This window comes from Rutilus rutilus (assembly GCF_951802725.1).
Source record: "Rutilus rutilus genome assembly, chromosome: 23".
NCBI classification, from domain to species: Eukaryota; Metazoa; Chordata; class Actinopteri; order Cypriniformes; family Leuciscidae; genus Rutilus; species Rutilus rutilus.
Genome location: NC_140233.1, coordinates 29912861 through 29981581, shown reverse-complemented (window position 1 = coordinate 29981581; position 68721 = coordinate 29912861). Strand labels below are relative to the sequence as shown.

At 40.8% G+C, this 68721-nt stretch overlaps 1 protein-coding gene across 1 annotated transcript; it reads left to right on the top strand.

Moving 5' to 3' along the window:
• The first annotated feature begins 8943 nt into the window (after positions 1–8943).
• On the top strand, positions 8944–48699 carry LOC311282745 (protein NLRC3-like). Its single transcript, XM_084396763.1, has 8 exons — positions 8944–9037; positions 18715–18953; positions 19290–19392; positions 19509–21338; positions 22040–22213; positions 29610–29783; positions 46179–46225; positions 47823–48699. Exons 3-8 carry the CDS (start codon positions 19346–19348, stop codon positions 48350–48352), a joined length of 2802 nt encoding a protein of 933 aa, XP_084252889.1. The 5' UTR covers positions 8944–9037; positions 18715–18953; positions 19290–19345; the 3' UTR covers positions 48353–48699.
• Positions 48700–68721: the final 20022 nt, after the last annotated feature.

The window sequence follows — 68721 nt, the reverse complement described above, 5'->3', positions numbered from 1 at the left end:
GTCCAGTAAGGCCTTGGTGTCATGTGAGTGTTGCCCACCTCAGTCTTACCAAGAGGAGTGTAGATGATGAGGTCTTCTTGGTGGAGATCCCACCCGATAGTAGCCTACTAGTTACTACCGGGCGTGGTCTTTTACTGGGCAGGAATGGATGAAGTGGCCCGCTTTGCCGCAGTATAAGCAAAGTCCTTGGGACCTCCGCCTTTCTCTCTCCTCTTGGGAAAGCCGAGCTCTGCCCACCTGCATGGGTTCGTGATCTGAAACGGGGCTGACCGTGTCCGCGCTGCTGAATTGGCAGTCCTCCACGCCGCCAAAATGATGACTCCAATGGAAGCGACTCCTCTTGCTCAACTGAGCATCGACCCTCAGTGCCAACTCAATTAGTCCATTCAAGCTTGGAGGAAGATCCAGCATGTAAATCTCTTTCTGGACACGATCAGCCAACCCATGCAGGAATCTGTCCCACTGCGCCTCCTCGTTCCATCGGCACTCTGCGGCCAGGGTGCGGAATTGGATTGAGTATTCCGACACCGAGCAATCTCCCTACCCGCCACCGCACGATCGAAAAGTCTCCTCATCTCCTCCGAGAGTGCCTGGAACGAGGCGCAGCATGGGTCTTGGTTCTCCCACACCGCCGTTCCCCAAAGAGCCGCCTTGCCCGAAAGCAGCGTGAGGACAAACGCCACCTTAGACTGTTCCTGGCTGAATGTTTGTGGCTGTAACGAGAAATGCATAGAGCATCGGGTAAGAAAAGCTCTGCAAAACTCAGGCTCACCTGAATATCCCTCAGGTGTGGGTAGGCGTGGCTCACGATGAGTCTGCGACTCTGGTGGAATGGGCTGAACGGGCGGTGTTGGCGGTGCAGTGGGAGCCCTTAGATGTTGTAGCTGTTGGGTGAGCTCAGACACCTGCGTCACAAGCGCTTGGACCGCCCGACCTGTATTGGAGATGCTCTCCTCCTGTTGGTCCATTCTCGCGAAGCTGCAAGAGGCGAACTCGTCCCATGCAATCGAACTTGCTGCATCTATGATGTGGTCAGAGCGTTCTGTAACAATCACGAGGCTGGATGCAAGTTCAAGTAAAACGCTTTATTAGGCAAAAGGGAATTGATGCAGGTCAGGCGGACAAAAACACAGATGGAAGGTGACGCAGGGACCTTGGTAGGCAACTTGGTGGTGGTGCTCGGTGATCCAGTGCAGTCAATCCTCTGTGGCAGTGCACGGTGATTCAGTGCAGAAGTGCGGGAATCCAGACAGACGTCAGTCACGAAGACACAAATAAAATCCACAACCCAACGAACAGCACGGGAACAGGAACAGGATCACACACCGGGGAAACACCACAATGCTCTGACAACATGAGACACCAGTTACTGAACATATAAAGGCACAAACAAGTGGGTACAGCTGATGCTGTAATCAGCAGTGATCAGAGACCACGCCCACAGACACACACACACAGCATGTAGGACGAGAGAGAGACGGTGGATTCATGAATCATGACAGAAACAATATGTATTGTGAAAAGCGCTACACAAATACATGGGAATTGAATTGCTGTGGTGTTTGTTACCACGACAACCGTCTGCGCATCCGCTTTGAACACACTTCTTGTGCTTGTAGCAAATGAAAATGATCATGCTTCTGAAGCTGTAACTAAATACTGACCAACAGTGTGTATTATATTTATATTTTTATAATGGCGCTCACTCGTTTCTGTAAAGGACCCCATTGAATGCGCTGCCCATAATGCACTTTTCGTTGAAATAATCAGTTAGCTTAGTGTGCAAATTTTGAATTTAATTTTCATATTTTTTTTTTTCATTTTAAATTAAATTTGTAGTTAAAATAGATACAAATAAATCTTTTTTAAAATTTTGAATTGTGTGTCCAACCTACGCTAATACTGTTGTAACCCTTTTAAACGTGAGTAGCCTACCGTAACTGCACTGGGGTGAAAATTATGATATGGCAAGTGAACCACACCAAGAGTGTCAACAAGAGAGAAAGGAACCTCAATGATGGGGCCCCCATGTCATTAAATCCACCCCTGGAGCAAACGCATGAAAGCAGGAAAACTCAACAAAGATACTTTAATGAACACAGAGAAGAGAATCAGAAATATACACTGAGGATAACACACTAATCACATTTACTAACAACGAGAACCGACAAAGGACTGACCAGAACACAGAGTATACACATGAGGGAACTTAACGGGAAACAGGTGAACATGATCAGTAACTAAGGAAACTAACTAGGGCACAATGAAGACTAAACTGAAAGGGTATAACAAGGCAGAACCCTGACATACAGTTTGTTGTTTCAACTCAGAAACATATGTTGAAAAAACAGATGAATTACTAACAGGCACTGTTCAATTGTCCTGATAAGCAGTTTTGAATAAAGTCGAAGAAAGTTGTAGCATTATATTTTTAATTATGATGATGTTTTTTTTTTTTTTTTCATTTAATAATAATACTAATAACAAATCTGAATCAGCATCCTGGGTAAAACTTCATAATAACTGCATGCTATTAATCATTAGTTAAGCATTACTAAACAGTTAATTCATCATTTATAAAGCATTAATAGACATTAATAAGCAGTTTATAAATACAGATATAAATTCTTTATTCTTGATTTATAAGCATATATGTAATGTGTTTAATAATTGTATTTTCATACTTTATTAATGATCAATTTATCATTTCTAAATGAAGTATAGCATTATTTACAAAGCAGTTACATTATTTACAAAGTAGGTGTTGTCACTGATTAATAAGATCACTTAGAAAGTGTAAGTAAATGTAGTAGATTCAGGTAGTTATAAAGCAGTTAGTAGTGGTCAGTTAACTATTTTTTGTGAGCTCATCTAAAGTAAGGACTAGTTATGCCTTGTAAAGCGTTTATAAAGGAGATTTAAAGACTCAGTTATCTTCTAAACAGAAAAAGTAAACAAACAAAACAGTGATAAAAAAAACATAAAAATATGTTTTTTGAATGTGTTCTCCTTTATAAATGCTTTACAAAGTATAACTAGTCCTCACTTTAGATGAGCTCACAAAAATAGTTAACTGACCACTAGTAAATGCTTTATAACTACCTGAATTAATCATGAATTACAGTAGAAATACATGTTAATAAACCATTTACAGTATTAACACACTAAGTAACTATTACTGTCTGAAAAATATGTATTTAAACAGTTTATTAATCATTTACTTACACTTTCTAAGTGATCTTATGAACCACTGACAACTCCTAAATAACTGCTTTGTAAATAATGCTATACTTCATTTATAAATGATAAATTGATCATTAATAAAGTATGAAAATACAATTATTAAACACATTATAGATATGCTTATAAATCAAGAATAAAGCATTTATAGCTGTATTTATAAACTGCTTATTAATGTCTATTAATGCTTTATAAATGACGAATTAACTGTTTACTAATGCTTAACTAATGATTAATAGCGTGCAGTTATTATAAAGTGTTACCGCATATACCGTGTTACACTTCACAGGGCATAATTATCACAGTAATTGTTTAGTGTTGTACTTATTAAATGTAATTAAGTGTAAATAATTGCAGAAATATGAAAGCTGAAGGAACGTTATATCTTTCATATCTTGTACAGATAATATAATATATAAAATAAAATATAAATGTCACAGATAATAGAAGAGCCACTGCATATTTTTTTATTTATTTGTTTGGTAAGACTTTACAATAAGGTTTCATTTGTTAACATTAGTTAATGTATTAACTAACCATAAGCAATTCATTTGTTATTGTATTTGTTAATCTTTGTTAAGGTTATTTAATAAAAAAATACAGTTTTTCATTGTTTTTTCATGTTAGTTCACACTGCATTAACTAATATTAACAAATACAACATTTGATTATAATAATGTATTTGTACATGTTGAAATTAACATTAACAAATATTAATAAATGCTGTCAAAGTGCAGTTCATTATTAGTTCATGTTAACTAATGTAGTTAACTAACGAAACCTTATTGTAAAGTGTTACCATTTATTTATTTGTCTTCAAGTGCTTTGCATTTAAGAAATGTTGGACTGCTCCCCTTCTTAAGTGTTATGGCATGCGGTAGAGGAAAGTGTTTTGGAAATGTCTGTGAAATAATGGAAACCACAGACACGCTACGATGAGGAAAAGCCCAGAGAAAAGGAGATTTTCTGCCTGCTGTACACAAAATACACACACATTCCCCATTCATAATAGACACTCAAACACACATAGCCAGAGGCAAATGGAATAAACAGATGTTTCGCCCACTAAAGTTTGTTTTGCTTCTCCATGGAGACTGAGAGGTCATGCTTGATGTCTATTTTGAATTTCCCTTTTGGTCTGAAAGTGGAAATCCTTACACAAATTATCTGAAGGCTGCATAACTTCATTTGTGATGTAGCCAATAAGTCCTATATTCATTTTGGATTAGTATATATGTTTAAAAACTATTGCATGTATTTAATATTGCCTTATTACCTCACCACAAACTCTCAACTGACCTGGGCCTTGCGGTCTAAAAAATCTTGGTAGAGTTTTGTGACTAACCGACAGAGGTGACGCCGGGAGATGTGGATGCCCAGGCGGAATCTGATGGAACGAGAGACCAGGTGACACCAATGAACCAGGAGACCAAGGTGGAACCGTGGTGACGAGCGGCTGAGGAGGAGCCAGTGGTGCCGGGGGACTGAGGCGACGATGGCGTGTGTGAAGACAGAGGCAGAGCCAGAGGGAAGGAGGAGCCTGACGGAGCTATAGGTATGGAGAATGGGGCGCAGCCGAAGGTCCGGAAGTCTGTGGCGACGGTAGAGTGATGACTGACCGAGAAGGAGCCAGTGGGATGAGGGAGCCCATTGGACCAGGAAGGACGATGATCCTAGGTAGAGCCGAGGGGGTGAGGATCCAGGGCAGAGCGGACTGGTCGACGGGCCAAGGTGGAGCTGAGGACACGGAGGGACGAGGCAGAGCCAGGAAATCAGAGCCAGGAATGCTGGCTCAGTTGCAGGCATTGGCTCTTGCATGATGTCCGTGGTGGGGTATAAGCTGGGTCTCTCAGTCTGGTTTCTTATCCGCAATGGTCATAGCCTCTGGATCTGGAGTGCTGATTGATGTTAAGTGGAGCTGGACGCTAGGAACGGAATCCTCTTCAACTTTGCCCACTGCAAAAGAGGATCCATCAACCCACAGGGCGAAGTTGATATATTCCACCAGGGTCCAACAGGAATCCCTCTTAAGAATTACAATCTGAATCTCATCGTCCAGTCTGCTCCGGAACCCCTCCATGAGTGTCAGGTCATCGCAGTTGGCGTGATTGTTAACGCTGACAAACTCCTCCACATAATCCTCCAGGTTACATCCGCCCTGAAACAAATAATAACAGCCCCTTTGGCCCTCTGCATTGGGGCAACGTTAAAGGAAGCGATATCCAAATCTTTTAGGTCCAGTATTCTGTAAAGTTAAATGAGGATGAAGATAGGCGAAGTAGTTCAAAATAGCAGCTAAGTAAAATAGCAGATCTCCAAAAGGGTTTAAACACAATGAAACAGTGCTCATGGCACAAACAATACTGGACAATGAACTGAATGAAGGGACTTTAAATACACAAGAATAATGAACTCAAATATGAACAGGTGTGCTAACTAATCAATAGCCAAAGTAACCAACAAAGAGCGGGAAAATGAAACAAAGGAAACAGCTAAAAAAAGAGAAACAATCTAAGAGTCCATGAAAATGAAAGTAAAACACACTAATCATGAAATATATACGAATCATCAAATCATTGTGAAAATTCCTGTTTTTGCTATTTTAAGTTATTCAATATTGAGTTCTTTTTTATCAACAAGTTGTCTGAAAAAAAGCTTTTTTAAATAACATAAATATCTATATCATGAATAATTTAATATAGACAATACAGTACTAAATCTGCACCTATAAGGATGGTCTCACGTCTAGGTTTTGTTCAGTTTCATCATCTTGTTCTGTTTAGTTTGTAGTCATGGTTTTCTTTGTCATAGTATTTGCCTGTGTTTTTGTTCATTCATTTCGGAGTTGTGAGATCCAGGCGATCAGCACTCTTGTACCCTGCCGAGAACAGCCTTACCTTGGCTAGTCCTTCTGACATTTGCCGCTGGATCTGATGTCTCTATAATGGTTTATATGATATATAATTTGTCTTGTGTATATTTAATGGGCAATCTTTGGTCTCATGGATCTAAAATTTGTTCCCTGGGCATATCGTTTTGGCTGAGGGCAAAGTTAAGTTTCATAACTTTATATTCCTATAAACACCGTTGAGCGCTGACTTTGTACGTTTGACTAAATCGTTTGCTTGTCCTTATTTCCTATTGTATAAGCTTCTTATACTTTATATGGTCACACTGTATATTAGTCAAATTTCCACTATTAACTAACTATTAACTATGACTTTTGCCTCAATAAACTCCTAATTACTGCTTATCAATAGTTAGTATGGTAGTTGTTTAGTTTATGTATTGGGTAGGATTGGGATGTAGAATATGGTCATGCAGAATAAGGCCATATGTGTTTTATATGTACTAATAAACAGCCAATATGCTAGTAGGCCTAATAAAAGCTTTTACTTATACTTTTATAATGGCTATTATTGTGCAATAAACCGACACTACAGGGGGTAAGTTAACCCAGAAATTAAAATTCTGTCATTAATTACTCACCCTCATGTTGTTCCAAACCCATAAGACCTTCGTTCATCTACGGAATACAAATTAAGATATTTTTGATGAAATCTGAGAGCTTTCTGACATTCCATAGACAACAATGCAACGACCACTTTCAAGGCCCAGAAAGGTTGAAAAGACTTTGTTAAAATAGTCCACGTGACTCCAGTGGTTCAACTTATGTCTCTGATAATGAAAACATTTGAAAGGATTGTGAAGGATGCGCTTCTGACCACGGTACAGGCTAATCTAGATCCGCTTCAGTTTGCCTACAGGTCAGGCAGGGGTGTTGATGCGATATGTACCCTATTAAACATGATTTTGGCACACCTTGAGGGCGCAAAAACTTTTGCAAATTCGATTTTCATTAATTTTTCATCAGCCTTTAATTGTATCCAACCTCATATCCTAGCAGAAAGGTTAAAGAGTGTTCATAATATTGATTTTGGATTGATATGTTGGCTGATGGATTTTTTAACCAATAGGTCTCAACGTGTGAAGGTAAATGTTTTTTTATCTGATGTACTTTTTTCTTCTACTGGGTCACCGCAAAGATATGTTCTTTCACCTCTTTTATTTATGCTTTATACCAATGAGTGTCGGACGCAACTAGCGAGGCGTCATATCATTAAGTTTGCAGATGATTCAGTGATTGTTTCTGTCACAAAGAGAGTCTTAGATCCAAATGCAAGCAAACAGTTTGACAAGCAGGTTGAACTGATGGAAACACTCAAAACACCACGATTGGCAGGCTGGCGACCTGGAAGCAGACATACAGGAGAGGATGAGTGTTATAAATAGTCCTTGAGCGGATGTCAAACGGTACTGGAAGAAGAGGAGTCCAACGATCTCCAGAAGTCTGGGAACACAGACGAGATCGATCCTATCCCATTATTTCCTAGCTGCGGTAATAATTCCATCAGGAAACTCAGACACCGGAACTGGATAAGAGAGCATACACAAGAGTGACAAGAGAAACGAACCGACAACATACAATAATCACTCCCGCTAGATATAGGCAGCTAACAAACAGAATGAACTAGCTGCAGCTGCGGACTGATTAAGTAATCAGCTGGTTACTAAGCAACAAACAAGCACCACACCTCCAGAGCCCACACCCACAACCAGATACACAAAACCAGACACTGTGACAGTTTCCCTCCTTAATAATGAGGATCCTGATCATGGTTCTGCATTGACAGATTTTATTGATTAGTGTAAATTGTCCTTTTTGGATATCAATGTATTTAAAACTAAAGAGATGATTGTAGATTTTAGGAAGAATCGTACAGTCATCTCTCCTGTGGTTTTTAATGATCATGCTTGTTTTATTCTTGTTTAATTGAGTCTGTTATTACTTTTTCATTTGTGTGTTGGTATGGATCACTTAATCTTAAAAACAGAAATAGATTACAGGGAATTGTTAAAGTGTGTGGTAAGATTGTTGGCACCACCCTGAATGATTTGAATAGTTTGTACAAAGCCAGGACTCTGAGGAAGGCCGAGTTAATGATGAGAGATTCCAGCCATCCTTTGCAGAATCTTTTTAAGTTGTTGCATTCTGACGTAGAAGTCATAAGTCGCCTGGAAAAATAACAAAGTGCAGCAAACGATAAAACTATTTGCGCTACAATCTAGTGTGTTTATGATTATTACTGTTACTATAATAAATGATAATAATATGATAACAAATAGTACCAGTTTCCATCATCAAGCAACATAATAAACTGACTTTGCACAGCTGAAATAACAAGCGCCGTTTCTAATGTTTCTTGATCTAGTAAAGAAACAGTTTTGTAGCATTTCTTCAGTTTCAGGTCAGGAACAGAGCACTGACTCACTACTGACAGCTAGTGGTTAGTTTTAGTACTCGCATATACAAATACACTATCACTACAATTACAGCTAATTATGTAAACTTATAGATTAGCTAACCACTCATCAAGCACTGTAAGAATACAAGATGTAATGCATCTTATTACAGTCTCAAGCATTATCTACATTGCAATCACAGTAATAATCAACAGATTACATTTCCTTTTTTTTCTTTTATGAGAAATCAAATACTTGTAATAACGAATTTTAATCACAATTATAAGTATTATTATTAATTGAGTGTGATCACTCTCTTGTCATTATTTGCCTTTAGCTGCAGGAACCTCCTACTTCTGGTTGTAAATGAAAGTGGATGTCGGGTGTTTTGGGATATTCAGTTTTAGTGACGGTTAACTTCCTGTTGCCAGCTGCCGATTCGTCGCTGACTCCGAGGCTTTAAACCTCTTCACACTGAATATTTAAACAGCTGGTAAGATGCCTAAGTGATTTAGGTTTTTACTTCTCTTTACATGGGATAGATCTTTATTTCAGCTGTTTAATGTGCAGACTTACTTCACTAAAATGTCACAGAAATGCTGATTATTACAGTCAAAGTAAATCAATTTTAATATTTACACTGAAAGATTTTTTTATATTATAATATTTGTTAAAATAATTTAGTTTTTATGTATAATTGTATAATATTATAGATAGTCATGCATACTTTTGATCATTTATCCTTCTTTTTTTTGCCACATAGTAAGCTATTGTTTTCAACCTGTGGTTAAAAAAGAAGAAGTGCAGATAAGGACACCAGAAGCCTGAGAGTTACAAAGAGCCGCACCCGATTTTACGTTAAAACAAGGCAGATATCCTGATGTTTCTAGATGTGCTAGTGCTCTTTTTACATTACAAAAACCAGTGTATCACATTTACCACACTTTCAGGCTTATTAAAGGCACTGCATTTCTACACATGTACTACAGTGTTTCAAACAGAGGAACACAAACAACTGAGAAGTAATAGAGAGATCATAGATAAAGAATATATGAAAGAATATATGAAGATCACCATAGCATAACTGAGAGCAGTATTTATAACTCAAACTCTACAATTTCTTTGCAATTGCACAAGCAAATTTATATTCACATAATAAGATGCAAAAATTCAAAACACAACGGGCCGAGGGTCTGCGTACGGTTTGAATTTGTTTTTCAATTTGAAATGAAATAAGAAAACTGTGCCTGTGAAAAGAAAGAAAGAAAGAACTAAAGAAAGAAAGAACGAAAGAAAGAACAAGAATTCAGTTTGATTTTTCAATTTTAGGTTCATGGGTAGAAAATGCTTGAGCTTGAATAATCGAACACGTGGACGGTAATGAAATGCTGCTTTCCACGGATCAGTCAACCTGAGATCAGTCTGTGCCGTCATCAGTTCTTCAGTTCCGTGCAACAAAATCCGCTGTGGATTCTTGAACCGTTTATTGCAGCTGCCTACAGTATAACAGGACACAAGCAGCACCTAGATAGAGCTTTCTTCTGTGTAGGCTACCTACAGGCGCCAGACAAATGGCTATTATTTGCTTATTTCAGGTATTAATGTACCTTGCATCTGGACCAATAATTACCCCTTACTCTACTGTCCAACTATCAAAATCTGTCTGACACACTGGACAGTGTAAAGCATATGCATTTACATTGTAGTGAAGTGCAGATCAATATTTAATATCGATTTAAGTGTAGTACACAGCAGTCATAACTTTTTATTTTAGACAATACGCTGAGTTTTGGACAAGGGATGAATTTTATAATATATTATTCACATTAATTCGTATCAATGCAAATTTACTTTATCGTTAAATGTCTTATGATGTGGTTAATGATGTAGTAACGGAATTTGAAGTTCAGGGAACAACGAGGCGAGAACCAGCAGGCCCTCACGGACGACTGACGCATTATGCAAACATAATAACAACTTAAAATGGCACAGGCCTGGTCTTCTCTCGTCCTTCTCTGTTGTCAGTCGTCGTTTTATCCTTCCAGAGCTCCTCCGTGAGGCTCACTCAGCGCTGTCCTGCCACAGATGTATTGATGAAATGAGAACTGCCAAAAACATATACAGTATGTATGTATAATAGTATAGGACTGGCTGAGAATTGATTCTCATTATCAGAGACTGTCAATCTAATTTTTTTATTTGCAATAGGCCTATCTTACATAAAAAAGAGAGCATACACAGGGCAGGCGTAAGCTAGCCTACACAATATTTGTGGCTAAGGAAAAATGTATTTCTTTTTCAAATCAGAAGCTTTTGGAATCAGAGCTCGATGAGGACCTCTGCTGGTGAAAGCGCAGTGTCGCAAAATGTTTCACAACCGACCAACGCGTTAATCTTAGAAGCAAAAATGAATGTATGTATAAATTAATGAATGAATGGATAGATGAATAAATTAATGAATCAATATATTAAATAGCCTACATGACAACGATCTGTTCCATTGCATACTCCTAGTAACTCAAAACAATAAAGATAACATTTTGTATTGTGGATGTGGACATTCTTCCTGTTTGTAAACATATAAAACTCATGAATAGAGGAAGTAATAAATGCAGGTGCATGCACACACACACACACACACACACACACACACACACACACACACACACACACACACACACACACACACACACACACACACACACACACACACACACACACAGTTTCACATGATTAAAGTAAATCTGTAGTCTACAGCCCAATGTACTGTAGCCCGAATGGGCAAGGCTTATTGAGGCTTTGTGCTTAATGAACATTGTAAGAAGTGTTCTTTAGAATTACTGGTGCTTAAAGTGGGAAACCCTTTAGAAAATGTTGAAGATTTTATTATTTAGAAAATAAGTAATTTAACTGTTTTTTTGTACACTATTATTTCCTTGTCTGTGGGTGACTTTTGCTTGACTTTGGAACCTGAGAGCTGTGTTGTCACAGCAGAAAATTCTATTTCAGTAAAGTCACATGGTACAAACTATTTCTCAGAATACCTATAGAATGTATTCCCATGTTTGGGAGAAGGATGTAGGTATATACGTTTGCTGGAGGGCCTTTCTGGAGGGTCTTTCTGCAGAGGGGCACTCGGCTTTGTTTGTTAATAAAGTCTAATTTTTTCTGATGTCAAATATCTTTGAAGTCATTCCCCTGAAAAGAATTAAACCACAACAAATACTGTTCCTTCATTAATGAATAACTACAAAGGAACATGAGTAACGCACAATTAACATTCTAATAACTACTATTAACTAAGAAGAACCTCTGATTAACACATTAGTAAGTAATAGCACTCAGTTGAATGAGGTAGTTCACTATTAGCTAATCAATAACTACTATTTTTTTCATACCTCATTAATGAAGGAACAGTATTCTAAAGTGTTACCCTTAAAATGTTTCAAAGTGTTTGAACGCAATACACCTTAACAACCCATGAGGGCACTCCCTGTGTCGCGCATTTTTAGACCTTTGAATCAAAGTACGAAGCAGTCAAGTGGGTGTGTTGTGATACGAAGCTTCGGACGTCATTGGTCACGTGATTGTGATTGAACGAATCAAGCATCGATACAAAGCTTCACTAAAAATTGTTTCCTTTTTTGGACACATGGTTAACAATTAAACTATTCATTACACCTAGTCAAAGTTTAGGGGTAATGTTAAAGGAACACGCCGACTTTTTGGGACTTTAGCTTTTTCACCGTATCCCCCAGAGTTAGATAAGTCCATACATACCATTTTCATCTCCGTGCGTGCCGTAACTCTGTCTGACGCACCCACCGCTAGCCTAGCTTACCACAAAGACTGGAGGTAAACGGCTCCAGCTAGCATACTGCTTAGAGCCCTGCACGGGGCAAAACATCAAGCCCTAACCGAGACCTGGCCTGTGGTGTTCAAGCCCTAATCCGGCCCCAGCCCGAAAACGTCTGCAATTTTTCAGCCCGAACCCGACCCGAGACCAACATCAATATCACTTAAAGCTCTCTCTGACTCGCGCTCTCTGATGCGCGCTGTCTCTGCTAGACGCACACACATACACGCTACTAGGTAAAATTGTATTATAGGCCTCAAACATAACTACCACCACCGACAATTATGCCCACAAATATTAATACAGACTGTCCATTACAGAGAAGCATAAGCATGCAGTAGAGAATATTATATAGCCAAATGTGATCCAGCAGTAAATAAAGATTTACGGCCTACCTTTTTTTGATAACTTTTCAAAGAACTCTTCGCCAACTGGCTAACGTTAAATAATAATAATAAATAATAATAAAAATCCGTTGAACTGAGGCTCATTCACTGTTTATTCGCGAGTATTGTGAAGAAAAAGAATAGCATCCACTGTTGAAGGCTTCAGGCTCATTGTTTGTTGTGGTAATCAAATCAAAACTCTTTCGAAATGCAGCTTTTCCTGAAGTATTGGGAACTTTTAGTAACTCCCCACGCTCCAACCTGATGCTCTGCATGGTCAACTGTCATCTAATGCATTGCACGAGCGTCGCGTTACTCACGCTATCGCATATTGCGTTGCATATTTATAATTTTATCAATATAACAATATTTCATACAAATAGCCTGCACTCTGCACGTATGTTATGGGCACGATGAAAGGAGAAAAGCTAAATGAGCCCGAGTCCAACCAAAGCCCGATCTGTAAAAAAAAAAAATAGAAAAAAAAAAAAATTACCCGACTGCTCCCAATAAGTGACAAAATAACCCCAACATTTTCCTATTTACATGTTGTGATTTGTATAGTCACTGCGTGTACGAATAACAAGGTCACATGAGACACAACCATCTTCTAACCGTATACACACTGGGAACTATATTCTCAGAAGGCGAAGCACTGCTACTTGGGCGGAGTGATCTTGGGCGGAGTGATCTGACCCGACCAGATATTTTGTGCCGCGGGATTAATTTTCCGACTAAAACACGGTAGCGGTGTAATTTGAACAGGAGCGGTCGGTCATTCAATATCACGTTCCCGACGTCCTTTCAGAATATCAGAACAGCAAAAAGGATGGCAGAGCAAAGTGTGGATGCGCTGTCCTTGAAGGACGTTCAACTTGGACTGGAAAATGGTCAGTTTACTGCGAAGAAATCCACGTCAGGCAAGTCTGATGTATGGGAGTCTTTTTCATGTATCATAGACGTAGATGAAAAAAAAAAAATAATTTATAGAAAAACTGCTCCAGTCCTTGAGTCTTCTCCAATCCATGAGTCCGCTCCTGTCTATGAGTATGCTCCAGTCCAATCAGTCTGCTCCAGTCCTTGAGTCCACTGCAGTCCATGAGTCTGCTCCAGTCCATGAGTCGGCTCCTGTCCATGAGTCGGCTCCTGTCCATGAGTCCACTGCAGTCCATGAGTCTGCTCCAGTCCATGAGTCCGCTCCAGTCCATGAGTCTGCTCCAGTCCATGAGTCCGCTCCAGTCCATGAGTCGGCTCCTGTCCATGAGTCCACTGCAGTCCATGAGTCTGCTCCAGTCCATGAGTCCGCTCCAGTCCATGAGTCCACTGAGTCTATGAGTCTGCTCCTGTCCATGAGTCGGCTCCTGTCCATGAGTCCACTGCAGTCCATGAGTCTGCTCCAGTCCATGAGTCCACTGAGTCCACGAGTCTGCTCCTGTCCATGAGTCAGCTCTTGTCCATGAGTCCACTGAGTCCATGAGTCTGCTCCAGTCCATGAGTCGGCTCCTGTCCATGAGTCCACTGCAGTCCATGAGTCTGCTCCAGTCCATGAGTCCGCTCCAGTCCATGAGTCGGCTCCTGTCCATGAGTCCTCTGCAGTCCATGAGTCTGCTCCAGTCCATGAGTCCGCTCCAGTCCATGAGTCCACTGAGTCCATGAGTCTGCTCCTGTCCATGAGTCTGCTCCAGTCCTTGAGTCCGCTCCAGTCCATGAGTCTTCTCCAGTCCATATGTCCGCTCCAGTCCATGAGTCCGCTCCAGTCCATGAGTCCACTGAGTCCATGAGTCTGCTCCTGTCCATGAGTCTGCTCCAGTCCTTGAGTCCGCTTCAGTCCATGAGACCACTCCAGTCCATGAGTCTGCTCCAGTCCATGAGTCCGCTCCAGTCCATGAGTCCGCTCCAGTCCATGAGTCCGCCCCAGTCCATGAGTCCACTGCAGTCCATGAGTCCACTGCAGTCCATGAGTCCGCTCCAGTCCATGAGTCCGCTCCTGTCCATGAGTCCACTGCAGTCCATGAGTCTGCTCCAGTCCATGAGTCTGCTCCTGTCCATGAGTCTGCTCCAGTCCATGAGTCTGCTCCAGTCCATGAGTCTGCTCCAGTCCATGAGTCTGCTCCTGTCCATGAGTCCGCTCCAGTCCATGAGTATGCTCCAGTCCATGAGTCCGCTCCTGTCCATGAGTCCGCTCCTGTCCATGAGTCCACTGCAGTCCATGAGTCTGCTCCAGTCCATAAGTCCGCTCCTGTCCATGAGTCGGCTCTTGTCCATGAGTCCACTGAGTCCTTGAGTCTGCTCCAGTCCATGAGTCGGCTCGTGTCCATGAGTCCACTGCAGTCCATGAGTCTGCTCCAGTCCATGAGTCCGCTCCAGTCCATGAGTCGGCTCCTGTCCATGAGTCCTCTGCAGTCCATGAGTCCGCTCCAGTCCATGAGTCCGCTCCAGTCCATGAGTCCACTGCAGTCCATGAGTCTGCTCCAGTCCATGAGTATGCTCCAGTCCATGAGTCTGCTCCAGTCCATGAATCCACTCCAGAGTTCAATTCAATCAATTCCTTGAAAGTGCTGATGCACAAACATTCTGCTGTTGCTTGTTTTGTAACCTTTCGTTGGCAGAACAAAAACACAATGTATTGTCTCTAAAATGAAAGTTACTCAATGTTGCAGAAATGCAGATCTATGCTTCTCAAGTCATTCTGCAGCACAGTATAGGTCACGTGTATGTTCTGTTTTTATTCAGTTTTCATTGTGTTCTGTTTCTCTTTACAGTTAGTTTGTTAATTAGTTCATAATCTTCTCTGTTCATTGCCTGTTTGTTTCCTAGTTTACAGATTGATTAGAGTCCTCGTTTGAGGTGTCTTTTTAATTAGATCATTCACAAGTTTGTGTGCCCATATCATCTTAGTGTAAGTTGTAAACGGATTTGGCTTGCTGTCTTCTATGAGGGGCTCAGAGAGGATATTCTACTCGAGCTCCGATTGCCCCCTATTACGCAGGCAAAATATGGTATAAAAGGAGAAGGGGATGAGGGGGGATTCTGAAAGAACTAACGACGGGATGTGGTAAGAGGCTAGTTTTTATACCTTGGTATTAATTAGAAGATTAGATTAATATCTAATTAATATTAGATATTATATTAGTTATAATATAATCACTCGTTCCTGACTGAATAACATTTGTAACTATATTTGTAATGTATATTTTATTTATGAAGATTAGTTTCTGTACCTGAATACCTGAAAATCTTAAAACACTTTATTTCAATCGTATATTTAGTAAGCTGTAAAAAATGTTCTTTTTTAATTACTGAGGGCCCTATTTTAACGATCTGAAACGCAAGTATTAAATGAAAAACGCAAGTTACTTTGTGGGCGGATCTTGGGCGCTGTTGCTATTATACTGGTGGGATAAACTACTCTTGCGCCCAACGCAAATCTAAAATGGGTTGGTCTGAAGTAGCTTCATTATTCATAGGTGTGGTTTGGGCATAACGTGAAATAAACCAATCAGAGCGACATCTCACATTCCCTTTAAGAGCAGGCGCGCTTGTTCCATGGCGGATTGCTATTATAACGGTGGATTTGCCAGGAGCGGTTCACAGCCGAGGAGACCGACGTTCTCGTCAGGGCCGTAAAACACAGTGAGAAGTGACATTGGGGATGGAGAAACACACCCAGATTAGCTTCGGTTAAACAGGCGTATGATAATTTTGGTAAATGTGTAAGCTATATTTATGCCTATTTTTTTACATCTTAATGGACACAACAATGATTTCCCTCGTGTAGAATATTTTTTCTTGTAATAATGTAGCCTATGATTTGCAAAAATGAGAACTGCTGTGTCTGTGTAGATGAGAGAAGTGTATGCGCGTTGTGCACACGCTACATTGATTATGGCCAAGCATGCGCCCTCAAAACAGCATATGAAAAACATGCGCAACGTGCCACTGACTTTAGACTAGGTTTCTCCTGGTCTGTGGCGGAATTGTTTTCTAAACCTGCAAAATAGCACCAGGGGACCTTTGCGCCGGAACACGCCTCCTCTTTTCACTGAACCGCCCCCGGGAGCGCAAGTTCATTCCCTAATTTACCGACGTGCGTCTGTGGAGGGAAAAGTCTGCTTTGCGCGGGTGCAAAATAGGAATGATACATGCGTCGGTGTACAAAGTCAATTGCGCTGGGTGCAAGATAGGGCCCTGAGTGTTTACTTGTCTTTAATAATGTTCTTGAAATTTATATTAGTTAGGCTAGTTGTTTTTCTATATTTTTTAAACCACAAACAAACGTTCACCAAGCAAGTGTTATTTAGCCTGTTGATTTTTGCTCATGATATTTAGCTACAATTAAATGTTTTGCAATAAGACTAAATGTGAATGATCTAAGTTTTTTTTTTTTTTTTTTTTACCTTATTAGAATTGAAATAAGGAATCGATAAGCAGAATCGAAATCGGAATCAGAATTGTTCAAATTCAAATGATACCAAACATTAGTCATGACTTTACTTGAGGAGGCACATAATAATTAATTCACTGTTAACTACTAACTAAATTTAGCTCATGATTTATTATAAGATTACTATTTGGTGTAAAAAAAATTAACATGTAAAAATAAATCTGCATTGTTTATCCTTTTGATCTTTAATTTAAAAAAATTGCAAAAATCTATAGGATTCAGGTCAGGGAACTGGGGCGGCCATGGCATAAGCTTCATTTTGTGCTCAGTGACACATTTTTGTGTTGCTTTTAATGTTTGTTTTGGATCGTTGTCCTGATGGAAGATCCAAACACGGCCCATTATACGATTTCTAGCAGAGGCAGATTTTTCTATCTGTTAGTATTTGCTAGAATCCATGATAACATATATCTGAACAAGATGTCCAGGACCTACAGTAAAAGAAATGGGCTCACAACATTAAAAATCCAGTTGTATATTTAACCGTGGGCATGGGGTACTTTTTATCTCTTAAAAACATATTTTTGTGTACCGTTACACCCCTATTAAGAATCTTGTGTAAATTAACTTGAATTGGTTCACTCATGTAAATGCAGTTATTATTTTATCTTGCGTACTACATGTAAACATCTGTTATGAGAAAACTATTTCAGGGCAGAACTTTATATAACCCGACTAACTACCCAACCTACAAGCCCTGGCCCACATTCCACCCTCCTAATAATCCCCTTACATTGAATTGGCTCTATCACTCTCTTTCCTCTCTCCACCTATAGCTGGTGTGTGGTGAGTGCACTGGCGCCGTTGTTCTGTGGTTGCCGTCGCATCATCCCAGTGGATGCTGCACCCTGGTGGTGGTTGAGGAGAGATCCCCTGACATGATAGTAAAGCGCTTTGGGTGTACAGTGGGACATATAAAGCGCTATATAAATGCCTCATTCATTCATTCATACCCAACCTACTAACCCTAACTTTAAACCATCATCTAGTATTTGTATTAACTTCCAATCGCGATCTAAAGTGGTGTTTAGTCATATAATGATGTTGAAATGTTATATTTAGCATTTTATATGCAGCTAATCGCTACACCTGCTTAGCATGTATACAGTAAACATTCTTTATTCATATGAAAATACCCCAAATCACACGAAAATCGCACACAAACCACATATAATCGAAATCGTGCATTTATTAAGCTTGTGTCAGGTGCAGAAATATTTCTTGAGCTTTGATTTTCACGGAGCACAGGACGAGGAAGTGTACAGGACAGTGTCATGCAGAAGGGCAGGATTATGGTCACGTTGAATCACGTGATATGATTGACAGCTGTACAGCGAATGAGAGAGCGCTGAGATCATAATTGATTTCATTAAAATTGATTTAAACTAATCACCTATCAACTGTGTATGTTTCACATTTTTTCACTTTTAATCTCGCAACTATTCTCTATTCTTATAACATTTCTTATATGACTTTTTTCCCAGGTTTTACAGACAAGGCTTAAGCCATCTGAACGCCAGAGGGTGTCTCACACAGACACGGCAAATATACCTCTCCGCTGAAGTACGATAACACACATCATTCCTATGGGCATCATCGCTGTAGCTGAATAAACAGAAGATTGAAACGCTTTGATTAAACATGACTAATAAACACACGACTGCCTTATTCTGTGTAAGAAGCCACATCATCTCACAGAAGGATGCTCAACTGTCGTTATAAAGTGAGTTTGGAGTAAAAGCATGTTATTAAATGTTGTCTTTTGTTGGAAAAGAGGTTCATAAATGCTTCTCATGTTTGGAAAGATGTTTGACGTGTGTTGCTTTTTCAAATGCACGTTATAAGTGACTCAAACTCGCAGTGCTTTCAGATGGAGCAGCGTTTACAGAGCCGTACATTAATGACAAGCTGCACATAAAAAATAATCGCAGCCTTTGTGATTTCAAAATCGCAATAAGCCAACTCGATTTAAGTGTGATTTCATGTAAATTGTGATTAATGGTGCTATGGTAAATATGTATAACATGTCATTTTATTTGTCTCTTGTCATTATCACCAGGAGGAAGAGATGAGTCTCCAGAACCCAGTGGTGTGTCTGTGAAGTGTAATAGATCCATGAATCGACCCGTTTCATTCAGTGATTCCATGTCCTCTTACCCTATGTTAGTATAAACATGTAGTAGCTACTTTACTGTACTGCATTTCATATGAATAAAAATGTCAGAAACTCAATCTCATTGAGTTTTTTCATATCATAATATCATTGTCTTTTTGACAGAACCTTTCCGACATGCACTGCATCCCTGCAGACTGGAGACTTGCAGAAAGCAGTGGACGATGTCATTCAGAGAGCCAAAGACCAACTCAAAACCAGCATGAAGAACAAGTATGAGAACTTTGTTGAGGGATCCAAAGTCCAAGAGAATGAAACCCTTCTTAACAGGATCTACACACAGCTGTACATCATAGAGGGAGAGAGTGAAGGAGTGAATGAAGAACATGAGGTTTTACTGATGGAGAAAATGTCCAGAACACAACACTCACAAGACACTCCAATCTACTGTAATGACATATTTAAAGTCTCACCTGAACCAGGATGCAAGGAGAAAGACCAAATCAAGACTGTTCTTACTAAAGGCATTGCTGGAATCGGAAAAACTGTCTCTGTACAGAAGTTCATTCTGGACTGGGCCGAGGGAAAAGCCAATCAGGATGTAGATTTCATGTTTGTGCTTCCATTTCGAGAGCTGAACTTGATCAGAGATCATCAGTACAGTCTTCACAGACTTCTGCTGGACTTTCATCCTGAACTTCAAGATCTGGACTCAAAGATTTATGAGGAGTGTAAAGTTGTGTTCATCTTTGATGGTCTGGATGAAAGCAGAATCCCACTGATGTTTTCAGACGCTCAGGAAGTTTCTGATGTGACTGAGACTTCATCAGTGGGTGTGTTGATGTCAAAGCTCATAAAAGGAGATCTGCTTCCCTCAGCTCTCATCTGGATCACTTCCAGACCAGCAGCGGCCAATCAGATCCCCTCTAAATACATCAACCGTCTGACAGCGATTCAGGGATTCAATGAGTCTCAGAAGAAGGAATATTTCAGTAAGAGAATCAGTAACGAGCATCAAGCCAGTAGAATCATCTCACACATCAGAAGAGCAAGAAGCCTCCACATCATGTGTCACATACCTGTCTTCTGCTGGATCTCATCCACTGTGCTTCAAAAGCTCCTGAAAGAAGATATGAGTGCAGAAATCCCCCAAACTCTGACTGAAATGTACATCCACTTCCTGATGATTCAGATCAACACAAGGAATCAGAAGTATGAAGAGAGAGATCCAGAGAAAGTCTTGCAGTCCAACAGAGAAGTGATTGTGAAACTTGCTGAAGTGGCTTTCAAACAGCTGATGAAGGGCAATGTGATGTTCTATGAGGAGGACCTGAGAGAGAGCGGCATAGATGTCACTGACGCCTCAGTGTATTCTGGTATTTGCACTGAGATCTTTAAGGAGGAATCTGTGATTCATCAGAGGAAAGTCTACAGCTTCATTCATTTGAGCGTTCAGGAGTTTCTTGCAGCTTTCTATGTTTTTTACTACAATTTGTACACTATTATGGAGACACTAACCTTTTTTGCACTGCATAATTTGCTCAAAGGAGCAGTAGATGCAGCCATTAAAAGTGAAAACGGACAGCTGGATCTGTTCTTGCGGTTCCTGCTGGGCATCTCACTGGAGTCCAATCAGAGACTCTTAAAGGATCTACTGACACACACAGTTAAAAGCTCAGAGAGCATCAGAGAAACCACACAGTACATTCAAGAGAAAATCAAAGGTGGACATGGACTCCCCACTGAAAGATCCATCAATCTGTTCCTCTGTCTGCTGGAAATGAAAGATCAGACTCTGTCCAGAGAGATTCAGGAGTTTGTGAAATCAGACAAACACTCAGAGAATAAACTCTCTCCTGCTCACTGCTCAACAATCGCCTACATGCTTCAGATGTCAGAGGGGGTGTTGGATGAGCTGAACCTCAAGAAATACAACACATCAGATGAGGGTAGAAGAAGACTGATACCAGCTGTGATCAACTGCCACAAAGTTTTGTGAGTTTGTACTCAGTTAAGAGACAAAAGTTTTTATATATATGGCTGTCAGTAGATACATTTTTCTTTTTAATCACAATTACTCACACCCTCTTTGTGCGATTAATAAATAAGCATAGACCATTTATCTTGTTTAACAAGTTCATTTTGTCATCATTTGCTAAGTCCAGCATCAGATTTAATGGTGATTCTCATCAAAACTTCACTAGCGAGCTAAATTACTAAGTAAATAATACATTTTCAATATGAAAGACTATACATAAATCCATATTGTATGCTTGTTGTCATGATGTGGTTTTGTGTCCTGTCATGTTTAGTGGTTCCCTGTCTGTCTATTAGTCATCCCAGGTGTTTCCCATTAACCACGCCCCCTTGTTATCTTGTTTATCTTGTTTGCCTGTGTATATAAACCTCTGTGCTTCAGTTGTTGTTTGTCGGCCGTTGTAGCTGTTTCCATGTTCCTGTCCTGAGTTCTGTGTTCCTTTGTTTGCCCTGGAGTTCCTGTTTGTTTCATTAAATTAGTTTTGCATATGGATTCTCTTTCTGCTTCGTCCTTGCCTCATCATAACACTTGTATACATACTAAGTTCTATATTTCATATTTTACAGCAACAGTTGTTTGTTTGTTTTTAAAGACCATAACTGACTTATTAGCCTGTTGAAGATGCCATGAAACTCTGTTGTGCTCTGCTCTGTTTCAGTCTTGCTGAATGGAATCTGACTCATCAGTCCTGTGAAATTGTGTCATCAGCTCTACAATCCTCAAACTGTGCCCTGAGAGAGCTGGATATGAGTAACAATGACCTGCAGGATTCAGGAGTGAAGCTACTCTCAGACGGACTGAAGAGTCCAAACTGTCAGCTAGAGATACTGAGGTATGCAACATTGGATCTTCTAAATCTTGGATCTTTGTAATTCAAGATTTTAATATTTAGTTCTAATAGTGATTATAGGGATCCAAGCACAGAAATGGTAAAACTAGATAAAAAAAAAAAAAAGTCACGACCGACTTTGATGTTGGCTTGAGAAAGCCTGACCAGAAAGTTTGAAGTAGTTTTAACCCTCTGGGGTCTGAGCTGTTTTCTGGGCCCTGGAGGTGTTCTGACATGCTCTGACATTTGTGCTTATTTCTGTTACTTGTGACATTTTCATGGCTAAAGTCTAATTACACTGTATTCAGCACAAACTCTGCTACAATAATATATCAGCAGCATGTGTGTAAAAGTTTGTAGTTTTGATATAATGACATTTATGCGTGGTTTGTGAAAATACAAACAAAAAAAATTCTCACTGAAATAAGGTCATGAAATCCATACTGATTATTTCTGCACAAGACTTTTGAAAATTGTATCACGTAGCCTAGAATATTTGCTCTAAAACTATGTGAAAATCACCCTGACTGCTCATTCAGATAAGACAATATATTGATTTAAAAATTTTACGACGTGTTTTGTGTGAAAAAGCTTTATGCGGGAGGGGCGGATCACCTCATTAATATGTAAGGCTTTTTACACCTGAGAAAGACAAAGACACTCCCCTAACGGCCCTATTAGGAGCTACCAGGCCCTATCATTCTAAGCAACCTTGCACAAAGAATGAGGAGATTTAAAAAAGAATGGCTTTTTGATTTTTTGGATTTATTTACAACACAACATAATCCAAAGATACAAAACAAATGACAAAAAAGCACTCATTGAAACCAATGATCCAAAGACAGAGACCTTTGTGCCATTCCTAAAAACATTGTACATACCTTTCATTTCCAAGGTGTTTGATTTTCACTTTACCAGGTTCATGTACAGAGACTCATGTGAATGTTGAAGTCAGCAGGAGTGGCATCTGGGCCCTGAAAAAAAAAAAAAAGTGAACATACTGATATCAAGAGTCAAGATTTTGGGAATACATTTTAGGTTTTTCTGGTTAAAATTGCTTTTTAAAATTCACAGAATACACACACACACACACACACACACACACACACACACACACACAAATGTTTCCAACAATATATAATATAATGAACACCAGGTTTGTTGTATGCGCAGTGCTGCATAACATAATAATAAAAATAACCATAGCAGCCTATAAATCTTCCAAAATATTTCAGTAACAACTAAGCTAGAGAAAAATATATTGATTATCATGTTACTTCAAATGTTTCCATTCGATATGATGATATGAAATGAGATAATAGTAAAAACATGAAGCCATTTGGTGCGTTTTGCTTTTCGAATGTATCAAATATGATACATTCAAACGTGATTGCGCTCAAATATAAAACATTATGGTTACCATATACATATCTACGTTTGAGCAGATATCCACAAACACAGTAAGAGTAAACACGGGTCTAAATATTATAATATTCACCATATATCTAGCAACAGTTCAACTGCGATGTGAAATTTATGCAACAATAACAAACTAATATGTAAGAATTTCTTACTTTACATCTTTCTTGTCTTCAAATCGCGTTCTTCTTCTGAGGTAATTCCAATGTAAGCTCACGGCGCGTCTTTCAAACTCGACGAAAAGCAGACTTGTGAAGTGTTTTGGTGTTTTGTTTTTGAGGTAACGTGCGCGTTCGCGTTCCATGTGGAGATTTGCATGTGAATATCTTTTGCGCGAGTGGGCGTGTTCAAAATTAAAAATAATTAGGAAGTGTTTGAGAAGCAGGGCATCTTGTTGTTTTTATACAAATTACTTAAACAGAGAATATTTGTTTTCAGTTTGAATCCGATCATTTAAAAGTACACACTTAAATGTTTATAAAGGTATATGGCTCATAAATGTGTGACAAGTATTCGCTGAGTTTTGTTTCAGTTTATAGATGTGCTCAAGGAAAAAAAGTTCACCGCGACGGAGAGGTAGAACGCACACCCTGTTTATTATGACCGCCGCTAGCGTATCATATAGGGATTGTCAACGTTTTTTTTTTTTTTTTTTTCGTCATCTACCCCGTGCTGGGCCCCCCCCCCCAAACCCAAAAAATGCAGTTTTTCCTAAATAACTACCTGAACCGTGGCACCGAGGATGAAGAATTTTTTATGGTATGTTGGTCTACTAGACTTTTACGGAAAAATTTCGTTTGGTCCCCAGGGGCCACTCCCCCCCCACGCTGGGCCCCCCGTGAATTTTTCGTCAACGATACCAGGGACACCGAAGCACCGGGGAACATGAAATTTGGTGGGCATGTAGCCCCACTAGACTTTTACGGAAAAATTTCGTTTGGTCCCCGGGGGCCACTCCCCCCCGCGCTGGCCCCCCCGTGAATTTTTCGTCAACGATACCAGGGACACCGAAACACCGGGGAACATGACATTTGGTGGGCATGTAGCCCCACTAGACTTTTACGGAAAAATTTCGTTTGGTCCCCGGAGGCCACTTCCCCCCGCACTGGGCCCCCCATGAATTTTTCGTCAACGATACCAGGGACACCGAAGCACCGGGGAACATGAAATTTGGTGGGCATGTAGCCCCACTAGACTTTTACGGAAAAATTTCGTTTGTTCCCCGGGGGCCACTCCCCTCCCGCGCTGGGCCCCCCCAAACCCAAAAAATGCAGTTTTTCCTAAATAACTACCTGAACCGTGGCTCTGAGGATGAAGAAATTTTTATGGTATGTTGCTCTTAAGGGCCCACATCAACCTAGCCCATAATCACTCATTTGTGATTTGCGCCCCTCCCATAAAAAATGAAAATGCAATATTATTCTGCTTTAATTGCCTCTATCTTCAGTTGAGATGTTCATAACTGCACCATATTTCATGTGTATGATTAACTTGACATCCTCTGGGGGTATGCTAAGTTTCGTAGAATTTCATCCATGGGGGGGTATAAAATAAATTCATTTATGTGCACATTTAGTGACTGTACACTCATCGGCCTGTAGATGGTGGTGTTGAGCGAAGGGTTGCTGGTTTAGGATGATACTGATACTGATACTGTCACTAAGGTTGCCAACTGTCCCGAATTAGGCGGGACGTCCCGTATTTTGGGCCTAATTTATTTGTCCCGTGTGTGACCTCCCGTGTCCCGTTTTTTGACAAGCTGATAAACCACTGACTGATACAACAGCAACAGCAGCAGTGCTGACCACGACACTTGAGAATGATCACCGACACCTGTCATCATCCAATCACAGCTTTTTTTAATCACTGTTTTGAGACAAATCATTGTTTGATTTGCGAACATCCTCTGCCGTCTGGTCGCTTCCGCTTCAAGCCGGACTCGTCTCGCGCCAACGGTAATTTCCTTTCACTGTCCAAGTTTTGATTTCTGCTAATCAATTTTGGAGAATGCAAACAACATGATTATTGTTCATGAGTCTAACATCCAGCCACGCAAGAAAACATGTAATCTACCTGAGGGAATAATATGCTCAAAAAACATTTCTGATTATTATTAATGTTTTAAAGCTTTTAGAAAGTACATAGAAAGCTTTTGTAACATTATCTTAACTGTTACTTTTGATTAATGTAATGCATCCTTGCTGAATAAAAGTAGGCAATTACTTTCTTTATTTTTTTTTCCCAAAAAATAATCTTACTAACCCCAAACTTTTGAACTGTAAGCCTAGTGTATAATGTTAAAAAAGCTTTCTATTTTAGATAAATGCTGTTATTTTGAACTATGGTTTGTTTGTAATGTGACTTGTTTCATGTATGACATTAAAATTATTTTTAGAATTAAATACATAAATAGGTTAAGCAATACAAATGTGTTTATGTCTGATAACCTTTTAAACAAACTTAACTGCAGACACTGAAATGACGTACACTGTGTGATACAGTACAAATATTTTGAGTGTCCCTCATTTTCCTATAAATAACCACGATTGTCCCGCATTTTCCTTTTCTGAAGTTGGCAACCCTAACTGTCACACACACACACACACACACATGCAGGAATACAAACAAACGCAAGCATGCACACACACTGACATCCACACACACAGACACACACCCATACACACACACACATACAAATCCACATGCACAGACACACACACACAAACACACACGCGCACACACATGTACGCACGCATACATACACGCACAGACACACACACACACACACACACACACACACACACACACAGAGAGACACACACATACACAAACACACACACATACACACACACACAGACAGACATGCACATACTACTACTTTTTTTAGGTATATACATAAACACGCAATACAGCCAAATTGCTCCACATCATTTATTTTTGTGGAAAGCCAGTGCAGGCCTGAGCGGCGGTCATATTTTGTACCGCCATGCGGTACATCTAGTTTTCTTTATTTTACAAAAGCACAATGTTTTGATTTGATTGTAAGTGGACACATACAAAAGTAAAAATATCACAGATTATTTTTTTATATTTCTTTTTTCTGTATGACCATAAATGACGGAGTAATTTAAGTTTATAGTGCTACAATGTGGAGAAAATCCAGCAAAACGCGCCCGCGTGTTTGCCGACCTCAGAGGGTTAAAATAGTTTGCCTATACAGTCTGGTCCATCAGAAAAACTGATAGATAGATAGATGAGCATTCCAATGGTACCCGGATGGTGTTCTGAAACAAAGTGCATATCCGTGCACACTCTAACAGCTAATACTGCTCACAACCCATTGTGCAATAGGCCTATGCATTTGTTAGGAAAAACTGTATGATCTCCAACATTATTGGGTAATTATAGTTAATAGTAATAAGAATAAAGATAAGCATATGTGTATCAGACAATGAGAATATTTTATACAAAACGAAACCCACATTAACACAGTCCAGCATCAGACAGCACAGCATAATGTTGACACCAAATGGGTGTCGATGCTTGATAAGGCAGAAAATCATCCCAGACGTTCCAACATCGTACTGGTTCTATCACCTGCAGAGGCGTTATAATCTTCGGAAACACTACCATTTCTCTGTTCACGCTCCACTTCATGTGCCAGTGAATTTAACGCTTGTATCAGCTCTGCCGCCGCCGTGTTTCATTCCAACACCTCAAAACACGTAACACATAGCCTATGTTTACCTGTTTCCGAGCCCTGCCTTCACACAGTGATTGACAGGGCGGGAGGGAGCGGGGATCAGCTCAGAATGCATTTTCAATTTGCAAATTTAAATGATCATTTTGCTACAGTTTTTGCTTGAACATGTTAGAAATATCTAATAATTTCTGTTATACATTTTAATTTTGCAACTTATAAAGTGTTAAAATATGTATTCAATTTACATATTAAAACCAGTGTATGAAATGCCAAATGTAATATATAATTGATTTTTCATTTTGCACCAACATTGCACAAATGTAATGGAAAATGTAAATTTAAATACAGAAATGCATTGCCATTTTACATATTGCATTGTCATTTTGCATATTACATTTCAAATTGAATATATTGTTACCCATATGCTTCCATACTGGACAATCTACAAAAAAATGAAACCTATACCGGGACTATTTTTTTAATGTGATTGTAAAGGTCTTGTCTATGTGATATGGTTTTGTAAGTGTGAATGAACTTATTGTAATAAATGACAAATTTCGGATTTTGTCTGACAATAAAGTTATACCATATCTTATCATCAGCAAATTTGATGATTTTGTTAGTAGGATAAACAGGGGAGCAGTCATGGGAAATGTAGGAGTAGAGAAGTGGGCTGAGGACACAACCCTGTGTTCAGTGTGAGAGTGGATGATGTGTAATCTCCCTTCCTGACGTTCTGGGATCTGTTGCTCAGGAAGACTAAAACTCATGCGCACAGTGAAGTGCCTAAGTTCAGGTGGCTTAGTTTTGGAAGCAGTTTGTGTGGGATAACTATTAAAAGCAGAACTGAAATACACAAACAGCATTCTTACATAGGTGTTTTCGTGGTCCAGGTGTGTAAGGGCAATGTGGAGAGCTATGATGATAAGATACGAACATTGAAAACAGTGATAGATGGGTTTCTAAACCTTTACGCTGAGGAGAAAACTTTGAGGGGACCAAGCAAAACATGATTATGTATTTCTGCTCAGCTGGATATCAACCACATGGCATTCGCTAATATCTTTTCACTACCGTCTACTTTCTATGTATAACAGTTCTATCTAATAACGCATTAGACAGGACTGTTAGACAGATCGTAAACTAATGAACATGGAGAATGCGAGCACTGTTTAGCTCTGGCTGGCATTCTCAGTACCGTCAAAATAAAGGTCTGCCGCGCGATCAAAATAAATGTCACAACAACAAGCGCGGCTTACGTTACTTCAGAGTTCTTACTGGTGGTGCGAATGCAACCAGGAAAACGTTCCTAGGGGAACCATTAGTTCTCAGGGAACCACCCTGGTGGCTAGTTCCTAGAACTAAAGCCGTGTTTCCACCGCAGGAACTTTCCCCAGGAACTAGTGACTTTGGGGTGGTACTCCGTGTGTTTACACTGCAGGAACCAGGGTCTAAATGAAGTTCCGGGTAAATATCCCCCATCCCCGCTTGCGAGGTAGTACTTTTTCTAAGTTCAGGAACTTTCAGGGACTTGGGCGCTGAACATGCTGATTGGTTGAGTTCATGCCGCATTTTGATTGGTTGACTCCACGCAGCATTTTATTTTAACCACCATCTGTTGCGGTGCGTGCAGTAACAGTTGTTTGCTGTTCGAATCAACAATGGAGTTTAAAAAATATGACCAATGGACCGACGACAAGGCTTTAGGCTGTATTAAGCTTAAATTCAGAGGATGAAATCCAGCGGGAACTGTAAAGTAGCGTGCAGTCCTACGTCACCGGACTATTTGCCTAATCTTCACGGTACATTAGATTGCGATGGAAACGCAGACAGCAACAGGTCTGGTGGAAATAAGTTCCTGTGACAAATTGTTCTGGGTAATTTCGGTGGAAATGCGGCTTAAGTTCCTAGAACTACCCAGTGCAAAAGCCTCTATTGACCCAGGTCAGATCCTAATGGTGGATCTGACCTGATGTTGGGCAAGCTGAATAGGTTCGTCCTTCTCTGGCCTCTCTTGTTAAAGCGGTCAAAACGAGAAAATAAAAGATTCAGAGTGTCTGGCAGTGTTGACATGCCAGACACTTATGACATGGTATGACAGTGAGGTAAGATGGCAGCACATCTAGACGCAGCAGACCCGCACTCTCAAGTTTTGGCAGCTTTTCTAAATAAAATATCAGTATTTCAAGTCAGGTCCAGTCAGGTCTATGTAATGTTTTTGAGTCTTCACTTCAATCTTCTGTTTAAGATTATCTGACTGTTTTGTGTTGTCTGTAGGTTGTCTGGCTGTATGGTGACAGAGGAAGGCTGTGGTTATGTGTCTTCAGCTCTGAGTTCAAACCCCTCACACCTAAGAGAGCTGGATCTGAGCTACAATCACCCAGGACAATCAGGAGTCCAGCTGCTCTCGGACAAACTGAATGATCCAAACTGCTCACTGCAGATACTCAAGTATGTGGGGCAGTATCAGGGTTTTACACAAGATCATTATTACTGCTAATCTCAGTGAAACTGAGTGAAATAAAATACATAAGTATGTATAAATACACATACAGTACTGTGCAAAAGTTCCTGTGAAGACGTTAAGTATTTATTATTTAACATTATAAATCTAAAATCAAATCAATATTTGGTTTGACCATCCTTTCTCTTTAAAACAGCACAAGTTCTCCCAGGTGCCACAGTTCTTATGGATTTATTTTTGTCTCAATTGATTTTCTCTCTTCAAGTAATCAAACCAAACTGATTCAATAATGGTGAGATCAGATCTCTGTGTGGACCAGACCATACAGTTGTCAGACTTGTTCATACAAAAATTTCACTGGATTATTACAATATACATAAATAAAATGTTTGGAAATCTAAACTGGTATTTCCTACTGGTTCACTAAAAGAAAATATATTAAAATAAGTATTAAAATAAATAATCTAAAAACCTTTTTTGTGAAGCTTATAATGTGCTTACGACTTTTAAACAGTACTGTATACACACACACACACACACACACACGTTGCGTTTTCATGTTTTATGGGGGACTTTCTTTAGACATAATGATTTTTATACTGTACAAACGTAGGATTTACCAGGTTAACACACACAAACAGGTATGTATACAAATTATGCTTTCAGTATGTGCCACATGAGCACACACACAAATCATAAAAACAAATTGACCAAATAATAATAATTTATGTCTGTTTAATTTTTTTTGGCAGCACATAAAGTTTCACAAAAAGATCATAAGATAACAATACTACAAATACACGTATAAAGTCAAATCAACAAAAACAATTAAATGTCTCATTTAAATCAGTTTGTAAAATATTTAAAAGTGGTTAAAGCGGTTAGAGGTTAAAAGATAAGAAATATAAGAAGGTAATTTACCTAAAAGTGCCTTAAATAGTGAAATAAATAAAAACGTGCAATTTTCTCCTATGAAATAAAGGTGACCAAGCTAAAGATTAATTAAAAATATGATGCGTACATGACTCTGCACCACAAACAAATCATAGTAGAGAATGATAAACAGAATCTAATTCAAATGTAACTGCAAAGCGGTTTCAAGATGGCAGCTTGAAGGGCGGTTGTATATAGTGTCACTTCGTTAAGTTTCTAATATTACAACCCGTATATCCTAATTTTTGCACGCTCATGTCTTGCATTTTTCATTATGAGCATAAATAATTACTTTTTGAGGAAGTCAGAAAGCATGCCATGCAAGAAAAGGCGATTACCAGCAGCCCGGATGAGGTTGATGAGCGAGCTGACACTGCTTGTGATAACACTAGCCCATCTGCGTCTCCGCTGTATGACGTGGTTGCGGAGATTACAGCCAATATCTCTAAGCTCATTGACGAAAAGATGGATCCGATACCGCAGCTGCTACAAATGCATCGTGCTGAAATAGATTGGCATGAAAAGCGGTACACTGAGGCGGAAACCAGGATATCTGCTGTGGACGTGGTTACTCCGATTGAGGCTAAACTACGATCTCTAGAAAAACTCGTACATGAAATGGGCGAACGTGCTGAGGACCTAGGGCTACCTGAGGGTGTGAACCCTACGCGGTTCTTCGAGTCATGGCTTCCTAAGACTCTTTGCATTGCTTTGAAAGCGGGCCATATAAAGCTAGAGAGAGCGCACAACTCACTTGCTCCTAAACCATCCTCTACAAAGCGGCCGCGACCGCAACCTATCTTGGTGAGATTTCACAACTTCCAAGACAAACAACGGGTGTTAAATCCTGCTTCCGTTCTTCGCAAGCATAAGATGTTAAGACTCTAAAATCCCTCGTTGCGGAATACAGGCAAATCTACCATGCTCTTCTCAAGGTAAATTTCCGTGGCTCGGTGACGCTTTCTTCCACTTTTCGAATGCACTCGGATGGATTTGGAAAGGTGGAATGTCCTTCCAATTTCTTGGCTGGATCGGATGTCCATTCTGAAGATGAAAATTCTTCCAAGATTACTTTACGCCATTCAAATGATTCCGATAAATTTCATACACAAAACCATCAGGAAATGTAATGGTTGGTTTAGTTCCGTTATATGGGCTAAATAAAGCACGTATTCAAGTTTAAACTCTAATGCTTTCATCTTCGGTGGGAGGTCTTGACCTTCCAGATATTCGGAGATAACAGTTAAGTGTTCATTTACGTCTCATTTCTGATTGGATACATAAAGGGTCCAGAACAGTGTGGTTTGATATGGAAAGTTCACTCAGTAAACTTCCTTTAGTAAATTAGCTTTTTCTTGAAATTAGCTTGTAGTAACTCTATCACAATTTGTACTATCAAGGCATGGCAGTTTATTAGAAATGTGATAACTATGACTTCCTGCCAGGGACTGTAGATCCAAGCTTTCGAGACTGGGCACACAAAGGTCTCACCACATTGCAGTTTCTAACATTCTGCACAAGAAAATGCATTCTTCTGTACTGTTTGTTGGATAAAGCCCCTTTGATGGCACAATATATATGGGTTTAACCTGTTAACCGTTGCCAGTGCGCGGGCGCACTGAAGCGGTTTTATTTATATATAGTTCAAAGTTACTATCAGATTTAATGTTATACCTTGACAAACTATACATCATTAAAAAGATATAAGACTCAAGTTTCAGAATTTGACCACTATTGTATTCTGAGAAACTTATAGCGACAGTTATTTCTTAATTTGTGTCAGGAGTTATGAAATGAAAAAATGAGTCGATACCTTTGATATGAATTATGCGCGTCAGCTGCTTTCATTCATAAAAAAACTCCCGTGCTGTCGTCATGACAGCGATACACAAAACAACGTCCTTCTAGGCTTTAGCTCAAAAATGTGCAGATTTGGAGAAATATTGATATATTCTCATAGGTTTACATCAGATTTCTATAGACAGGGATAATATTTATTGAATTTATACCCAAATGCGTCGATGTAATCATTATGAGCGTTTGCATACTCTGTTAATGTGTTTTCAATTCATACCAATAGCCTGAGGGCGCCCTCGCCGCCCTGTGCACAGTATTAGAACATGAAGAAGTGCCATAATCATGTGACAATCCAGGAAGCCTCGAACACACACACAGCTAACAAGAGATCGCGCTGTAACTATGGCTGTAACATGCAGATACAGACATTTTGAAGACAATAAACATGTTTGCTATGATATTTGAGTTACCTGTGTTTTTCAATCCATGCCAGGTATTTCCATAATAATAGATTATATTTATAATGTAAGTTAATGCTAATCTATATAGAATCGTTGTGCAGAACACTATCCAATAGTATATTTTCTGTCTGATTTTTTATCTGAAGCCAAATTAGATCACAGAAAATTATTTAAAATACTCGATTTGCTTTATAAAGTAAGTTTATAAGCACAAACATGGTTTTAATCTCATAAATTGTTGTGTATTGATGGTGTTGTAGCGTTTACGACTCTGGGTAAATTTGAATTAGCTCAAGAACCTAGGGAATTTTGGAAATATTAATAACTATGACTCATGGTCATAATTCATAAGTCGCATGTACATTTATTTTATCAATTATCGAGATTATCTTGTTCTGTGACTGGTCTGACCGACATTTAATTCGTCCAGCGAAATAAATGTAAAATCATTACAGTCAAGAAGAGATATTCACAAACTTCAAGAGTTTCATGTCCTGGCCACGGACATCAACTTCCTGAGTTTATTAATTAAAACTACTCAAGTAGTCTATATTTCGAGCTTGTAGCTTAAGATCTTTTGTTTCATTGACTTTAGAATGGTGGATTTTCAAACACAGAGGCAGTGAAAAGTATCTATGAATTTTAATAAATGCAAAACTATGATTATATGAGCTACAAATAGAAACGTACGTAAACATGCAAACAATAAACAAACAACATATAACCAAACAATAACATAAGTGATCAGAATGAACTGAAAGAAAGAAAAAGGGGGAAAAGAGAAGAGGAAGAAGGGTAACTTAATTCGCAGACCTAAGAGAGAGAGAGACCAGGAAATCAACTTTTAGGTTGATAGATAGTACTTGCGAGCTGTTGTACTCTTTCAGTGCGATGCTGGAAAAGGGGACGCGCGCGTGCGCGTGTCCGGCTGGTTTGCGTCTGGCTTCGTCTTCTGGGTCGTTTCGCAAGACGATGTAAAGGCTTACTTGAATTTAAGTTACCGAGAAAATTAGATCATTTCCCTTTTTGAGGGGAAAGGCACGGATGAGCTTAGTTGCAAAGGCAAGGCAGCTACTCGAACATGTGTTGGTCCGAGGAGAAGACTAAGGCCTTCTTCAGATGATCCTTGGAGAAGCGCTGCCGGGGAGGAGAGGAGGAGGTCAGCGGGATCGAAGAGAGAAGAGAGTGAAGAGTGGGGGTCTCTTCCTTTTAACAGACAATCTGTTTACGCCTTGTTTTGTGACAGAGCGAATCAAACTTCTAATCTGTAGCGGGAAGACGTCTTCTTTGTGTGAAGAAAAACACGCCCCCTCTTACCATATGTCTTATGAGGGAAAGGTTTCATACTTCCTCTTAAGATTGTACATACAGAATAATACGTTTTACTGTAATCTAATACATATATATATTTCCGTGAGATCACTACGATTAGAATGATACCAGACATGGTGTACGGACATGGGAATACAGATATGCATTTCTAATGTAGGATTCTGAGCATTTTAAGAGTCAATGGATTTCTATGATAGAACATAGAAAATCTCAATCTGCCATGGAAATTATACACACATAAAAATACATATGAAAAACATGGTTCTTGGATCGCCTGTGTGGAAGTGTATGGAATGTGGGCTTGCAGGAAAAGGATGAGCTGCAGCTTTGGAACCATAAAGGTTTATGACCAGGTTGAGGTCGTATTACAAGACACTATTGAGTGATTTTCTTTCAATGAACCTTCAGAAGTAAAGATTTTACTCTAGCAAGTCGCACCTCTATTATAAATTTGTAATGAATGGTAAAATGACATTTTACTATGTGGAAGTCCATATATGGAAATGTGCTTCAGTTGCATCTCGTGGTGGGTTTCTGGTTGAAAGTCCACGAGTGTGTGTGTGTGTGTGTGTGTGTGTGTGTGTGTCTTCTGGAATGTCCTGAGGCTGTAAAATCACAGGAAGTCAATACTGAACTAGGGGGGTTTTACAAAGGGGGTCTTAAAAACAGGGTCCTCTTTATGGCTCAAATGTCCCTCTGGGGAAATTATTAACCAGACGATGTGTTTTGACGTCACATGATTCCTTAATTTGAAAAGCAGATGCCATTGTTGCTACATAATCCCCCCTGTTGTTAGACGAAATCCGGGATGGACTTCGTCGAACAACAAGTAGGCACAATGGATGGCAGGTGGCTCATGACGATCAAATAGCAGGTGGTTGCTAGGCTGATGATTCAGCTCAAGTGAGGTTGAGGTGGTCGATGTCGTGGGACCCCCCCCCTTTCAGGGTTCGTAGGAAACCGCCAGACACGGCTTTGTGAGCTGGGCTGTGGATGCTCACGTCTCGTTGAGTCTGGTGCAGAATGAAAGCCAAGACGAGTGTCGGGGCGTGGTCGGTGACCGTGGAGATGCCCATCACAGTGTTAGACTTCCTGAGTGTGAGTCTTGCCTTGGTGATCAGGAGTCGGGGGTGTTCTTCCTTAATGCGATGCCGGATGCCGGACCTGGTGATGTCCGATTGTGGCTGCTTTCTCGCGGACCACCACAGCATCCTGTTGGAGGAAAAAGAGAGAGAGAGAGAGAGAAAGGGAGGAAAAATTTCAGCGATGGATGTTCTTGGTTGACTAGGGCATCTTGTTGCTTCGCTGAGGTTGGTATGCCACGTGCTTCGATGTGCCATGAGTGGCGTTGGAGCATCATTGTTGGCATAGGAAAGGTCTGTTCATCAGAGGCCCGCATGACCTTCTTTGTACACAGCGGAGGTAGTGTAAGCGGCTCTGAGGCGTGCAGTGTAGTTGGTAAAGTTTGTTCGTGCTGTGTAGTCACTGCAATCGTGATGGTGGTAGGTATGTGGCGCAGACATTGGTCTGGTTGCACAGCTGCAGGTCAGAGATGACCTTGAAGCAGCAGGTGTCAGTGTTCGTTTTCTGTGTCGGTGTCAGACGTGGCTGCACTGTCTTCATCTGTTGTGTAAGAAGACTCGGGCTCATCAGGGTTCTGGAGAGAGTGGCTATAGGTTTGACGGTCAGGGCTTGGAGTTCTGGACGGCGGGTGATGCTGGTTCCAGAATCTTTCTGAGCGCTCGGTCCGACGCTTTGGATGAGCACCGTCACAGTCGTGCTGCCACCTGCTGTCTGGCTCTGAGCAGTCCTCAGAGACGGAGTAAATTGTGTGTGTTTCGACAGTCTTTTCATCCATAGCCCTTTGCTTGGTGTAAGCCTTGTGGGCTAAGTCTCTGAGTTTTCGAGTAGACATGGTTCGTGGGCAGACGAGCACACCGAGATGTTTACTCACGCTGCTATGTAGATTTCGCAGGAATAACGTTCTAAAGTTCACATCTTCTTCCATACCTGGGGTGTCGGTTGCTCCGAAAAACGTTTGTCGGAGTCGGCCATAATAGGAGTTTGGGTGTTCAAGTCGGGCCTGTTTCACGTCGAGGGCCGTGATAAACCCTTGGTCAGATTCTGGGTCAGAGAATTCATGGATCAAAGCTTGTCGCAGTTGCTTGTAATCTGCTTTGACAGGGTTTGGTTGGCGATCCAGGAACTTACGCACATCTCTATTTGCAGTTATTCGTAGCAGATACAGTGCGTCCCAAGCGGTCACGTTGGCGACAGTTGCAAGTGAAAATCAATGTCTTGTAAGTAAGCAAAAATGTCATGGTTTCCTTCAGGAGCTGGGTTGAACGTAGGAATGTTGCGGGCTAGCTTGTCAAGGTTTTTGGGAGGAGAGCTGTTGCTGGGGGCCCAATCCGTCTGGAGAGGATTCTGACCCTTTACAGCTCCGCCCCCTTCAGCTTTTGGTGTTTGGCTGACCGGGAGAAACTCTGTGATGTGTGTTTCTCCGTTCCAGACCCTCTGCAATCTGTAAGCATGTTTTAGTTCTGCATGAACAGTGTCAAGTTCATCTTGGAGCTCGTGTCTCTGCTGAGTGAGCTGATGGATTTTAGTCTCTGCTCTCTCAAGGAGAGCTTCAGCCTGTTGGAGCCTTTCGTTGAGTTCTTTTCTGGTTTTTCTCTCCAACTGTTCTCTTTGGTCTGTGTCGAGGTGCAGATCTTGCAGGGCATTTCGAAGTCTTTCTACTTCTTTCTGGAGCTTTGGATCTGTGGCGTTCTCTTCCTCGGTCGGGAAGAGTAGCTGGTCTAGACGGCTCTGTGTGTGTGCTCGGTCCTCCAGGGCCTCTGTGGCCTGGAGCTGTAGTGCGGCTGTCTTTTGTTGCAGGTCGGCGTTGCTCCTTTCGCTGTCCCGGGCTCTGGCGACGAGTTTGAGTGCGAGGTTTCCGAAGATTTTGGACAGCTGCTCGTGGCTGTATGTCTGGGCTGGATCATGGGACTCGAACTGGCTCAGGTCTGTGTCCCGTTGCTCTTGGCTCGAGCGATGTGGGTCCTGGGGCAGCACGGTCTTTGTTATGTCCCTCAGCCATGCCTCAAGGTCGTCCCAGCGGACTGCAGGACAGGGTGAGCTCGACATCTCGGCTTACTGTTGGCGAGAGAAGCACAGCACACACAACAAGAGACAAAATGCAAGTTTGTTTTAGGGTCAAATGAGCTATACTCATACGGCCTAGGCCGTTTATGAGAATTTCGGGCTAACTGATGCCGACAGTTAGCGGAGCCAATTTCGTGGGTATGGCTAAACCCACAATAGAGATTTTGACAGGCGGTAGCCTGGGAGTCGTCTGAAGACGCCCGCTTGGATTGTTTACTCTATTATACAGCTTTCCTGGGGTCTCTCTTAGGTTCTGTATGTAATGGAATGAGAGAAACAAATCACAACAGAAATGGAGAAAATTAAAATAACAACAAAGTTGAAGGTAGGGAAGAAAAGGGAAACACAACACAAGGAAGTGAATTGGTCTGCAATGAAATGTCACAAACAATAACACGGGGAGTGTTATAAATAAAAATAAAGAGGCCTAAGCCTATAAACACTGACTGAGTCCTGCCAATAGATACACAATAAGGGATTAAGATGTTAGACTTAATGTGAATTAAGGCTTTCTGGTTTCATCAAATTGGGTAAATATGTATGCAGGAGTCCGAGGCAAAGGCTTTACTAAAATAGTGATACAACAAAAAAAGAAATTATGATAACTGATGGTGATTTATCAGAATAACCTACCCCACCCCCCTTTTGGAGAAAAGAGGGAAGAGAGAAAAAAAAAAAATTATTAATGAAATAAAATGTGAATAACAACACAGGCTTGAGACGCAGGCAGAGGGATAGGCCCCGGCAGTGGGTTTGTGCCACTAGGGTGAGGGCCGTATGTCTTCTCAGTGGTCTTCCCTGGCTGATTAGACAATTTTGAATTAAAATTCAAACTAGTTTGAATTGAAATTCAACTAAGCATGCAAAGGGAGGTTCAAAATAATAAAAATAAGGAAGGAAAGAAAATTAGAATGATGACAGTGATGTATCAATACTAAAATTAATTAAACTGAAATTCAGGATGACTTCCCATAATCCTTACAATAACACTGAAGTTATTAGTATTGAAAAAAAAAAAATCAAACGAAAAGGGTAGCAATGAGACACTTCAATTGCACACTGGGGGTTAACCAGATATTGATAAGTCGACCCAAGATGGCCACACGGTGGCGTGCTACTTCCTAGGTGGATCTATCAATGAACTGAGTGAATCAAATCTAAGTTTTTAATTTGAAAAGTTTTCTTTTTTTTTTCTCGAACTTAACTTAAAGTGTGATAGTCAAAAACAGAAAAAGGAATTGTCTAACTCCAAATACTATCAGCATAAGCTAAGCTTTGAATGCAGTTAAGTATTTGAGAGAGAAAATGAATGCAGAGAGGAAAAGAACTTGAAAGCAGGTGTTATCTTAGAACGCCACCAGAGGGCGTAATTGCGCTCGCGCAGGCTGACGTCAGTGGGAGGCGACGCTCACGTAGGATGACGTCGGTGGGGCGCGCGTGATTTGAGCACTGCCGCACCTCTAGAGGCTGCCCTCTAGTGTCGGTGACGTGATTCAGCAATTTAGACAGCAGATTTGTCTGTGGAAGTCACGAGTATTTCGCGCTCTGTTGCATGCGGAAAATGCGAGTTTCATCACATGTGACTAATAGGAATTACACATTTATATTACACATTTACATTACACATTGAGGCGGTTTTAGCATAAGAACAGGGACTATCATATTTTCTTAATTCATAAAACTGGTCTTCAATTACACATTATCTCTGAAACGGTCTACAATAAAACAGGTATTAAAACTTCTTGTTTTAATCACTAGAAACTTAAGCTGTGAGCACAACAGGCATCAAAACAGCTGTGAGCACATCTGCTCATCTCCCATAAGCATTAAATCAAAATAGCACTTTTATGATTTTTGCGTAGGTTTACGAAATTGGATCGCGAGGCCAATTTCTGACCAGGAGTTTACCGTTAACGTATTATCATAAGGCCTATTACGACTGAAACTGAGGCATTGCCCAGGTCAGATTTACGCCTTCGTCCTAAAGAGATCCTTCGTCTTCATTTAGTCGGTTTAAATCATATTACATGTACTAACTGTAAAGAGTTTTGCTTCGTCTTTACAGAGACACAATGTAATGTCATGAACTGCAGTTTTAGCTCTTAACAGTGATTAAAAATGCTTAGACATTTTTGAAACTGTTAATTTGAAGAGCTGAGCTGGCTTTGTGCCTAACGTCAGCTGAGTGAGTTCGCCTTAGCGACTTACCTCACAATTCAAAACGCGCGTGTAACGTTACAATTATTAATATCAATAATACACATTCACTGAAACTGAATTTGTTCCCACCAAATAAAGTTTGAAACTGCCCGCATTCTCCACCAAAACATGTAGCGTTTACGACTCTGGGTAAATTTGAATTAGCTCAAGAACCTAGGGAATTTTGGAAATATTAATAACTATGACTCATGGTCATAATTCATAAGTCGCATGTACATTTATTTTATCAATTATCTGGATTATCTTGTTCTGTGACTGGTCTGACCGACATTTAATTCGTCCAGCGAAATAAATGTAAAATCATTACAGTCAAGAAGAGATATTCACAAACTTCAAGAGTTTCATGTCCTGGCCACGGACATCAACTTCCTGAGTTTATTAATTAAAACTACTCAAGTAGTCTATATTTCGAGCTTGTAGCTTAAGATCTTTTGTTTCATTGACTTTAGAATGGTGGATTTTCAAACACAGAGGCAGTGAAAAGTATCTATGAATTTTAATAAATGCAAAACTATGATTATATGAGCTACAAATAGAAACGTACGTAAACATGCAAACAATAAACAAACAACATATAACCAAACAATAACATAAGTGATCAGAATGAACTGAAAGAAAGAAAAAGGGGGAAAAGAGAAGAGGAAGAAGGGTAACTTAATTCGCAGACCTAAGAGAGAGAGAGACCAGGAAATCAACTTTTAGGTTGATAGATAGTACTTGCGAGCTGTTGTACTCTTTCAGTGCGATGCTGGAAAAGGGGACGCGCGCGTGCGCGTGTCCGGCTGGTTTGCGTCTGGCTTCGTCTTCTGGGTCGTTTCGCAAGACGATGTAAAGGCTTACTTGAATTTAAGTTACCGAGAAAATTAGATCATTTCCCTTTTTGAGGGGAAAGGCACGGATGAGCTTAGTTGCAAAGGCAAGGCAGCTACTCGAACATGTGTTGGTCCGAGGAGAAGACTAAGGCCTTCTTCAGATGATCCTTGGAGAAGCGCTGCCGGGGAGGAGAGGAGGAGGTCAGCGGGATCGAAGAGAGAAGAGAGTGAAGAGTGGGGGTCTCTTCCTTTTAACAGACAATCTGTTTACGCCTTGTTTTGTGACAGAGCGAATCAAACTTCTAATCTGTAGCGGGAAGACGTCTTCTTTGTGTGAAGAAAAACACGCCCCCTCTTACCATATGTCTTATGAGGGAAAGGTTTCATACTTCCTCTTAAGATTGTACATACAGAATAATACGTTTTACTGTAATCTAATACATATATATATTTCCGTGAGATCACTACGATTAGAATGATACCAGACATGGTGTACGGACATGGGAATACAGATATGCATTTCTAATGTAGGATTCTGAGCATTTTAAGAGTCAATGGATTTCTATGATAGAACATAGAAAATCTCAATCTGCCATGGAAATTATACACACATAAAAATACATATGAAAAACATGGTTCTTGGATCGCCTGTGTGGAAGTGTATGGAATGTGGGCTTGCAGGAAAAGGATGAGCTGCAGCTTTGGAACCATAAAGGTTTATGACCAGGTTGAGGTCGTATTACAAGACACTATTGAGTGATTTTCTTTCAATGAACCTTCAGAAGTAAAGATTTTACTCTAGCAAGTCGCACCTCTATTATAAATTTGTAATGAATGGTAAAATGACATTTTACTATGTGGAAGTCCATATATGGAAATGTGCTTCAGTTGCATCTCGTGGTGGGTTTCTGGTTGAAAGTCCACGAGTGTGTGTGTGTGTGTGTGTGTGTGTGTGTGTGTGTCTTCTGGAATGTCCTGAGGCTGTAAAATCACAGGAAGTCAATACTGAACTAGGGGGGTTTTACAAAGGGGGTCTTAAAAACAGGGTCCTCTTTATGGCTCAAATGTCCCTCTGGGGAAATTATTAACCAGACGATGTGTTTTGACGTCACATGATTCCTTAATTTGAAAAGCAGATGCCATTGTTGCTACAGTGTGCTAAGCTAACATGCTAGCTAGCCCTAGGTGCACCTGCCACCTAGAAGTTATATTTTTATTATTTTTTGAACGCTTACTGAAATTTTTCTTTATTCAAGAAATGCATTTGATACAGTTTAAAATGTAAGGGTGAACTTTGAGAAAAGAAATTAGTGACTGAAACCATATGAATAGCCTGTGAATAGCCAGTCGTTAGTAACTATAATGCAGACAAAAGAAATGCATATTTACAGCCATAACCAGGCCGGAGAGGTGTGAATGTGTGCAGGGGAGACTGAGACTGAATGGGGCTCGTTTGCACCACAAAACAATAGAGACAAAAATCTGAATAGATGGTTAGAAGATGGCAATAAACATCAGTAGCATTTTAGCGTCAAATCAAAATAAAGTCACATGACATGGTCTTGAAAAACATTTCACTAAATACAGAGTTTTGGACTTATTATCTTAAGATTTTAAACATAAAATGTTTAGACATGTGGCTTTAGCTGAGGTGCATTTCTAGATTGCTCCAGTGCCAACTTCAATTTTATTTTCATGAGGATATTTCATAAAAAATAATTTCTAATAACTTTACAAAACTTTGAAGCTATTTATAACAATTTTTGTCATTATGACAATAATTAATTCTGCATTTACAATAAACTGCCAGGTGTCAGCTTTCAAATGAGATCATACTTGTGCTTTTAGTACAAAGGGTTCATGAACTGTATCTGTTTCAGTTTGGGTATGTCATTTCTTGGGATTTTTCAAAAGTGGGGTTGCAGTTTAACAGGTTAAATATATCCTCTATTCTTACTAGAGGGTTTGTTTAATAAGGTTAACATATGTAAGGTATATTCAAGTGTAAATATGAAAGTCATATTGTATTGTATGTACAATCATTTCATTTTCTTATTTCTTTCACCTTTTTTCAGATTGATTTATTGGAGTGGTGATCCATAATAATATATATTTTTTTCTTCTCTGTGTTCTCTTGTTCGATTTTAGGTTATGTTTGTAATGCTTGAAAAATAATAAATACATTTTAAAAAACTGAACTGAATGCAGATATACATATATATAACCATAATCAATTACAGATAGAAAGATACTCTCTCCTATTTTACTCTTTAGCCCCATAACATGACAAAATGGTACAAAAGAGGCTGGGGTGGTACCCTTTCAAAAAGATTTTGGTTATCAATATGTACGTTTAAAGCGTCTCTTTTTTTTTCTCAAGTCATATACAGTGCTATGCATAAGTTTAGACACCCATGCTAAAGTTGACTAAAAAGAGGAATAAAAAATCATCTTTTGGAAATTGAACTTAATGCCTTAATTAAAAAAAATAGGAAAAATCAACCCTTTAAGGACACCAATTTTCTTTGTGAATGAATAATGTATCGTAAATAAATAAATGTTCTTCCTTAAAATACAGGGTGCATAAGTTTGGACACCCCTATGTTAAATTCCCATAGAGGCAGGCAGATTTGTATTTTTAAAGGCCAGTTACTTCATGGATCCAGGATACGATGCATCCTGATAAAGTTCCCTTGGCCTCTGGAATTAAAATAGCCCCACATCATCACATAGCCTTCACCATACCTAGAGATTGGCATGGAGTACTTTCCATAAGATCATCTCTCAATGCAAATCAAACCAGCTATTAGGCTAACTGAAATAAAGCCATGCCAATCTCTAGGTATGGTGAAGGCTATGTGATGATGTGGGGCTATTTTAATTCCAGAGGCCAAGGGAACTTTATCAGGATGCATCGTATCCTGGATCCATGAAATAACTGGCCTTTAAAAATAAAAATCTTCCTGCCTCTATGGGAATTTAACATAGGGGTGTCCAAACTTATGCACCCTGTATTTTAAGGAAGAACATTTATTTATTTACGATACATTATTCATTCACAAAGAAAATTGGTGTCCTTAAAGGTTGGATTTTTCCAAATTTTTTTAATTAAGGCATAAAGTTCAATTTCCAAAAGATGATTTTTTATTCCTCTTTTTAGTCAACTTTAGCATGGGTGTCTTAACATATGCATAGCACTGTATCTAAATAAGAACTAACTCTTTCTATAGATATAAAAGGATTAGTCAATGGATTTTAACTTTTTTTTATAATTAACTTTTTTTAAAAAAAAATGGAAATACATTATGCTTTAAAAAACATGAATTAGTTGAGATAGGACTTTTAATTATTATTTTAATTATCTTATTGCCAAAATCAGATGGTGATTGTTTCTCATGGTGACTAGCTGCTTTACATAAGATAACATTTGTCCAGCTACTTTGTCAACTAGTAAAATTATTAGTCGTGCAAGCTCTAATTTATATCAATGCGTGTAATACCTTATGTCTTTATGAGAAACAATTACTGAATAGAGAATTATGTCTGAATAGGGCTATTGTGTCATAAGCTGCCTCAGGCTTAAAGCAAGGGGCGGCAGAGAGAGAGCAGACTAATTTGGAACAAGACAAGAAGAACTCTGCTCCCTTTTACCTAAATTCATTACTTCAGACTTATGTGCCATCCAGAAACTTGCGCTCTGCAAGCGAAATATGTCTTGTGGTGCCATCTCAAAGAGGCAAAAAATATCTTTATCTTACCTTTACCATGACTGTTCCCTGCTGGAGGAATTATCTGCCTAACTCAACCAGAACTGTCCATAGCTACTTTCAAGAAACGGCTGAAGACACATCTTTTTCAGCAGCACTTGATCCAGTAATACTAACACTTTCTCTACTATTCTATTCTATTCTATTCTATTCTATTCTATTCTATTCTATTCTATTCTATTCTATTCTATCTAAACTGAGAAGGGTCATAGCACTTGCATATTGTCATCCTACTGTTAGTTTAACTGCTTCTATTGTTCTCATTTGTAAGTCGCTTTGGATAAACCTCACCGTGTTGTTCTCTCATCTAGAGTTTACTGTTGTTGCCCTTGTCTCTTTGTGCTTCAATTTCATTCCACGTTGGATCCCCTGTCGATCAGCCTGTGGTTTTCTGTGATTTCTTTTTATATATCATCCTTCAGGACTGTTGTGATTGTTTTCACTGTGGACTAAATAAACTCTGTTTATAGTATGACAGAACAAACTGACCATAGATGAACCCAGTGAGTGCAGAATTCAGCAAGTTTGTTACCAGCAGCACAGCCCAAATGGCTCATCAGGAAGAGCAAATTCTCACTGTGGAACGAGCTGTTCAGGCATTGGTCACCACACAGTTTCAACATTTCAGATTTGATTTTACCTCTCCATCTTCTCCGGTGGCCAGTAGTCCACCAGTCCAGCCCTCTTATGAGGCGGTTGCTAATCATCAGTTCAAGCCTCGCTTTACCTCCTCCAGGAACAGATTCGGGTGAGCCAAATCTGCAAATTTTTGAGCTAAAAGCCCTGAGGGATGTTGTTTTGTCAAGCGCTGTCATGACGACAGCATGGAGTTTTTTATGAATGAAAGCTGCTGACGCGCATAATTCATATTTAAGGTATCGCCTTAGTTTTTCATTTCATAACTCCTGACACAAATTAAGACATAACTGTCGCTATAAGTTTCACAGAATACAATAGAGGTCAAATACTGAAACTTGAGTCTTATATCTTTTTAATGATGTATAGTTTGTCAAGGTATAACATTAAATCTGATAGAAACTTTGAACTAAATAATAAAAAAAACGCTTCAGTGCGCGGGCGCACTGGCAACGGTTAACAGGTTAAATTGGGCCACCCTATCAGCAATGTGTAATGGGATTGGAAGATGCTTCACAATCCCCCTTCCCTTCTCCTGCTAACCTCGCTACATTTGAGGCTACACAGGCCGATCGGTTTATGACATCAAAGTACTGGGAGCGCGATTCAAAAGCATACAGAGCCGTCTGCCCTCTAATCGCTCTCTCATGGTATTTTGATGTCATTCACCGACCGGTTTGTACAGCGCCGGTTCAAGTCGAACAAGCCTTTGGACTCTTTGTGTTTCGTCATCGTCTGCCTTCGTCACTCATCTTGCCCTCTGTCTCTTTGTGCTTCGATCTCATGCCACGTTATACTCTCTCGTTGTAGCGATCACAAACCAGCCTGGATTATACAGATTGGACTGTTCAACTGATTTCTTCCTGTTCAAGTTCATCATCTAACTCTAGTTGGCCTCATCATCTGTGATTTGGATTTATTTATTATTTATTTTCATCTTCCAGTAATGTAGTGATTGTTTTCACTGTGGACTAAATAAACGATTTAATTGCACTCAGCGTTTGGGTTCTGTCTGTTACGGTGTGAGTGATTTTCTATATTCAAAGTTTATATAGCTGTGTGTTTAGTCACTTGGTCTTGAAATTATTGTCACTGCGTTATGTATGCTGTTGGTTTTGTAGGCTGATCTGTCTTTAGAGATCTGTAACTATTAGACTGCTAAGTTCATTGGACTGTGTCCAAAAGAATTCTGTATTTGGCTCCATTTTTGAATGCCTCAATTTGAGAAATACTTATTTATTTTGAAGTTCTCAATAATATTTTATGTCTCTTTCTAGTTTGGATCATGGAGAACATTTCAGAATTCAACAAGGACTGAGAAAATGTAGGACTTTTCTCTTTCACTTACACACACACACACACACACACACACACACACACACACACACACACACACACGTCAATGACTATATTATATTAAGACATCTCATTTCAATTGTTTGACTTCTATTGTTTTTTCATCAAGTGATTATATTTTAATATGTCCTAACCCAACCCCTACCTCTAAACATAACCCTCACAGAAACCTTTGCAAAATTCTTTAAATTGAATATATATGTAATATATATATACACTCACCTAAAGGATTATTAGGAACACCTGTTCAATTTCTCAGTAATGCAATATCTAATCAACCAATCACATGGCAGTTGCTTCAATGCATTTAGGGGTGTGGTCCTGGTCAAGACAATCTCCTGAACTCCAAACTGAATGTCAGAATGGGAAAGAAAGGTGATTTAAGCAATTTTGAGCGTGGCATGGTTGTTGGTGATTTTCACGCACAACCATTTCTAGGGTTTACAAAGAATGGTGTGAAAAGGGAAAAACATTCAGTATGCGGCAGCCCTGTGGGCGAAAATGCCTTGTTGATGCTAGAGGTCAGAGGAGAATGGGCCGACTGATTCAAGCTGATAGAAGAGCAACTTTGACTGAAATAACCACTCGTTACAACCGAGGTATGCAGCAAAGCATTTGTGAAGCCACAACACGCACAACCTTGAGGCGGATGGGCTACAACAGCAGAAGACCCCACCGGGTACCACTCATCTCCACTACAAATAGGAAAAAGAGGCTACAATTTCCACGATCTCACCAAAATTGGACAGTTGAAGACTGGAAAAATGTTGCCTGGTCTGATGAGTCTCGATTTCTGTTGAGACATTCAGATGGTAGAGTCAGAATTTGGCGTAAACAGAATGAGAACATGGATCCATCATGCCTTGTTACCACTGTGCAGGCTGGTGGTGGTGGTGTAATGGTGTGGGGGATGTTTTCTTGGCACACTTTAGGCCCCTAAGTGCCAATTGGGCATCGTTTAAATGCCACGGCCTACATGAGCATTGTTTCTGACCATGTCCATCCCTTTATGACCACCATGTACCCATCCTCTGATGGCTACTTCCAGCAGGATAATGCACCATGTCACAAAGCTCGAATCATTTCAAATTGGTTTCTTGAACATGACAATGAGTTCACTGTACTAAAATGGCCCCCACAGTCACCAGATCTCAACCCAATAGAGCATCTTTGGGATGTGGTGGAACGGGAGCTTCGTGCCCTGGATGTGCATCCCACAAATCTCCGTCAACTGCAAGATGCTATCCTATCAATACGGGCCAACATTTCTAAAGAATGCTTTCAGCACCTTGTTGAATCAATGCCACGTAGAATTAAGGCAGTTCTGAAGGCGAAAGGGGGTCAAACACAGTATTAGTATGGTGTTCCTAATAATCCTTTAGGTGAGTGTATATAAAGCAGCTGCTGGACACACCAGACCCCCCCCCCCCCTTTTTCTTTTTCTTATTTGTTGAGTGTACATACACACACACACACACACACACACACACACACACACATGCACTGCTCTAAAACTATCAACTTCACACAACTTCTAATCTTCTTCTTGTGTTTCTTGTGTTCAGATGCCTGTGATCTTATACTGGATCCAAACACAGCACATGTTAAACTCTCTCTGTGTGAGGAGAAGAGGAAGGTGACACACACCAAAGACCCAGAGTCATATCCCGATCATCCAGAGAGATTTGAGAACTATGAGCAGGTTCTGTGTGGGGAGAGTCTGACTGAACGCTGTTACTGGGAGGCTGAATGGAGCGGGAAAGGGGCTGGTATAGCCGTGGCATATAAAGGAATTAGCAGGAAAGGAGGGAATGACTGTTGGTTTGGATACAGTGACAAATCCTGGAGTCTGTACTGCACTGCAAATGGATTTACTGTCTGGCACAATAATATGAGCAATAACATTTCTTCCCCCTCACCGCCGTCTAACAGAGTAGGAGTGTATCTGGACTGGCCATCCGGCACTCTGTCCTTCTACAGCATCTCTGACACAAACACACTCACACACTTACACACATTCAACACCACATTCACTGAACCCCTCTATGCTGGATTTAGGGTTTATGATGCCTCCGTCTCTCTGTGTAAGATTTAACAACCTGCAGTTGGTCTGTGCGCTTTCATTTGACCAGGACTAAAAAGAAAAAGCGGCCCATCACACCATAACGCACTGGCTTATTATGCACAGAGCAATTTTTAACACGACTTACTAGCATTAAAATATAACAAAAAAAGAAACTGAAATATAAATGCTATTTAATTGTTTTAATGTGTAGGATTGAAAATAATTCCAAGATATTTGAAATTAACAAAGACATTTGCTTTGCTGTTTTCACTTTCACTTTATCTTTATTGTCCCCAAGGGGAAATTCTTTTCCACAGCACTGTACTTGTTTAACACACACAACAATATAATACAGATATACTTAATACAAATAGACATAATACAAGAAAAAAAAAAAACGAAAAAGAAAAAAAAAAACACCAATCACCGGTGTCGATTATTGAGGTATGTAATGGTTGCAGGAATCAGGCTTCTTCCAAAGTGAACCCTCCTACACCTCAGAGTCCTGTACCTATGCCCTGAGGGCAGCAGGGCTAGAAACTCATTAAGTGGATGTGTGGGGTCTTGTTCTATTGAAACTGCAATGCGTGTAATAGCTCTCTTATTAAGTTCTGTAAGGTTAAGTGTAGGAAGACCTATGACTTTCGAAGCAATATTAGATACCTTTGTAAGTTTGGTCCGGTTTTTAACAGAAAGCATATTGAAAAAACATACAGAACAATACAGTAAGATTGGCTGAATGATGCTTTGATAGAGTAGCAATAACAATCGAGGAGAGACGTGTAGTCCTTTGAGTTTTCGAATGACTGACATTCTTTGGTGACTTCTCTTCTGAATGTCCATAATGTGCTGATCAAAGGTGAGTTTGTTGTCCATTGTTACTCCAAGATATTTAAAACTGTCCACTATTTCAACTGTTTGATTATGAATAACAATAGGATGCTGTAGTGAAGAGGGACTGACTATCAGCTCTTTTGTCTTGCTAATGTTAAGATTCAGATAGTTATTCTCACACCACTGGACAAAGTTCATAACAGTGGTGTGGTAATCCATAACAGAGTTGTTATCTTTGAGCAGGGCAAGAATGGCTGTGTCATCTGAATATTTTAAGTATTTGATGCTGGATAATGGACTGATGTTATCGTTTGTGTAAAGTGTATACAAAAAAGGACTTAAAACACAGCCCTGCGGTGCTCCAGTGTTGATGATTAGAGCAGATGATGTAATTGAGCCCACCCGTACTACTTGTTGCCTGTTGCTAAGAAAATTGTGTATAAAATGAATCAGCCGAGTAGAGATGTTGAGGTGATACAACTTTTGAATCATCAGATGTCTTTGGATGGAATTAAAAGCAGAGCTGAAGTCCACAAAGAGTATCCGAGCAAAATTGCCAGGAGTATCCAGGTGCTGAAGGAGGAGATGCAGCAGACAGGCTACAGCGTCCTCTGTGCCCCTTTTAGCCTTATAGGCAAATTGAAGTTTTCAACCCACTCTTTCTACCACAAGGACCATTTAGAGTTCCTAAAGGCACAGAGGGGCTGATAGTGATCAAGGCCTGTAGGCCAAGATGTGTGAACTTCGGGGTTGATGAATTGTCACACCTTTAGTATGGTGGGGGAAGTGTAATAATCTGATTGGTCAGTTTGAACGCCTCACATTTGGGTTTCGGTCACAAGGTCAAGGAAGGGATAAAAGATGATTGTAACTGTTGCTCTGGCTCTTTGTGATTCTCTGGCTCTCTTTCTTTGGGCATTCTCTGTTTGCCTCCTCTTTTCTTTCTCTCTTACTCTACACTCTCTCTCTGCCTCTCCCTCTCTTTCTAACTCTCAGGTAACATTTTGCATATATGCTAGGTACAATTAATGGTATAAGTTTTTATCATCTCATACATATATTTTATAACTATTTTACCGGTAAGTGTAACCATTACCATATTGTCATTGAACCCTTTCAATTACAAATAATGTGCTAACTAGTTTTGATTTGGTATTGACTTTGAAGTGCTACCTATTGCATTACGATATCGTCACTCTCTAGCGATGCTCTCCCACATATTAAGCTATTGAAACTGTGCTTATTTCCGTCATTGGTACAAGTAGCAGTGGGTGGTAATAGACAAGAAATGTACAGTTTTCTACCATCTTGCTAATAACATTTCTTTAGTCAATCGGCAGTCTTTCAGCCTGAACCACTGCAGGAAATCCACCCTTACAAATGGAAATAAAAAGTCTTTTTAATGAACAAATGACTGGCTTCTTTACATTATAAATTCTTTCTGTGGACCTCATTTATAAAATATAAAATACAGATTTGATCTTAGAGTGTTTGCATGCCACGATTCAGATTTATATAAAAAAAAGGTATTTGATGTGGACAAGGGCTGCACTGGTGGGTGAGGAGGGAGACCCTGTACTCAGTCCTGAGTGAGACAGGAAGCCAGTGGAGTGATTTAAGGATGTGGGTGATATGGTAATATTTGCGCACCATAGCAGTGCTTTTCTGAATGCACGGCAGCTTCTGGAGGCTTTTGTGAGGGATCCCGAAGAGGAGCGCATTGCAGTAGTCCAGCTTGGAGGAGACAAAGGCGAGGACAAGCTTTTCCACATCTGCAAGAGTGAGTGTGGGACGGAGTTTGGCAATGTTCCTGAGGTGCAAGAACTGTCCTGGACAGATGTTTGATGTGAGCCTCAACGGTCAGACTAGAGTCCATTCTAACACCCAGGTTGGTGGCTGATGTTGAAAGTGGAATATCCTGTCCAGAGAAGGTAATGCTGGTAATGACAGATGTCCGGACCTGGTGTGGGGTGCCAAGTAGGATGGCTTCAGGTTTGGAGCTTTTTAGCTGCAGACGTGTTGCTTCATCCACACCTTTATCTTATCAAAGTGTGTCTTATCAAAGTGGATGATGGCAGGGCAGCAGAGGGGGTTGATTTTACTCCTGAGGTAGAGTTAGAGTTTCATCTTTCTGATGAGGTCCTCAACCTCTCGCTGTGAGATGTCAGAGAAGCAGCAGAGAGGTTGGGAAGTCCCAGGCTGTGGGTCGACAGTCTGGACAGGCAGGGTGGAGGAGCTGGATAGGAGGGAGCGGATGGTGTCTACTTTTTTTCCCTGAAAAAATCTGAAAGTTGTTGCACCTCTCCTTTGTGGCTTCTAAATGACAGAAAGAAAAGTTTCTTAAAGTTGCTAGGGCTATTGTTGATGATATTGGAGTAGAACTGTGACCGTGCATCTCACAAGGACCTTGCGTAGGCCTTTGGATGCTCTCTGTAGGCTTGCCTGTGAACAGTAAGTCCTGAGACCCCAAAATTGCCAAACAATTGTCAAAATGTGTTATATTAGACCTATTATATGCATTTTATAATAAATCCAAAAGCAAAACATGCAAAAAGCACTATAAAAGGATGTGGTAATGGCAAATGAGCTAATGAGTGGTCCTCTGCTGCCATCTACTGGCTATAGTGGCAATGTCATGCCATTTTCATGTTAAAGAGTTTGTTTTCCACCAGGTGACAGAAATCCTTGACTAAAGCATGGCACATTTCCTGTGTTATCTCCATGAATGAAAATGAGAAATGTAGATCTTCTTTAAAGTTAATTTTATTGCTCAAATGTAGTTTCCAAAAATATTTTAACCACATATTCCCAATCTAGACATTTACAGTAATATAGGGTTTGTCTGTATTCTCAATATAATTAATTAATATTATCTGGTTATTTAAAATGATTAGAAATGAATTCAATTTTCAGGGACTGACTTGATGGGTTGTTTAGAACCTACTGTAGTGTTAAGGCCTTTCCTAGTATACAAACAATATATAAAATTAAGTTTTTTTTTTTTTTTAAATCATACCCTCATTATACCCAAATAATGTAATCCTAGAATCGCCCCTGTCCCCTCCCTTCATCTCACAGGCCATCAATAGCTAGTTTCCATCCAAAGATGCAAATATAACTTGTGCACAAAATTTGAATATTGCATAAAACATTTTCAAATAAAGCATCATTTTCATCCAGTGAGTCAAAGAGAACAAAATCGTCACTTCCTGATAAACTTGCGATAAATATCACTAAGATAAGTCAGAATTGCCACTATATATAATAGGTTTCGTATATTATAAATTACTTGCGTCTTAAAGCGCGCAAATGAAACACAATAAACGTGTTATCTTGATTTCGGAGGCCGATGCTGCTGTTTGGGAACGCAGTCGTGTAAGACAGTTCTCAGGTAATTATACTGAACCACTTTGTTGACAGACTTTGCTGAGGTGTTTCAGAACAACAAAAGTGGCATTTGAGATGTGATGCAACAAAATCGGTCCACTGGTTAGTCCCGTTGCGCCATCCCATAGCAAAAAAATGTCTTTTTTGATGTGCATTGTGGAATTTATTCAGTAAATGTGTTTCCATCGTAGTTTATATGCATGTTTTCTTATCGGATAAAAAATCTGACTCAGTTGAGTTTTTTTTATGCACATTTTTAGATTTTATGAGCAGCTTCCATCCAGCATTTTTTTATGCAATTTCCCAAATGCCTTGCTTTGCCTTGCCTATCTATTTCTGCACTGAAATCCAATTTTTCACAAATCACATATTTCATTTATTTTTAATTATTTATTTATTTGTTTTAAATTGAGGGTATTTTATCTGTTAAATTTAAAATAATTTAATCAGAAAACTTCAATCCTAATATAGAGTCAATGAGTGGCAGGCAACCCCTATAAGCTCACAAATGGTTTAACCCTGGTGCTCAGCAGCCAATGGGAACTCATCACACTCAGATGGATCAAAACAGAGCCCGTCTACAGAGAGCCTGGCCACTCCCTATTAAGTCCTATTGTACCGAATGTTGGTTGTAGTTCCACCAGAGTTCCACTGGGGGCTATCACTCATGAGTGTAAAATGAATGGGAGTCTATGGTGATAGACGGCTAAATTTGTCTCTCACCCGATTGCCGTTGAGAAATCTCAGATTTCATTGTAGGTTTTGCAAGTTCAACATGGGTTATAGGTCGAAAGTTGAATGAACGAGTACTTATGTCCTTTCGATTTATTACAGGTTGAGTTGATGATGCCCATAACACGCGAGCATTCTGCTAATGAACGCTGATTGGTCAGTGAAGGACTGATTACGATCAGAGATACCGCTTGATGGTTTTTTAAAACAACAAAACTAAAACTCTTCTAGCACGTGTGTTTACCTGTGTCAGCTGTTTTGTGTGTTTACCTGTGTCAGCTGTGTTGTGTGTTTACCTGTGTCAGCTGTGTTGTGTGTTTCCCTGTGTCAGCTGTGTTGTGTGTTTACCTGTGTCAGCTGTGTTGTGTGTTTACCTGTGTCAGCTGTGTTGTGTTTTTACCTGTGTCAGCTGTGTTGTGTTTACCTGTCAGCTGTGTTGTGTGTTTACCTGTATCAGCTGTGTTGTGTTTCCCTGTCAGCTGTGTTGTGTTTACCTGTGTTAGCTGTGTTGTGTGTTTACCTGTGTCAGCTGTTTTGTGTGTTTACCTGTATCAGCTGTGTTGTGTGTTTACCTGTGTCAGCTGTGTTGTGTGTTTGCCTGTGTCAGCTGTATTGTGTGTTTACCTGTGTCAGCTGTGTTGTGTGTTTACCTGTCAGCTGTGTTGTGTTTTTACCTGTGTCAGCTGTGTTGTGTGTTTACCTGTCAGCTGTGTTGTGTGTTTCCCTGTGTCAGCTGTGTTGTGTGTTTACCTGTGTCAGCTGTGTTGTGTTTTTACCTGTGTCAGCTGTGTTGTGTGTTTATCTGTCAGCTGTGTTGTGTGTTTACCTGTATCAGCTGTGTTGTGTTTCCCTGTGTCAGCTGTGTTGTGTGTTTACCTGTGTCAGCTGTGTTGTGTGTTTACCTGTGTCAGCTGTGTTGTGTGTTTGCCTGTGTCAGCTGTGTTGTGTGTTTGCCTGTGTCAGCTGTGTTGTGTGTTTCCCTGTGTCAGCTGTGTCGTGTGTTTACCTGTGTCAGCTGTGTTGTGTTTCCCTGTGTCAGCTGTGTTGTGTTTACCTGTGTCAGCTGTGTTGTGTGTCTACCTGTGTCAGCTGTGTTGTGTGTTTCCCTGTGTCAGCTGTGTTGTGTGTTTCCCTGTGTCAGCTGTGTTGTGTTTACCTGTGTCAGCTGTGTTGTGTGTTTGCCTGTGTCAGCTGTGTTGTGTGTTTCCCTGTGTCAGCTGTGTTGTGTGTTTACCTGTGTCAGCTGTGTTGTGTGTTTACCTGTGTCAGCTGTGTTGTGTATTTCTCTGTCAGCTGTGTTGTGTTTAACTGTGTCAGCTGTGTTGTGTATTTCTCTGTGTCGGCTGTGTTGTGTATTTCTCTGTCAGCTGTGTTGTGTTTAACTGTGTCAGCTGTGTTGTGTATTTCCCTGTGTCGGCTGTGTTGTGTATTTCCCTGTGTCAGCTGTGTTGTGTGTTTGCCTGTGTCAGCTGTGTTGTGTGTTTCCCTGTGTCAGCTGTGTTGTGTATTTCTCTGTGTCAGCTGTGTTGTGTGTTTACCTGTCAGCTGTGTTGTGTGTTTACCTGTGTCAGCTGTTTTGTTTGTGTACCTGTTTCAGCTGTGTTGTGTTTTTACCTGTGTCAGCTGTGTTGTGTGTTTCCCTGTGTCAGCTGTGTTGTGTTTACCTGTGTTAGCTGTGTTGTGTTTACCTGTGTCAGCTGTGTTGTGTGTTTACCTGTGTCAGCTGTGTTGTGTTTCCCTGTGTCAGCTGTGTTGTGTGTTTCCCTGTTTCAGCTGTGTTGTGTGTTTACCTGTGTCAGCTGTGTTGTGTGTTTGCCTGTGTCAGCTGCGTTGTGTGTTTCCCTGTGTCAGCTGTGTTGTGTGTTTACCTGTGTCAGCTGTGTTGTGTATTTCTCTGTTAGCTGTGTTGTGTTTAACTGTGTCAGCTGTGTTGTGTATTTCTCTGTGTCAGCTGTGTTGTGTAATTCTCTGTGTCAGCTGTGTTGTGTGCTTGCCTGTGTCAGCTGTGTTGTGTGTTTCCCTGTGTCAGCTGTGTTGTGTGTTTACCTGTCAGCTGTGTTGTGTTTACCTGTGTCAGCTGTGTTGTGTGTGTACCTGTGTCAGCTGTGTTGTGTTTTTACCTGTGTCAGCTGTGTTGTGTGTTTCCCTGTGTCAGCTGTGTTGTGTGTTTCCCTGTGTCAGCTGTGTTGTGTGTTTACCTGTGTCAGCTGTGTTGTGTGTTTACCTGTGTCAGCTGTGTTGTGTGTCAGCTGTGTTGTGTGTTTCCCTGTGTCAGCTGTGTTGTGTGTTTACCTGTGTCAGCTGTGTTGTGTTTCCCTGTGTCAGCTGTGTTGTGTTTCCCTGTGTCAGCTGTGTCGTGTGTTTACCTGTGTCAGCTGTGTTGTGTGTTTACCTGTGTCAGCTGTGTTGTGTGTTTACCTGTGTCAGCTGTGTTGTGTGTCAGCTGTGTTGTGTGTTTCCCTGTGTCAGCTGTGTTGTGTGTTTCCCTGTGTCCGCTGTGTTGTGTGTTTCCCTGTCAGCTGTGTTGTGTTTCCCTGTGTCAGCTGTGTTGTGTGTTTATCTGTGTCAGCTGTGTTGTGTGTTTACCTGTGTCAGCTGTGTTGTGTGTTTACCTGTGTCAGCTGTGTTGTGTGTTTGCCTGTGTCAGCTGTGTCGTGTGTTTCTCTGTGTCAGCTGTGTCGTGTGTTTACCTGTCTCAGCTGTGTTGTGTGCTTACCTGTGTCAGCTGTGTCGTGTGTTTGCCTGTGTCAGCTGTGTTGTGTTTCCCTGTGTCAGCTGTGTCGTGTGTTTCCCTGTGTCAGCTGTGTCGTGTGTTTACCTGTCTCAGCTGTGTTGTGTGTTTACCTGTGTCAGCTGTGTTGTGTGTTTACCTGTGTCAGCTGTGTCGTGTGTTTCCCTGTGTCAGCTGTGTCGTGTGTTTCCCTGTGTCAGCTGTGTCGTGTGTTTACCTGTCTCAGCTGTGTTGTGTCGTGTTTACCTGTGTCAGCTGTGTTGTGTGTTTACCTGTGTCAGCTGTGTTGTGTGTTTACCTGTGTCAGCTGTGTTGTGTGTCAGCTGTGTTGTGTGTTTCCCTGTGTCAGCTGTGTTGTGTGTTTCCCTGTGTCCGCTGTGTTGTGTGTTTATCTGTGTCAGCTGTGTTGTGTGTTTACCTGTGTCAGCTGTGTTGTGTGTTAACCTGTGTCAGCTGTATCGTGTGTTTGCCTGTGTCAGCTGTGTTGTGTGTTTACCTGTGTCAGCTGTGTCGTGTGTTTACCTGTGTCAGCTGTGTTGTGTGTTTCCCTGTGTCAGCTGTGTCGTGTGTTTGCCTGTGTCAGCTGTGTCGTGTGTTTCCCTGTGTCAGCTGTGTTGTGTGTTTACCTGTCTCAGCTGTGTCGTGTGTTTACCTGTGTCAGCTGTGTCGTGTGTTTCCCTGTGTCAGCTGTGTCGTGTGTTTCCCTGTGTCAGCTGTGTCGTGTGTTTACCTGTCTCAGCTGTGTTGTGTGTTTACCTGTGTCAGCTGTGTCGTGTGTTTACCTGTCAGCTGTGTTGTGTGTTTACCTGTGTCAGCTGTGTTGTGTATTTCTCTGTCAGCTGTGTTGTGTTTAACTGTGTCAGCTGTGTTGTGTATTTCTCTGTGTCGACTGTGTTGTGTATTTCTCTGTCAGCTGTGTTGTGTTTAACTGTGTCATCTGTGTTGTGTATTTCCCTGTGTCGGCTGTGTTGTGTATTTCTCTGTGTCAGCTGTGTTGTGTGTTTGCCTGTGTCAGCTGTGTTGTGTGTTTCCCTGTGTCAGCTGTGTTGTGTGTTTCTCTGTGTCAGCTGTGTTGTGTGTTTACCTGTCAGCTGTGTTGTGTGTTTACCTGTGTCAGCTGTTTTGTTTGTGTACCTGTTTCAGCTGTGTTGTGTTTTTACCTGTGTCAGCTTTGTTGTGTGTTTCCCTGTGTCAGCTGTGTTGTGTTTACCTGTGTTAGCTGTGTTGTGTGTTTACCTGTGTCAGCTGTGTTGTGTGTTTCCCTGTGTCAGCTGTGTTGTGTTTACCTGTGTTAGCTGTGTTGTGTGTTTACCTGTGTCAGCTGTGTTGTGTTTCCCTGTGTCAGCTGTGTTGTGTGTTTACCTGTGTCAGCTGTGTTGTGTGTTTGCCTGTGTCAGCTGTGTTGTGTGTTTACCTGTGTCAGCTGTGTTGTGTGTTTACCTGTGTCAGCTGTGTTGTGTGTTTACCTGTGTCAGCTGTGTTGTGTATTTCTGTTAGCTGTGTTGTGTTTAGCTGTGTCAGCTGTGTTGTGTATTTCTGTGTCAGCTGTGTTGTGTAATTCTCTGTGTCAGCTGTGTTGTGTTTGCCTGTGTCAGCTGTGTTGTGTGTTTCCCTGTGTCAGCTGTGTTGTGTGTTTACCTGTCAGCTGTGTTGTGTTTACCTGTGTCAGCTGTGTTGTGTGTGTACCTGTGTCAGCTGTGTTGTGTTTTTGCCTGTGTCAGCTGTGTTGTGTGTTTCCCTGTGTCAGCTGTGTTGTGTGTTTACCTGTGTCAGCTGTGTTGTGTGTTTACCTGTGTCAGCTGTGTTGTGTGTTTACCTGTGTCAGCTGTGTTGTGTGTCAGCTGTGTTGTGTGTTTCCCTGTGTCAGCTGTGTTGTGTGTTTACCTGTGGCAGCTGTGTTGTGTTTCCCTGTGTCAGCTGTGTTGTGTTTCCCTGTGTCAGCTGTGTCGTGTGTTTACCTGTGTCAGCTGTGTTGTGTGTTTACCTGTGTCAGCTGTGTTGTGTGTTTACCTGTGTCAGCTGTGTTGTGTCAGCTGTGTTGTGTGTTTCCCTGTGTCAGCTGTGTTGTGTTTCCCTGTGTCCGCTGTGTTGTGTGTTTCCCTGTCAGCTGTGTTGTGTGTTTCCCTGTGTCAGCTGTGTTGTGTGTTTATCTGTGTCAGCTGTGTTGTGTGTTTACCTGTGTCAGCTGTGTTGTGTGTTTACCTGTGTCAGCTGTGTTGTGTGTTTGCCTGTGTCAGCTGTGTCGTGTTTCCCTGTGTCAGCTGTGTCGTGTGTTTCCCTGTGTCAGCTGTGTCGTGTGTTTACCTGTGTCAGCTGTGTCGTGTGTTTACCTGTGTCAGCTGTGTTGTGTGTTTACCTGTGTCAGCTGTGTTGTGTGTTTACCTGTGTCAGCTGTGTCGTGTGTTTGCCTGTGTCAGCTGTGTCGTGTGTTTACCTGTCTCAGCTGTGTTGTGTGCTTACCTGTGTCAGCTGTGTCGTGTGTTTGCCTGTGTCAGCTGTGTCGTGTGTTTCCCTGTGTCAGCTGTGTCGTGTGTTTACCTGTCTCAGCTGTGTTGTGTGTTTACCTGTGTCAGGTGTGTCGTGTGTTTCCCTGTGTCAGCTGTGTCGTGTGTTTACCTGTCTCAGCTGTGTTGTGTGTTTACCTGTGTCAGGTGTGTCGTGTGTTTCCCTGTGTCAGCTGTGTCGTGTGTTTCCCTGTGTCAGCTGTGTCGTGTGTTTACCTGTCTCAGCTGTGTTGTGTGTTTACCTGTGTCAGCTGTGTTGTGTGTCAGCTGTGTTGTGTCTTTCCCTGTGTCAGCTGTGTTGTGTGTTTACCTGTGTCAGCTGTGTTGTGTTTCCCTGTGTCAGCTGTGTTGTGTTTCCCTGTGTCAGCTGTGTCGTGTGTTTACCTGTGTCAGCTGTGTTGTGTGTTTACCTGTGTCAGCTGTGTTGTGTGTTTACCTGTGTCAGCTGTGTTGTGTGTCAGCTGTGTTGTGTGTTTCCCTGTGTCAGCTGTGTTGTGTGTTTCCCTGTGTCCGCTGTGTTGTGTGTTTCCCTGTGTCCGCTGTGTTGTGTTTCCCTGTCAGCTGTGTTGTGTGTTTCCCTGTGTCAGCTGTGTTGTGTGTTTATCTGTGTCAGCTTTGTTGTGTGTTTACCTGTGTCAGCTGTGTTGTGTGTTTACCTGTGTCAGCTGTGTTGTGTGTTTGCCTGTGTCAGCTGTGTTGTGTGTTTACCTGTGTCAGCTGTGTCGTGTGTTTACCTGTGTCAGCTGTGTTGTGTGTTTCCCTGTGTCAGCTGTGTCGTGTGTTTGCCTGTGTCAGCTGTGTCGTGTGTTTCCCTGTGTCAGCTGTGTTGTGTGTTTACCTGTCTCAGCTGTGTTGTGTGTTTACCTGTGTCGTGTGTTTGCCTGTGTCAGCTGTGTCGTGTGTTTCCCTGTGTCAGCTGTGTTGTGTGTTTACCTGTGTCAGCTGTGTCGTGTGTTTCCCTGTGTCAGCTGTGTCGTGTGTTTACCTGTGTCAGCTGTGTCGTGTGTTTGCCTGTGTCAGCTGTGTCGTGTGTTTCCCTGTGTCAGCTGTGTCGTGTGTTTACCTGTCTCAGCTGTGTTGTGTGTTTACCTGTGTCAGCTGTGTCGTGTGTTTCCCTGTGTTGGCTGTGTCGTGTGTTTACCTGTGTCAGCTGTGTCGTGTGTTTATCTGTGTCAGCTGTGTGGTGTGTTTACCTGTGTCAGCTGTGTTTCCCTGTGTCGGCTGTGTCAGCTGTGTTTGTGTCAGCTGTGTTGTGTGTTTCCCTGTGTCAGCTGTGTTGTGTGTTTATCTGTGTCAGCTGTGTTGTGTGTCAGCTGTGTTGTGTGTTTCCCTGTGTCAGCTGTGTTGTGTGTTTCCCTGTGTCCGCTGTGTTGTGTGTTTCCCTGTGTCCGCTGTGTTGTGTTTCCCTGTCAGCTGTGTTGTGTGTTTCCCTGTGTCAGCTGTGTTGTGTGTTTATCTGTGTCAGCTTTGTTGTGTGTTTACCTGTGTCAGCTGTGTTGTGTGTTTACCTGTGTCAGCTGTGTTGTGTGTTTGCCTGTGTCAGCTGTGTTGTGTGTTTACCTGTGTCAGCTGTGTCGTGTGTTTACCTGTGTCAGCTGTGTTGTGTGTTTCCCTGTGTCAGCTGTGTCGTGTGTTTGCCTGTGTCAGCTGTGTCGTGTGTTTCCCTGTGTCAGCTGTGTTGTGTGTTTACCTGTCTCAGCTGTGTTGTGTGTTTACCTGTGTCGTGTGTTTGCCTGTGTCAGCTGTGTCGTGTGTTTCCCTGTGTCAGCTGTGTTGTGTGTTTACCTGTGTCAGCTGTGTCGTGTGTTTCCCTGTGTCAGCTGTGTCGTGTGTTTACCTGTGTCAGCTGTGTCGTGTGTTTGCCTGTGTCAGCTGTGTCGTGTGTTTCCCTGTGTCAGCTGTGTCGTGTGTTTACCTGTCTCAGCTGTGTTGTGTGTTTACCTGTGTCAGCTGTGTCGTGTGTTTCCCTGTGTTGGCTGTGTCGTGTGTTTACCTGTGTCAGCTGTGTCGTGTGTTTATCTGTGTCAGCTGTGTGGTGTGTTTACCTGTGTCAGCTGTGTTTCCCTGTGTCGGCTGTGTCAGCTGTGTTTGTGTCAGCTGTGTTGTGTGTTTCCCTGTGTCAGCTGTGTTGTGTGTTTATCTGTGTCAGCTGTGTCGTGTGTTTCCCTGTGTCAGCTGTGTCGTGTGTTTGCCTGTGTCAGCTGTGTCGTGTGTTTATCTGTGTCAGCTGTGTTGTGTGTTTACCTGTGTCAGCTGTGTTTCCCTGTGTCAGCTGTGTTGTGTGTTTCCCTGTGTCAGCTGTGTTGTGTGTTTACCTGTGTCAGCTGTGTCGTGTGTTTCCCTGTGTTGGCTGTGTCGTGTGTTTACCTGTGTCAGCTGTGTCGTGTGTTTCCCTGTGTCAGCTGTGTTGTGTGTTTATCTGTGTCAGCTGTGTTGTGTGTTTACCTGTGTCAGCTGTGTTTCCCTGTGTCGGCTGTGTCAGCTGTGTTTGTGTCAGCTGTGTTGTGTGTTTCCATGTGTCAGCTGTGTTGTGTGTTTATCTGTGTCAGCTGTGTCGTGTGTTTCCCTGTGTCAGCTGTGTTGTGTGTTTATCTGTGTCAGCTGTGTTGTGTGTTTACCTGTGTCAGCTGTGTTTCCCTGTGTCGGCTGTGTCAGCTGTGTTTGTGTCAGCTGTGTTGTGTGTTTCCTTGTGTCAGCTGTGTTGTGTGTTTATCTGTGTCAGCTGTGTTGTGTGTTTACCTGTGTCAGCTGTGTTGTGTGTTTACCTGTGTCAGCTGTGTTGTGTGTTTGCCTGTGTCAGCTGTGTTTGTGTCAGCTGTGTTGTGTGTTTGCCTGTGTCAGCTGTGTTGTGTGTTTGCCTGTGTCAGCTGTGTTGTGTGTTTATCTGTGTCAGCTGTGTTGTGTGTTTACCTGTGTCAGCTGTGTTGTGTGTTTACCTGTGTCAGCTGTGTTGTGTGTTTACCTGTGTCAGCTGTGTTGTGTGTTTACCTGTGTCAGCTGTGTCGTGTGTTTACCTGTGTCGGCTGTGTTGTGTGTTTGCTTGTGTCGGCTGTGTTGTGTGTTTCCCTGTGTCGGCTGTGTTGTGTGTTTCCCTGTGTCGGCTGTGTTGTGTGTTTCCCTGTGTCGGCTGTGTTGTGTGTTTCCCTGTGTCGGCTGTGTTGTGTGTTTCCCTGTGTCAGCTGTGTTGTGTGTTTACCTGTGTCAGCTGTGTTGTGTGTTTACCTGTGTCAGCTGTGTTGTGTGTTTCCCTGTGTCAGCTGTGTTTTGTGTTTACCTGCGTCAGCTGTTGTGTGTGTTTCCCTGTGTCAGCTGTGTTGTGTGTTTCCCTGTGTCAGCTGTCGTGTGTTTACCTGTCTCAGCTGTGTTGTGTGTTTACCTGTGTCAGCTGTGTCGTGTGTTTCCCTGTGTCAGCTGTGCTGTGTTTATCTGTGTCAGCTGTGTTGTGTTTACCTGTGTCAGCTGTGTTGTGTGTTTACCTGTGTCAGCTGTGTTGTGTGTTTGCCTGTGTCAGCTGTGTTTGTGTCAGCTGTGTTGTGTGTTTGCCTGTGTCAGCTGTGTTGTGTGTTTGCCTGTGTCAGCTGTGTTGTGTGTTTATCTGTGTCAGCTGTGTTGTGTGTTTACCTGTGTCAGCTGTGTTGTGTGTTTACCTGTGTCAGCTGTGTTGTGTGTTTACCTGTGTCAGCTGTGTTGTGTGTTTCCCTGTGTCAGCTGTGTTGTGTGTTTCCCTGTGTCAGCTGTGTTGTGTGTTTCCCTGTGTCAGCTGTGTTGTGTGTTTCCCTGTGTCAGCTGTGTTGTGTGTTTCCCTGTGTCAGCTGTGTTGTGTGTTTCCCTGTGTCGGCTGTGTTGTGTGTTTACCTGTGTCGGCTGTGTTGTGTGTTTACCTGTGTCGGCTGTGTTGTGTGTTTCCCTGTGTCAGCTGTGTTGTGTGTTTACCTGTGTCAGCTGTGTTGTGTGTTTACCTGTGTCAGCTGTGTTGTGTGTTTCCGTGTTTCAGCTGTGTTGTGTGTTTCCCTGTGTCAGCTGTGTTGTGTGTTTACCTGTGTCAGCTGTGTTGTGTGTTTCCCTGTGTCAGCTGTGTCGTGTGTTTCCCTGTGTCAGCTGTGTTGTGTGTTTATCTGTGTCAGCTGTGTTGTGTGTTTCCCTGTGTCAGCTGTGTCGTGTGTTTACCTGTGTCAGCTGTGTTGTGTGTTTACCTGTGTCAGCTGTGTCGTGTGTTTACCTGTGTCGGCTGTGTTGTGTGTTTGCTTGTGCCGGCTGTGTTGTGTGTTTCCCTGTGTCGGCTGTGTTGTGTGTTTCCCTGTGTCGGCTGTGTTGTGTGTTTCCCTGTGTCGGCTGTGTTGTGTGTTTCCCTGTGTCGGCTGTGTTGTGTGTTTCCCTGTGTCAGCTGTGTTGTGTGTTTACCTGTGTCAGCTGTGTTGTGTGTTTATCTGTGTCAGCTGTGTTGTGTGTTTCCCTGTGTCAGCTGTGTTTTGTGTTTACCTGCGTCAGCTGTTGTGTGTGTTTCCCTGTGTCAGCTGTGTTGTGTGTTTCCCTGTGTCAGCTGTCGTGTGTTTACCTGTCTCAGCTGTGTTGTGTGTTTACCTGTGTCAGCTGTGTCGTGTGTTTCCCTGTGTCAGCTGTGTTGTGTGTTTATCTGGCAGCTGTGTCGTGTGTTTACCTGTGTCAGCTGTGTTGTGTGTTTCCCTGTGTCAGATGTGTTGTGTGTTTCCCTGTGTCAGCTGTGTTGTGTGTTTACCTGTGTCAGCTGTGTTGTGTGTTTACCTGTGTCAGCTGTGTTGTCGACGCCTCGAGAGAAAAGAAAGTGCAGAGCGCAAAAGCACCAAAGCGACTGAAGGATTGACGTAAAGCAGTATCTCTGGTCCTAAGATGTGTATAACGTCATTTACACTTTATAAGACTTTTTAAAGCAAATCAGTGACTCTAAAAAATCTAACACCCAGCAATGTGTAATTTCTTTGCATCTCCTTTCGAATATAACATTCAAATAGACCTCCATAGACCTCCATTAATTCTGCACTTGTCCTGTGAGCGCCCCCGCTTGGACAGAGACGTGTTACTGCAGACAGTCCAGAAAACGGAAGTAAGCAGAGAGTGCCAATAGGCTCTATGCACGATCGCTTCCGCGTTTTATCTCAGCCCGCCCAGTTACATCCGGTGCTGCGTCAGAAGCCGTTTTTGCATTAGGTGGAGATAATGGCAAATTACACTCTCTGTTTACAAGAACTTCCAGCGGTTAACGTGAATGATGTTAACAATATTGTGAGGCAGTTAACTGTCACACATATGAGTAAGAAAGAGAAGTTCTTTAAATTAAAAATTTCGAGCTACATCGACAACTTTGAGGGTGAGTATTCTCTCATATCACGCGAAATCCGACTAGCGAATAAGTTTCTAAAATCGTTGTCTCCGTTTCTGAGAAAATGAATTTTATTAAAGTGAATTGTCCTATAGAATGCGCTATGCGGAAGTAAAGACGCCGGCTGAGATCCTACCGGAAATATGTCAGCAGCGTTCGTGCATAGAGCCTATTCTCTTTCTAGTTGACGCATTGTTCACATGTAGTTTACGTGTTAAAAGTCACTTGATTTTGAGCCTCCTGGCTTTCCATTCAAAATTATTCTGCTCCCGCACCAAGTGTAAAGCCAAACGTGATTAGCGAGAATGTGCTATGATTGTGCTACGGTTGGTGCAGTCCACTTATTTGTAAATTTGTCATCACTTCCTGACACTAGAAGTGTTTCAAAATATACAAATGCATGCGGAGATCAACAAATGCACAGAAAGCGATTCACAAATGAATGCCAGTTGTGTTTGTGACATAACACTTTTGTAAATATTCTTTTTTATTTGCAAACATTTCATAGGGCCCGTGAAAAAAAATGCATTTGGAAAAATAAAACAGAATTTTATAGGGTGCTTTTAATACATTGATGTTGAATTGCATAAGTTTCATTATTTCAATTAATTAGATATGCTAATTTGATTGCTAACATTTAATTTAACCATTCAGATGGAATCCAGAAAAAAGTAATTAAAATCATCAATTTCAATTTTAGAGACATCAAAACCATGAGAACTTGAACTGAAATGAATGAATTCAAGAAAGTGTTGTACTAATGTTGACTTCCAGCCAAGAGCAGTAATCTTTATAGTGAAGATAAATGTCTTCCCTGTTGTGCCTTATAAAGGAGTGAAACGCTTATGGGGGAGGGGAAGTTATTCTGATTCAAGATAACCAGAAACAAGAATGTAACACAATAAATAATGAAGTGCACCGATAAATCATTCATAAGAAATACTGCAATATTCCATGAAAAAAAAAACAACAACCTAGAATTGACAATTTTGATTTCATGGTGACTGGAAAGCACAACAGCACAACACAACTTCACAAGTTAAATCCACTGGCTCACACTCACAATGCTCCGCCTACTCCCAGCAGTCAGAGAGAGAGAGAGAGAGAGAGAGAGAGAGAGAGAGAGAGAGATGTTACATATGACACTGAAGCTTCGATGTGCGTATCGCACATGTGACACAATTTCTATTGAAGCCCCGTATCTGGGTGTGTATTGGTTTACTAGAATCACATGATCGACGACAAACGAAGCCTCACTCAAACCTTTTTGGCTCAAAAGGCTCAAACCTTTATTGATCGTATTTAAAGGTCCCGTTCTTCGTGATCCCATGTTTCAAACTTTAGTTAGTGTGTAATGTTGCTGTTAGAGCATAAATAATATCTGTAAAATTATAAAGCTCAAAGTTCAATGCCAAGCGAGATATTTTATTTAACAGAAGTTGACTACATCGAACGGCTCGTTTGGACTACATCCCTCTACTTCCTTCTTTAATGACGTCACTAGAACCGTGTTTTGACTAACCTCCGCCCACAGGAATGCTCCCTCAACTCTACCAAAATTCGTTTATGTACTTGCGCACTTCTTATAACTTACTGTGTTTACTCGGCTCTTACGTGATTTTCTGAAGTAAAACTGACGCTTCATCATTTGTGTGATATACAATAAACTTTTATTAAACTCATCAGTATATGTTTGATCATCACTCAGACAGCAGACTTGTAGGCTATTAATAAATAATGGATACATACAAGCAGATGACAAATACATTATAATAACCGTAATTAAACTACTAAACTATACCTGTTCCATCTCTATACAGCACTCTGACTCTGTAGGCATTATTGTCCGACTCGAAATGAACGCCGTTACTGAGAGTTTCTGATATTATCATCATTCCGTGAGATGAAATTATCCTGAGAGACTGAGCGCAAGCTCGTGAAGCTCCGCCCCCTGGGTCGTCCAGCAGCACCTTATTTGCATTTAAAGGGCACACACTAAAACAGCTCGTTTTTCTGAGCCCCAAAAAATGACAATTTAAACATGCTGTAAAAAATGATCTGTTGGGTATTTTGAGCTGAAACTTCACTTACACACTCTGGGGACATTAGAGACTTATTTTACATCTTGTGAAAAGGGGCATAATACGGGACCTTTAACGAGTCATTGTTGCCTCAGTCTGGCTGATGGGTTTGTGAGGAGAGTGCTGTACTTTGAAAGTTAATCAATATATTACATTTAAATAACCAAAATTTATTTTTCACTACTTAGGCTATTCTTTTTTGTTGTTGTAAAATCTTTGCACTTTTGGTGATTTTAGGTCATTTGGTGTTGGTGTTTGGGTTTAGGGTGGGATTAGGGGAGAGGGGAGAGGGGATAGGGTGTTGGTGTTTGGGTTTAGGGTGGGATTAGGGGAGAGGGGAGAGGGGATAGGGTGTTGGTGTTTGGTGAAGGGTTTGTATTTAGAGCAATGGCAACAGCCAAAAAAAGGAAGACTTCCACTATCTGGGAATATTTTGAGTTTATAGCTTCCAATCTATGTATGCATTTCTATATATATATATACAGTACCAGTCAAAAGTTTGGAAACGTTACTATTTATAATGTTTTTGAAAGAAGTCTCTTATGCTCATCAAGCCTGCAGTAAAAAAAAACAAAAAAAAACAGTAATATTATGAAATATTATTACAATTTAAAATAATGGTTCTCTTTTTTAATATACTTTAAAATGTAATTTATTTTTGTGATGCAAAGCTGAATTTTCATCAGCAAGTACTCCAGTCTTTGGTGTCTTATGATCCTTCAGAAATCATTCTAAAATGCTGATTTATGATCAATGTTGGAAACAGTTGTGCTGCTGAATATTTTTTTTATAACCTGAGATACTTTTTTCAGGATTATTTGATGAATAAAAAGTTAAAAAGAACTGTATTTATTTAGAATAGAAATATTTTGTAACAATATACACTACCGTTCAAAAGTTTGGGAACAATAACTATTTGTTTTTAAAGAAATTAGTACTTTAATTCAACAAGGATGCGTTAAATTGATAAAAGGTGATGGTAACGATTTATATTGTTAGAAATGTTTTTTATTTTGAATAAATGCTGTTTTTATGAATAAATGCTGTTAACGTTTTACTCATCAATGAATCCTGAAAAAAGTATTCCAAAAAAATATATTAAACAGCGCAACTGTTTCCATCATTGATAATAACTGAGTATCAAATCATCATATTAGAATGATTTCTGAAGGATCATAAGACACCAAAGACTGGAGTACTTGCTGATGAAAATTCAGCTTTGCATCACAAAAATAAATTACATTTTAAAATATATTAAAAAAGAGAACCATTATTTTAAATTGTAATAATATTTCATAATATTACTTTTTTTGTTGTTGTTGTTGTTGTTGTTGTTGTTGTTGTTGTTGTTGTTGTTGTTTAACTGCAGGCTTGATGAGCATAAGAGACTTCTTTCAAAAACATTAAAAATAGTAATGTTTCCAAACTTTTGACTGGTACTGTATATATTTATTATTTAAATTTTAAGAAGGTGAGATGCTTGATGTGTGACAAAGAGCTTGTCTATGGAAACAACACATCATCCATGCTAAGGCATTTCAGAGCTTTACATGAGACTGCACAGCCCTACAACAATCCAAACACACAAAGTAGGACTGTTGATTCATGATTTTTATTCATAATTGTGAATGTATTATCATGATTTCAATTAATGTATAATATATATTACTTCTTTCACTATAGCATCTCGCAAGCAAATGGTTGATGAGGCATTGGCCAACATGGTCATAAAAGACTTGCAGCCATTTACAGTGGTTCTCACGTACAATTTTTCTCAGTCGCTTTGGTGAATTTCTCACATCCCTACTTAAATTTGCACAACAGTTAATGCAGTTCTCAAAACAATTAGTACAAACTGCAAAACCTAGTTGATAACCTGCAAAAGCGTGTCAATGAAAGTGCCAGTGTCAGTAGCCGCGTTTCCATTACCCTTCAAATTGCGCAAATTGAAATTGCGAATTGAAAATATGCTCAATGGAAACAAAACTCCCATTTATCGCAAAAAAGTTTTTATGCTCGCATGAGGAGGTTTTCAGGCAATTCGAAAAAGAAATATTTTGCAAAACTGCAATGGAAACAGTTTTTGCGCATTTACAGTCACCTGACGTAGAAGGAGCGGTGTGTTTGGACAGAATACGAGACAGAGCTCTTTATCAAACTCATAAAAGACAAAAGAATTACAGGAATACTGGATTCTAAACCTCAAAGAAATGCCACAATCAAGACCTCGAAGCAGAAATGAGGGAGACAAACCCAGAAACTCCTCATATGTGCCGCTCACAGTATAAGGGTCTTTCCTTGCCATTAATGCTTGGATAACACGCCTACGTCTCCTTCCATTAATAATATTAATGTCTAGCGCGGTACGTGGCTGTGATATATATATATAAACTTACCAACGTCCATTGTCATGATTTTTGGAATGACTTATAGTGAGAGGAAAAAATGATGTTTTAGTCGCATAATATAAGTTAATGGAAACGCCGTCATTTCACAATAGTTTTTAATTGATATTTAGAAAAAATCGCGAATGATGTCGAAACGATGAGAAAAATGTTTGCTGCATATATATAAATTAGATGTGTCCGTTGTGGATGGCCAACCAGCCGCACGGAGCCAGACTCTAGCCCTGGCAGCATCGCGGGGAAAGCTATGCAATGCGCTTGAACTTTTGCACCACGCATACAAACACTTGCGTCCCATGATCGCCTTTCTCATCGACTACGCAATTTCACAGTTTGTTTGACAGGTCTATCATTGGAAAGATCCACGTG

Coding starts and splice junctions, on each gene's coding strand:
- LOC311282745 (XM_084396763.1), top strand. CDS start 19,346: ATGAATCGACCCGTTTCATTCAGTGATTCCATGTCCTCTTACCCTAT. Junction 19,393..19,508: donor TCCATGTCCTCTTACCCTAT/GTTAGTATAAAC, acceptor TCTTTTTGACAG/AACCTTTCCGACATGCACTG. Junction 29,784..46,178: donor TGCTCACTGCAGATACTCAA/GTATGTGGGGCA, acceptor GTCTCTTTCTAG/TTTGGATCATGGAGAACATT.